The sequence below is a fragment of the Carassius auratus genome, chromosome 22 (genome assembly GCF_003368295.1).
Source record: "Carassius auratus strain Wakin chromosome 22, ASM336829v1, whole genome shotgun sequence".
NCBI classification, from domain to species: domain Eukaryota; kingdom Metazoa; phylum Chordata; class Actinopteri; order Cypriniformes; family Cyprinidae; genus Carassius; species Carassius auratus.
The window spans coordinates 16,875,967-16,938,151 of record NC_039264.1 but is presented as its reverse complement, the minus strand read 5'-3'; the positions used below and the strand labels follow the sequence as shown (position 1 = coordinate 16,938,151).

Below are 62,185 nucleotides of genomic sequence, written 5' to 3'. Positions count from 1 at the left end.
TACATAACAATAACATTTAGAGATATGAAAACCCCAAAAATAATCATGAGCAGTTTATTCAATAACAAGGGTTATGAGAATAGTTCTTTCAATGGTACAGTTAATAACAACTTGATAATGAAAGAGTTAACTGAAATAGTTAATTCAACTCGCTAACTAGCACACTATTAGGAAAGGCGATTTGCAAAGATTCATGAAAAAAAACTTTCTACGCCTTCTGTAGGTGAAGTTGGATCATGAATGATTCTTGTGACAATAGACACATTTAGGTAGATCAGGAGGCGCATTCCCTTCAAAAACAAAAGTAATCCACTGCGTCTTCCAGATGGCCGCAGCTTCAGTAGCTTTATTATTAAATAGCAAGGGCGTAAGTGAACAACCTTGACGTGTCCCGCGTTGGAGCAAAAAGGGTGGCAAACGAACACTATTGGTATGCACTGATGCAGATGGGATAACACAGAAAAGTCGAATCCAAGAAAATAATTTGGTGTTAAACCCAAAGTTACCCGAAGCAAAGAAGATATATTTCCACTCCAGCCTAAAGAACGCTTTCTCTGCATCCAGTAAAAATTCAATTTCATGGGTAGTGGGAGATGGAGAGAATGCCCATGAGAATGTCATCGGATGCCCATTTTCCACAAGATGATGTGATTCTTTAGGGTCTTGATGAAAAGTTTATAAGTGGTGGTATACTGGTTCATACCGAATATTGGGGTTTCATTTTCTCATGATATTAATTTTTTTAATACCGCAATACCGGTGTCGTTTAAATAATGTAAAAAAAAGTCAATTAAAAGAAAGTAAATCCGGGTAAAGGTTTGGTGTGGTGAATAAAATGTAAAGTCTCCAAGGATCTGAAATTCCTATGAAGTGAACAAGCAAGCACTACTTTAGCAGAATTTTATAAATTAACTTGCTTAGATTATGACCTATAGAGATCATCCCCAATCAGTAGATGATCATTGTCGCTGTTTGGAATTTTAACAAAAAAGTTAATGAAGAATTGGTCATCATCCCAATTAGGAGTAAAACTGATATTTTAATCTTACCTGAAAATTTTATATCTGTGTTCATTTGCACTGAAGTAAAGTGGACCTATTATTATTAATATGAAAATAAGTGTTTAAAGTCAGCATGAAACGGAAGTTGAGATTGTCATTTTTTCCTTGCTGTGACGTATATCCGAGTTAAATGACTTCTGAAATTAGAAAAAAATGTAGTGCGGGGCTTGGTTTCATCCATCGGGGAATTGATTGGATCGTTGGAGGTTGGGCGTTGCAAACAAAATGGAGGCAGATTTACCTTAACTGTCATAACAATAACTAGCATTCATCGACTTTACAGTTACCACAAAATTGACTATTATTTCTTTTCAATATTGTGATTGAATGACAGTTTTACCACTTATACTGTCCTTCAGGTGTTTCTGTGGCTTCTGCAAGAATATGGCCACTGGTCCAGAAAGACTTTGTTGTAGGGAGGTTAGGCAGGTTTGTTACAGAAGTGCAGGATCACCTACAGTACTCTGTATGCACTGTTTATGTCTCTCTCTGTGTGTGTGTATATATATATATATATATATATATATATATATATATATATATATATATATATATATATAAAGAGTTCAGATGCAAAAGCCTAAAAATGATCATTCTAGAAGAAAATTTCAGATGGCACTTAGAGGCTTTTGCATCCGAACTCTTCATATACATATACATACACACACACACACACACACACACACACACACACAGATTTAACCAGTAGCCTAGATAAAGTGTGAGCAAGGATAGATTCAACTTGATAAAAAACCAGTGTGGCGATGTGTGTGTAGGAAAACACAAGGAGAGGGTAAGATCCAATTGCGAGTATGATTTAATAACAAAAAGGGTAATACAAAATAAACAATCCAAGGAGACAAACAAAACAGAAGAGGGAACCGGATGAAACGGAATGGGAAACTCGTAGGAACAAGAAGGCAAGGGTAAGCCTCGGGAGATGAGAACATAGCACACAAGGGGTAAGGACTCCATACAGACAACAGGGAAGGACAGCTATTTATAAGGAGACTAACGACAATAGATTGCCTGCACCTGTGCGATTAACTGGAGTGCAATTACTGTGAAGACTGGACCAGACTAGAGGAATTATAGTGCCTATGGTGAAGTGCCTAAGGAGAAGTGAGCTCACTAGGGAACATCCAGGAAAACAGAGACTGACAGCGTGACATTACCCCCTCCCCTACGGAGCAGCTGCCAGATGCTCCACCTGAAACCCAGGAAAACCCAACAGATAAAGAAGTAGGAGGGAGGTGGAGTGGAGGCCAACTAGGGGGAGGGACGGAGGGTCAGAAAACAGAAACAGGAGAACCAAATAGAATGGGAAGACAAAGACAGGACAACCAGGTAAAATGGAAAGACAAAAGACAGGACAACCAGGTAAAATGGAAAGTCAGAGACAGGAGAAGTGTAACACAAAACAAGGAGTCCAGGAGGGTGGTGGACCGGTGGAGGATCAGGGGGAGGGACGAAGGGTCCGGTCCAAAGAAGGAGACAGACAGAAACAAAAACACAAAAACATGGGTCCATAAAGGACATCACGTGATGCCCACCCGGGCGGAGCAGAGGACCATCATAACCATGTGGTCATGGCAGAAGCCCCCCCAGAGTGTAGCGGAAGACCACCACGTCCTTGTGGTCGAGGCCGGATTCCCCCAGGGCGGAGCGGAAGACCACCATAACCGTGTGGTCCAGGCTGAAGCCTCCCAGGGCGGAGCGGAAGACCACCACGTCCTCGTAGTCGAGGCCGGAGTCCCCCAGGGCGGAGCGGAAGACCACCACCTCCTCGTGGTCGAGGCCGGAGTCCCCCAGGGTGGAGCGGAAGACCACCATATCCGTGTGGTCCGACCAATGGGAGGACGAACCTCTGGTAATCCCATGGCGCCTCCACCGGACTCCAGAAGACCGGTGCCGACCCGACACAGCTCCCAAAGACCACCGGTGACCTGTATTGGTTCATGAGGATCCCCGGTGACTTGACTCAGTCCTTGAAGATCCCTGGTGACTTGACTCAGTCCTCGAAGATCACCAGTGACTAGCCTTGTCTCTGGAAAGTCCATGGTACCTAGTCCTGACTCTGGAAGGTCATCAGTGACTAGCCCTGACTCTGGAAGGTTCACTGGAACCTGACTCGACTCTGGAGAGTTCACTGGAACCTGACTTGACTCTGGAGAGTTCACTGGAACCTGACTCGACTCTGGAGAGTTCACTGGAACCTGACTCGACTCTGGAACATCAACTGAAATTTGACTCAACTCTGGAAAGTTGACGGGCACCTGACTCGACTCTGGAAGGTCAACAGGACCTGGACTTGACTCTGGACAGTCAACTGGAATTTGACTCAAATCTGGAAGGTCAACAGGAACTAGCCCTGACGCTGGAGGGTCAACGGTAACTAACCCTGACTCTGAAAGGTCGACGGTGACTAACCCTGACTCTGGAGGGTCCATGAACACCTGACTCGTCTCTGGAGGCTCAACAGGAAACTGACTCAACTCTGGAAACTCAACGGGTTCCTGACTTGACTCGGGAAGGTCAACAGAAATCTGACTTGATTCAGGAGAAACAACTGGAACATGACCCGACTCTGTTTGGTCAACAGGAACTAGCCCTGACTCTGGAGGGTCAACTGTAACTAACCCTGACTCTGGAAGGTCGACGGTGACTAACCCTGACTCTGGAGGGTCCATGAACACCTGACTCAACTCAGGAGGGTCAACCGGGAACTGACTCAACTCTGGAAAGTCAACGGGCACCTGACTTGACTCGAGAAGGTCAACAGGAATCTGACTTGATTCTGGACAGTCCACTGGATTTTCCTTCCTCTGCAGTGGCTCCGGACTGGCGGCCATCTTGTGCAGTGGTGCTGGCTCCGCAGACGTCTTATGGATCTCGAGGATTCTTGACATCCTGGCAAAATAATCCAAAAAGGTCACTGCTGCCATCTTGGGCGTAGGCACTGAGCCGGCGGCCATATTGCACTGTGGCGCTGGACTGGTGGCACCCTTGTGCTGTGGCGCTATGCTAGCGTCCGTCTTTCCTCCTGGCCAGGGTTGGCAGCCATATTGTGCTGTGGCATTGGACTGGTGGCCATCTTGGGCATAGGCGCTGAGCTGACGGCCATCCTGCACGGTGGCGCTGGACTGGTGGCCACTTTGCTTTGGCGCTGTGCTGGCGTCCATCTTGCCCCTTGGTGCTGGGCTGGCAGCCATCTTGTGCTGTGGCGCTGGACTGGTGGCCATCTTGTGTGCTGGCGCTGAACTGTCGGCCATCCTGTACTGGGGCGCTGGACTGGTGGCCACTTTGTGCTTTGGCGCTGTGCTGGCATCCATCTTGCCCCTTGGCGCTGGGTTGGCAGCCATCTTGTGCTGTGGCTCTGGATTGCCGGCCATCTTGTGTGTTGGCGCTGAGCTGTCGGCCATCCTGCACTGTGGCACTGGACTGGTGGCCACTTTGTGCTTTGGCGCTGAGCTGGCGGCCATCTTGCCTCGTGGTGCTGTGTTGGCGGCCATGCCGCGCATCGGCACTGGGTTGGCGGCCATTTTGTCTCATGGTGCTGGGTTGGCGGCCATGCCGCGCAGCGGTGCTGGGTTGGCGGCCATTTTGTGCAGCAGCACAGGACTGGCGGTCATCTCGTACAGCGGCACTGACTCAGATGATTTGCGTCTCCTTTCCCCCCTATGGTCATCATGAGAACATGGCGGCTCCCAACTGAATCCCGGGTAAACGGGAGCCCACAGTGGAGATCGCTGCCAGACCTCCTCTCAACCGCTTGCTCTGGAGCGACCTCCCCTGGTCCCCCAGAACACCACTAGGCGAGAGCCCTCAAAACCATTTCTCTCCCGCTTGCTGGCTGGGGAGGAAATGGTAGTAGACATAATGCTGGATCATTGTTGTTGGAGTCCTTCTGTTACGATGTGTGTGTAGGAAAACACAAGGAGAGGGTAAGATCCAATTGCGAGTATGATTTAATAACAAAAAGGGTAATACAAAATAAACAATCCAAGGAGACAAACAAAACAAAACAAAAGAGGGAACCGGATGAAACTGAATGGGAAACTCGTAGGAACGAGAAGGCAAGGGTAAGTCTCGGGAGACGAGAACATAGCATACAAAGGCTAAGGACTCCATACAGACAACAGGGAAGGACAGCTATTTATAAGGATTCTAACGACAATTGATTGCCTACACCTATGCGATTAACTGGAGTGCAATTACTGTGAAGACAGGACCAGACTAGATGAATTATAGTGCCTATTGTGAATTCCTAAGGAGAAGTGAGCTCACTAGGGAACACCCAGGAAAACAGAGACTGACAGCGTGACAATCAGGAGGAAAAACCCAAAACATTATAGTTGATGTTATATTATATATTTATCACTGACACAAAACTTTTTCGTTACCGTTTTAAAGGTTATGGACAAATGTTTTGAAGCTCACCCCCAACCCGAATGTATGACACCGGCATCCGGTGTTCGAAGCAGTCTGTCTCAATCCGTGGGTTCTGCAAATCAAGTATGCATCCATGCTCCAATATTATGGCGATTATGACCAAGAAGACTTTACAGAGGAGTAAGTAATATTAAATACCTGAGCTAAAACTATTATTCTGCACAAGTCAGTGTTCAAGCAAAAATATAATCGATTTTGTGAATTTTTTTTAAATAAATTTAAAAAATAAAAAGTAAGAATTGTGAAGTCGCAATTTTATCTCAGTTTTCATCTTGCATAAAGTCAGAATTATGAGAATAAAAGGTCACAATCACATTTATTTAGTGGTGGAAACTAACTTCCATATGGTCGATACCCATCCCGCTTTTTAAAGATTAAACAACTTACTGTATGTAGGTGCTGTTTTCATGCTGAAAATGCTGTATTCACCCTTCTTGAACTTTGGCCACCTGACTCGAACCGACACGTCACCACTCTCGTTGCATGCTGGTTTCCGATCTGCATTCTCATTATAGTGAAGAGTGGCAAAGAGTAATCTAGATAAAAGTTTGATGCAATATCAACAACTGTACATACTGATTAGCCTGTTAGACAGAATGCAAAGAGAATCCCATTACTGATAAATAGCATTCTCTGTGCATTCTCTCACACATTCTTGCAGCCAAACACTGGATATCTTTCCCAGTTCTCTGTGTGAAAAATTGTGTCATTTTAAATGCAATGTTTCAGGTGAACTATTGTTATTATAGTAGAACAAATGTTTTTAAAAAATCTTTTTTTTTTTAAAGGGGTGGTAAAATGCCATTTTCACAAGATGTAAAATAAGTATCTGATGTCCCCAGAGTGTGTTATCTATGTATTAGCACAAAATACCCCCCAGATATTTTTAAGTAGTATGTTAAAGTTGTCCATACCAGCCATTTTTTGTAGTCCTTTTCTTTAAAAGCAAATATCTTCCTTTGCTTTGAACTTTGAGCGTTGTAACTTTGCAAATGTTGTTTATGCTCAAACAGCAACTTTACACACTAACTAAAGTTTGAAAAGTGAAATCATACATTACCACCCATTTAAATAAAATGGAAGCTCAGTTGTCTTACCTGCTCAACATTCCTAAAAATGAAAATACCACATTCTTTGGGGCAAATTTCAGTATTAGGCTATGAAAGCCTTCAATTGGAGACGTCTGGTGGTGAGGGCTCAATTTTGCGATGTCCTTCAAGAGACGACCTTGCAGCATGAGGTCACAAAATTAATTAATACAGACAACATGTAAAATTAGCTCAGAGCAAGAAATTCAACTTCCCCTTTCATGCAACATTTTGTTTTCGTAGTGGAAATGCTCATGTGGTTGAATCCACCTACTGACATAATGCGTAAGGTAAGTGCGTGCTAGCCAGTTGTGATTAAAACTTTTGACAGCTAAATAGCCCAACAATCTTATTTATAAAACAAAAGGTATTAATATTACATAATGTGATATTGATCCACGTTGAAAAGTACAAACCTTTCGATACATGCCAAGTGTCAAAATAATGTCGGATGTCTGGTCGCTGCTCTCTCAGGTACTTCTGAATCGAAGGATGGCGATCAGTGACAAGTGCACCAATCTTCATATCTTCAGATTCTAGGAAGTTGATGCTTCTCAAAAACCCTTCCAGGGCTTGAACCTACCTCATTACTCTGAAAGAATAAAATCATTTTGTTAGTCCTTTGACACATTAAATCTGTCCCGCTGGAGAGTGGAAGGAGAGTACAAAAAAGAAAAATGTTTTTTTTAGTTATTTACCTGCACAAACTGAATGTCCACCACCCTGTTGTCATCCAAGCTCATCATTTTGTAGCTATGCACAATGTCCTTTAATAGAGAAGAAAAAAATTACATAAAAAATGTTTGTTAAAAGTTTTATCACGTGATATCGCCAGCAGCCTTGGATCTAAAATCCTATTTTGAAATGTTTCATTTTTGGGTCTTACTGACTTCAAACCTGGTGAATCAGCTCTCATATCACCTCCCAGAACAATGGCCTTTCCAGACATCTTTGCATAAGTGCCTTTTGCTCAGACATCCATTGACACAAAATGGATGGTACGAGGAAAGCCTTTTGATGGTTAAAACATGTCCTCGGACACATGCATTCAAGGCGCAGAGCTGAGAGAACCTTAATAAAAAACTTAAACATTACTGACTGCACAAATAGCACTTCAGAACTATGACCCATGACACTTATACATAGCAAGTCTAAAAACAGACCTTGTGAACTTGAATGTATGATGTCCCAGTGAAAGCTACTGCTGATGACAAGTGCAGATTGCCAGCTGGTATATTCTTGATGAACGGCTGGCTGTTCCACTGGGTTTTGTGGACACAGTGAGAACATATCTGTGCAATAATATTACAAATGATCATCTGTTTTGATTATAATCCGATATGTGACCCGTCACGGAAACCAGTGACACAAGTCGGCAGCACAACTTTCGAGCAAAATGAGAAAGAAGCGTTTTTTTTTTTTTTCAAAATTGGTGATTTTAATTATTTTGCAGAATTTGTTAGTTGATATCACAAAGAAGCCTCTCCGTGTTTGAGATAGCTGTATTGGTATATTTAAAAGCGTACATTTTGAGGTTGAAATCAGGTTGTTTGTCGGAGATTCTAGCATGCAGTAGGGCCGTTTTATTGTCTGTGTATTTCCATACTGGATAAGCCGGCTTTTGTTTCTTTTGTTATTGCCCCCGCCCTCCGAGGGAAGAGTGGCTACTTATTATGCGGCTCTAGCTGATATCAAAATTCAATGAAGATGGACGCAGCAAAGATGAATGCAGACGAGCTGAACCGTGGCCGTTACACCGAAAATGTTTCGAAGCACTTCTTCGACAAGCCGGATGCTCATAAACAAGCGCTCACTGATTCTGAAGACGATCTGAGCTACTATGAAAGCGGCATAATAAGACTGTATAATATCCCTAATCTACAACTGAGCGAAGATGATGACGAGGAAGAATGTATTGGAGGAAAGTAAAAGGAGGGTCGATGAAGGTGCAAAGATCCTCAGTAGAGCAGGACACAGAGGGGCACATAGGTTTTACTTGAACCGCTGAAATTTGAACACAATGGAGGGGGGGGGAATCAATGAAATACACGTAAATAAATATTTGCTCCTAATATAAAAAAATATATATATATAAAAGCAGAATATAACGTTGCCTTTACTCCGTCGTTTCGGCTTTGGGGTGGAGAATGTCGCCTGTACACCAATGCTGGTCACAGTTTTGGCGGGACGATACTGTATTCCAACATCTCGTGTAAGTGGCTATCAGACGAATAAAACACACAAAGCGGCATTTCAGAACATCCATCTTAAACTTTACACGATTATTTCTAGTTAGTAAGTTAATTAGTTTTACTAACCTTCACATTCGTTGTCGTTCCGACTGTGTACACCGATGGGACAGCCGTGTCTGTCAAATGCAGATTTTGGACTAATCCCATCAAATTCTTAAAAGATTCATCAGTAAAATGCCTTGCACACAAACGCGAATTCTCTGTCATTCCTCCTTCTTCAAAATGAAGGAATTCGAGCCAGCAGGCTCGCAGAATTGGTTCTTGGGGGATAGAAAAGAGGACGTGAGGAAGAGCGCAACCAAAAATACACCTGACCACCATATTGCTGGCTGAGATGACTGACACTGACAAGTTTCTCTGAGAGGCGGTGCAGAAACGAGACAGACACCTATAGCCGCACCCTCATCGGCTCTGACCGCACCCTTTCGCCATTGCACGAGAGAGAAGAGAGGTCGTTTCGAGGGGGGATGGTAGGGTAATGTATTTGATTAAAGATTATAAGGGTACGTGAATTTTAAAAAAATAATGAAGTGCACAGATAAATCATTTATAATAAACACTACAATATTACATATAAAAAGAAGATTTGTCAAATTTGATTTCATGCCGACTCACAATGAAAACAGAACATCGTGCTTTTGTAAAATAAATAACACAAATAGGATGTAGCTTTCTGCCATTTGAGTTTCCTTTCTGTAAACAAATTATGTTCATTGTCATTGCTTCAGTCCAAAAGAAGTTAAATAAAAAGTACCCATCCATAAAAAAAGAGTCTCACATGTCTCCAGGGGGTGAACAATGTCCTCCTGTACCGAATCTGTGCTTTTGTAAGAATAATGCGCAATGCTGACCTCATAGGTCATCCAACAAGAACTGTGTGACCTTTGTGTGACCAGCAAGTGTAAAATATTTTTATTAATCAAGTAAAATCCCCTGAGACTGTCAATTCATTCAAAAAGAGTAAATGCATGAGACAAAATAAAAAACTAAATTCAAAGGGGCATGTCACGGAATAAAGAATATAAAATATAAAAAAATATAAATAGTATATAAAATATAAATAAAATATAAAAATAGTTAAATTAAGTGGAAGGAAAAAATAGTAAATAATTTACTATATATATATATATATACACACACAGTTGATTGTTGAAAGTAATATTATAGGAAAAAGTATGGCAGCCACTCCAGTGGAAATAATAGAAATAAAATATCCACTGTGTAAAGAGTTAATAAACAAGATTTCAAACAAATGGCAGAAGAGAACAAAATATGATATGATGACAAAAAAAAAATATGATGACAAAATGGCCAAAGGAAGCGACATTTGATGTAGCATTGTGTGAGGAAATGGAAACTGATTAAAAAAAAAAACTATAAAACTAAAAACATCAGCAAGAAAAGAGAATCTTGCATCTGGATCTCAGGCGTGTACAGCATTAGAAAAAATTAAGACAAACTAGGAAGAATAACCAGATATGAGAAAGTGTTAGAAAAATTTGAAGCTCAAGTATAAGCTATAGAAGAAGAAATAGAAGAGAAAATTAAAGAATCAGGAAAAAGATAAAAGGTAAATTAGTTGGAGAGAGGAAAGAGTAAGTTGTTCTACAGTAGTGAGGATGAGAATCAAGCAGATTAGTTATTTGATAACGGAAAGGGAACAGGGCAGAGAAAATGGTACACTCAGACAACTGGGTTCAAAAAAATACTCTAGACAGAGCAGTGAACTCTCATAATATGGATGGAATTGTTTTTGATGCATTCCATCCAGCAGTGTGGCAGGCAACCCGATAAGACTGGTCCCTAAATCATTAAAGGGACAATAGCAGGGGAACACAGAAAATCCAACCACATATGTTCAGAAACAGCTGAAAAGCATGAGACTGAAGGGGATCCAGAAAGAGACCCATTAATGGTAACATTGTTTAGCCATGCTGTGATTGATGCTATGCTGCCAGCTGTAAAGAGCAGGCTGGAGGATGTGCTCAGTTTAAATTCTAAAACACACAAAGTGTTTTGTGACTATGTGTCTTGTGTCAGCTTTTCTGAACAACACAGAAAAAATAAACAAAAGCCAAGAGAAAGATCTACAGTGTAAAATAACTAAATTACAGCTGGAAGAACTAACAAAGAAAAATAAGAAAGAAAGAAAAAGATTAAAGTTTCAATAAAGAAAGAAGAAGCATAACAAAGATGTCTACCATAAGTACTCTGCAACCAACTATTCAGTCAAGCCCACTTACAGCAGTCCCTCCAAACGCACAACCAATCCTTGTGCCCATAATTAATGTTTATACTCAACAGCCAGGACCAACGGGATGGAGAAAGAACCCATAAAGCGAGGCCAGAGAGGAAGAGGCAATGTGGCAGTGTGCTGCGCTTGTGGACAGCCCAGACATAATAAAAATAACCGTCCCACCTATCCATGACAACAGAGGTTGGGTACAGGGGTACCTTGGGGAGGTCCCAATCCAGGCTATTAATGGTCCCCAGAGAATCCTACAGGGGAGAGTCAGCTTCCAATTTTAACAACTACAGCTGACCAAGAGCCTATTATATGCAAATTAAAATAGAAGGAATACCACACCAATCATGTTAGATACAGGTGCTGTCTATAACAGTTTAAATGTAAAATATGCCTCACATCTCACCTTGTCTGGAAAATTTGCTAAGACAATAGGATTCTCTGGGAAATTCAATTGATTCCAATGACAGCTCCAGTGTGTCTACAAACAAAATAAAAGTATAACAATGCCTATTCTGGTATCAAATCAGAGTCCTATGAATTTGTTAGTAAGAGATGCATTATGTAAATTAGGGCTACACATTTGGTGTTTTCCAGAAGGAATATAAATTGACACAATAGGAACGGGAACACAAATGGTAGTTGCAGAGCCAAAAGCAAGTGTCTATTGGATTGGACAGATTGAACAAGATGTGAGACAGACAGTAAGGGGAAAGTTTATTGAAGCACAAATTCCTGAAGCACAGCTACCAAAATCAGAATTTCATTGCACATTGATATATGATCAACCGAGGGATGAAAAAATAGAACAAAGCAAATGGGAACCAACAGAAAATCCATTCATTTTTCATTCAGCTGAGTTTAACCTGTTAGCCAGCACCCCCCGTAACACATGCTGGTGTTAATCAAACGCACGAGGAGGAAGATATATATCAAAAGAGTTATTTTAATGCTCGCGGGAGAATAAGGGCAGATCCAACACAAATCTGCAAACATAAGAATTTAACATCAATATCAAACAAAAAGGAATTGAACAGACAGGGTTTTTAAACACAAAGAAAGTAATGAGGTGAAGTGAAACAGGTGGGGATTAATTAATTAACAAAACGAGGAACATTTTGACCAAAAAGGGATAATACAAAAGGAACAGAAAGTCCATGACTGTGACAGTTCGCCCCCTCCCAGAACGGTGTGTCCTCACACTGAAAGAAAGTCCACCCTAGTTTTGTGCGATATGGCCATTTTTCCAATCGTCATATCGTCAGCCCGTGCATGAGTGGAGCAAGAGAGAGACTCTGTTCTTGTCATAGCATAACTATTTGGTGTTTTACATCGCACAGGTGCGCGAGAGAGAGCTTATGGCATCACCAATAATCAAAAAAATATACATTCAAACATACTGATAAACTAATGTTAAATAAAAAATAACTGTATAAACAGCTAGTTCATATATAGTCGGACACAACTGTTATATCGCACGTTCTGTGACAGATTTGCCGCAGCTGCGCACAGAAGTTATCAGTCTAAATGTTCTGCAAAATCAGTCAACAGTGAAAATCAATGGTAGATTTCATTTAAAGTCCAACAGTTTAGCACTAATATTGGACATAAACTAACACGTTAAATATAAAGTATTCAAAACAGGTAAGTCCATATAATTAGAGTAAGGTTGAATTGAACTAATACATCAGTCATACAGTGCTCCGGACCACGTGCCTCATGACGAGTCTGACGCACCGCCACAGAAACAAGAATGAGATACATTCTAGGCAAGGCAAGGCAAGGCAAGGCAAGTTTATTTATATAGCACATTTCGTACACAATGGTAATTCAAAGTGCTTTACATAAAAGAAAGTAAAATAATAATGAAGAAAAATAATAACAAGAATAAAACAAGCAATTTTAAAACTTAAAAAATTATTACAAAATTTACTTATTTAAAATGAATTTAAAACAAATGATTTTACCTAAAATAAAATAAAAAAACTGTGAAAATATAGTGCAATCAGTTCGGACATTGCACAGTGCACAGTTTTAAGTCTAGATTTAAATGTGACTAGTGTTTTAGCACGTCTGATCTCTTCTGGAAGCTGATTCCAACTGCGGGCGGCATAGTAACTAAAGGAGGACTCCCCTTGTTTTGTGTGAACCCTTGTTTATTTCTAACTGACTCGATCCTAATGAGATCCTCTGAGTGGTCTGTTAGGCTTATATTCAGTGAGCATATCTGAAATATATTTCGGTCCTAGGTCATTTAGTGACTTATATATGAGTAAAAGTACTTTAAAATCAATCCTAAATGTAACTGGAAGCCAGTGTAAGGACCTGAGGACTGGTGTGATATGCTCAGATTTTCTGGTTCTAGTCAGAATCCTGGCAGCAGTGTTCTGGATGAGCTGCAGCTGTCTAATAATCTTTTTGGGAAGGCCAGTGAGGAGCCCATTACACTAGTCCACCCTGCTGGTGATGAAGGCATGAACAAGTTTCTCCAAGTCTTGGCTGGAAACAAAACATTTAATTATTGAAATGTTTTTTAAATGTTAGTATGCTGATTTAGTTACTGCTTTGACATGACTACTGAAACTAATGTCTGTCTCCAGAATCACACCAAGATTCCTGACTTGATATTTAGTTGTTTGACCCTTAGAGTCAAGATATGCATTCACTTTGAAAACTTCATCTTTGTTTCCAAATGTTTGTTTCCTTTTTTAACTGAAGAAAGTTCTGACACATACAACTATTAATTTCATCAATACATTGGCAGAGGGAGTCAATGGGGGTGTAGTCATTTGGAGATAAGGCTAGGTAAATCTGAGTATCATCAGCATAGCAGTGATAGGCAATTTGGTTCTTTCTCATTATTTGACTTAGTGGAAGCATATACAGGCTAAACAAGAGCGGTGCAAGAATTGACCCTTGTGGGACTCCGCATGTCATGGACGTCCACTTAGACTTATGCTCTCCTAGACTCACATAATAGCCTCTCCCTTCTAAGTATGACCTGAACCATTTGAGTACCATTTGAACCAGCGGAGACACAGTCTATAAGGTCCATTTGAAAAATGTCCATTAATTCATCTACATAATTTTTAGAAACCAGTTGTAGCTCACCCTCAGTCACTTGAGTGTGGGCAGGGCTTTCCTCCATGCCCTCAATCTCCACCAGTAATCCCAGGACGCACTGTGTTGCCGGCTCCCACACCTGGTCAGTCGCGCTCTCGGGTCCTAGCTCCCGGACAAGATTGGCTCCTTTAATTTGGACAGCTCGGGCTCTACGTCTGCAGTGGGCTCTGGCTTTAGCTCCGTGCAGCGGGATGACGGCTGGCTGGCCTCTGGTCTAAGGAGTGGGGCTGGAGATATCCTCTTCAGCGGGGCAGACGGGGATCCATTTTTCTTCAGGACCCACTCCACAAAAGTGAAAAAAATCCTCTCTGGGACCATTCACTGGCAGGCGTGCTTTACGCTTAACAAAACAAGGAATGGAAATTTACCAAATAGGGATAACACAAAAGGAACACATAGTCCATGACAGTGACACCCCCATTATGGGACTCACAGCTGAAAGTGTCCTACCTAACTTAAAATTGTAACAGTTCCTTACTTCAGTGTGTTATACACATGATTTTAGTGTCTTCGGTTGACAAAAACTTAAGCTCAAAGCAGGGCTGTGCGATTGATCGTAATCATCATAAAATCACGATTTCAGCGAGCACGAGTTTTAAATCGCTTTATGGCACGATTTTCCGTGGCCCGACCTCCCGCAGTATGCTATCCGGTCCAGTCAGAATGCAACGTGCCTAGCGCGAGAACAGAACAGACTGGGCATATGCCTACGTGACTCAAGGTTCACACACTGTCTGTGATGCGTCTTTTTTCCAAGCCAATGTTAATGGATCAAAGCGTTCACAACTGCACACGGTTAAAGTATAGAAATAAAAACATGAGTTGTGAGTGCACAGGACGCAGTTTGAGAGAGAGGATACACGTTTTAAGTGCGCGCATTCTCTCCGGGCAACAGCAACATGTATCTGAAGCAGGCATGTCTGGTTTTGTGACAGAGCAAAGGAAATCTGCGTGCGAGTGTAGAGATTCGCGCTCGTGCATTTTTTTTATGTGCTTTCGCATTACAATAATGCGCTCTCTCTGCTGCTTCTGAACTGCATACTGTATACGCACTGCAAACGGAGTACATGTGAACCTGTATAATGTATAACAAATCTATTTAAACACCTGAGGCACCGCTACAATTAATGAGCTCTATGAACAATGCATGGCAAAAAAGAAAAAAAACATCCCTGGACACCGGATTTACTCATTTATATTTTTTGCAATAAGTGTAGAAATTTTGTTACATCTTTACTTCATGATTATTTTGACTTATGTCTGTTCTAGAGATGTTACAACTTTTTGATAAAGCTCTAATTGGTTTTCTTTTGGAAATATGTTTCAAATTCATCCTGAATGTATTTATGACTGTAAAGCATATCTGTGTGTGTCAAAATCGTGATTAAAATTGATCAAATAAATCCAGATTTTTTTTGTACATATCACACAGCTCTAGTTCATTCAATAAAAGCAGTTAACAATCTAGCTTTTGAGTAGGCACTAAGTTATTAACCAAACAATAGCGGGGTCAGTTAATTTTTTTGCAGTGGGCCGCGCCGTTGAAAAAGGTTGGGAACCAATGCTATAGATTTTGATTTAGCAACAATAAAAATCGCATTATAATGATGGTGTTTGAAAAGATGTTTAGGAAATTAAAAAGAATGAACGTACATGAACTGTAACTGGGTAACAATTCAGACAAGTGGAAAATCATGTGTAATATCCTGAACATATGATGTTTTATGACATCTTTGTTTAACTTCAATCAATGCACATGAATTGTCAGAGTTTAATGTTTACAGTCCTGCAGAAATGTCACTTTGCATGGTACTGAATCCATTAGATTATTGACAAACTACTCAGAAATCATGACAGCAAACAGGATGTTGATTTTGGGTGAACATTTCTAAAACTAGTGGCAAAACTTTCTTCAGGTTGGTTTATAAAGAATTTGTGCCTCACATATATATTAAATTTGTATCATCACTGTTTTTGTGGGTTTACAAAACTACCACGTCATCCACTTCAACAGCTTTTGAAAGAAGGGACCTGGTGCTAAGTTGCAAAATATTTATTTGACCCTAAATTACATATATAAAGTCTTTAATGTAGAAGTATTTAGTGTAGATGTTCAAAAAGTACAGTACCATCACTGTATTCAATTTCTCCATTGACACAGCTTCAGTTCAAGAACTATCTCTATTATCATAACAGTCTGAGTGATTCTGATTCCTGAACAGTAAACTTTAAAGTGTCAGCTTTGTGAACAAAGGTTGATTATGTATCTAGTCAGAAAGAATCATGAGCAGAAGCCTTTTTTATTTTGGGTATGTAATTTCGGTCTCCATGCCAAAAAAGGGGGGTTACTAGTAAGGGGTAAAAAGAGAACTTTTAGAACATATCAGAAATCTTAAAAGTACAAGTATTTTCCTTAAATTATACATGTGCAGCATCAGTGTATTTCTTCATAGAGACACCTACCTTCACTTCCAGTTCAATAACTTTTTAAAAGAGTCTCAAACCGATACAGAAAAAGTTGCGAAATAATTATCTGACCTTCTTCAACATATCAGAAATCTAGAAAGTACAAGTATTTGATCTCAAAGATACATTTACAACATATCTGTATTTTCTGTTTCTTCATAGAGACGGCTTCCAGTTAAATAACTTTTTAAAAGGCTCACATTGTTACAAAACCATTTGCTAAATAATTATCTAACCCTCTTCATCATATCAGAAGTTTTCTATATATATATATATATATATATATATATATATATATATATATATATATATATACATACATACATACATACATATATATATATATATATATATATAGATAGATAGATAGATAGATAGAAAATATATTATATTTATGAATCGTACAGAATATTCTACTACGTATTAAACATGAAATAAACTTGATATTTGTAGTTTTAAAGGAAACCTAGGCTGTTTGTACTTCATGGCGCTGTCCATGGTCCTGATCCTACCTGCACCTTAACATTTAAAGGGGGGGTGAAATGCTATTTCATGCATACTGAGTTTTTTACACTGTTAAAGAGTTGGATTCCCATGCTAAACATGGACAAAGTTTCAAAAATTAAGTTGTACGTTTGAAGGAGTATTTTTGTTCCCAAAATACTCCTGCTGGTTTGTCACAAGTTTCGGAAAGTTTTTTACCGTATAGCGAGGCTGAGCAGCACAGACATTTCACTGATCAGAGCGATTCACTGATCAGAGCGAGAGCGTCGCGAAAAGTCACAAAAGAAGTGTGTTTTTGGTTGCCAGGGCAAGACAACCCTGCACAGATTACCAAAAAAACAGCATTAAGGGACCAGTGGATGGAGTTTATTTTTACAGAGCAACAATTTTTGTTTGTTCCCTGCATTTCGAAGATGCTTGTTCACAAGGCCCAGTTTGACGACGGATTTGCATATTGTTTATTTCTTAAGCATGATGCAACCCCAAGGAAAAAGGGTCACAATCGTGTGTTGGAACCGCAGGCAGTAAAACTGCTTCAAATATCTCTGCCTCCTTGTTAGTGCGTCCCCTCCCATGCCAGAGACCCGGGTTTGAGCCCCACTCGGAGTGAGTCGTTGCTGCTGCTGCTTTCGTTCAGTTTCAGCCTCTGGATCTGATTCTGGATCATAAATAAACGGCTGAATCTGACTGTAAGCCATGGTTCGTTTTGGATGATGGGTTTTCCCTCATGGTAATGTCACAGCTTCCACATGCTCTCAAAGCAAAAGCCTATTGATTCTTTAGCTCCGCCCACATGTCACGCCTCTAGGCGCTCGTGTTTTTCCGGGAAAAATCGGTACAGACTATCTTTCTCTTATGAATATAATAAAGCTAAAGACTTTTTGGATTTATGAAGGATGCAGTACTACTCTATATGTACTCAAGATTAACAGGATATTGAGTGAAAACGAGCATTTCACCCCCCCTTTAATAATTTTAACATTTAATAATTTTATAACTTGATAATTTTTCAGTGTTTGCCCAAGTTAACCCCAAATCACTTTGTTACTAAGCACACTACAAAGGGCACACTACACCACGGGGATTGGCTTATTGCATTTATTTGTCTGTGAAAAGCAGCTATATATAAAGCAAAAAAAAAATATCTTGGGCCAAAGTTTTCCAGTGGTGGCACGTCATCTCCATGCAATACAGCACACATATACAGTACAGATTAATGTTAAACAAAAATATCATAAAACAGGAAAACAAAAAAGATAGTTTAGCCATTCTTTTCATTCAACACCTGGATAACACATTTACACTGTAGTATGTTCAGTAGGGTCCAAACAAGATGTTCCCATTTGCTTTAGAGAAGTTGACACATGCTTTCAAAACCTATTGAAATAAATATGTCATTGTTATAACAAACACATCAACACAGTTCCTGTTCATCTGGAGGCAAATATATAAAATCTGTTTTTTATTATTATTTTTTTTATTGTCAGTTCAATGATCAGAAGTACACAGATACAGTGTCAGACATACAAAATAAGAACAAAGCAAAATACAATGGAAAGGAAGAAGGAAAAAAAAAAAAAGGTCAAATGATAAAATACATTACAAGTACAGGGAATCACAAATTAGAGAGTCAAGGAAGGTTCTTTATATAATGCCAAAGAGGTGACCATATCCGCCAAAAGTCATCAGATTTTCGGTGCACGTCATATGTAAGTTTCTCAAGCGGGAGTAATATAGATATTTTAGACATCCACATTTTGAAAGAAGGAACCTGAGGAGATGACCATAATAGTAGTATGCATTTCTTTGCCAGATACACCAAAATTAAGAACATATGTTTCACATGAGAATCAAACACTGTCTCAACTCCAACAGATAACATGTACAATTCCAAGAAGAAACAAAACTGTAACCCAAAGAGTTCTTGTAAAAAGTTATGTATTTTGTTCCAAAAAGGGATGATTCTGCTACAGTACCAAAAACAGTGAAGAAATGTTCCCTTATGTTTTTTGCAATTAAAACATAGGCCAGTCGAATTTCTATAGATTTTCTTTAAACGTAATGGTGTGAGATAAATTCTATTGATGAATTTGTAGTTAAGTTCGTGAACTCCCAATGAATTACATTTAAAGTATAAGTTGTTAATTAGGGCGATCCAATCATCATTGTCAATTTCATGACCTAAGTCCTTTTCCCAAACGTTCTTCAAACTATCTAATGAGGAAGTACATGTATCAGAAAGGGCATCATATATCACTGAGATTAATTCCCTTGGAAAAATTGTTTGTCACAATTTGTTCAATGGCAGTAAGTTTGAGTCTTAGTTTACAATTATCTGATAAAGGTTTTATAAAGTGACGCAACTGGAGATATTTGAGAAAGTTTGCTTGTGGTATATTATATTGACATGAAAGTTGTTGGAAAGATTTTAATGTATTCTCTAAAAAAAGGCAAGATATAGTTGAGATCCCTAATTTAGACCAGTCTGAAAGACCTATATTATGTAATGAAATAGGAAAATCTGGATTATAGGCAATAGGGGAAAGCAAAGAAAGGTTGGCTGGAATTTTAAGATATGTTCTGACATCTCTCCATACCAAAAGAGTGTTTAGAATAATAGGGTTTGTTGAAATGTTTTTGATTTTTCTAAAAATTTTAATAAAAGGCAGAAATTTTATTGGAAGGGGGGCACAAACCGTTGCTTCTATATTAACCCACATGGAGTCAGTCCGTTCATTATACCAACTGACCATATGTTTCACTTGTGCTGACCAATAATAAAATTGTAAATTTGGTAAAGCGATGCCTCCCTTCTCTTTTGGTTTTGTCAACTTATTAAAATTAATACGGGGCATTTTATTGTTCCAAATGAATTTAGATAAGTGTTTGTTAATGTCTTTGAAAAAAGGATTAGCTAAGTAACAGGGGAGGGACTGAAATAAATATAAAAACTTTGGAAGAATATTCATTCTAATTACATTTATTCTGCCTAAGAAGGATATAGGGAGAGAATGCCAAGTAATAAGATCTTTTTTAATTCTGCCAACAAGAGGCGTATAGTTTATATTAAATAAATCATCCAATTTTGATGAAATGAAAATACCTAGGTATTTAAAACCAGATGTTGTTATTTTGAAAGGTGAAAGAGGCAAAAGGTCAGAGATATTAGAAATATTAATAGGGAGCGCCACGGATTTGGTAAGATTAATCTTGTATCCAGATAACATGCTGTAATCTGAAATACATTTTAATAATGCAGGGATTGATTTTTCAGGTTCTGAAGAATACAGCAATACATCGTCTGCATACAGGGATATGCGATGTTCATCATTTCCCACTTTTATTCCAAAAAAGTTTTGGCACTGTCTAACAGATTCAGCAAGAGGTTCAATTATGAGGGCAAAGAGCAGGGGTGAAAGGGGACAGCCCTGCCTCGTACCTCTTTGCATATCAAAAGGTTTTGAAATCAAACCATTTGTAGTCACTGTAGCTTGGGGATTAGAGTAAAGTAATTTTATTAATTTGATCAATTTTGAGCCCAAATTGAATTTCTTAAGGGTGGCAAATAGAAATTTCCATTCCACCCTGTCAAACGCTTTTTCTGCGTCCAGGGAAACAATAAGGGCGGGGAGTTTATGTTCTTGAGTTACATTTATCAAATTTAGGAGCCGACGTATGTTATCTGTACCAAAGCGTGCTTTTATGAATCCCGTCTGGTCTGGTTTAATAATATGTGGTAAAACAGTTTCAAGTCTACGAGCAAGAATTTTAGCAAGAATTTTGTAATCTGTATTCAGAAGACTTATTGGCCGATAGGAAGCACACTCCTGGGGATCTTTGTCTTTTTTGGGTATTAAACAAATTGATGCTGTTCTCCATGATTCAGGGGCTACTCCATTATCTAATAAATTTTGAAGGGCAGGCATTAGAATATGAGAAATTTCTGGCCAAAATGACTTATAAAACTCGCAGGGAAAACCGTCCGGACCTAAAGATTTGTTAGAAGGCATGGATTGAATAGCATTAAAGACTTCTTCTGGTGACAAAGGCGAATCTAAAAATATCTTGTCTTCTTCAGAGATGGCTGTAAGTGGAAGTTTATCTAAAAATTCAATGATATCCGATTGTTCAGCAGTGATTTGAGATTTATATAGTTCTTTATAAAAAATTTTAAATAGGTTATTAATCAAATCAAGATTATACGTGACCGAGCCATCTGGAGTTTTTAATGATTTAATTGTTCTCTCATTTAATTTTTTTTTTTATCTGATGTGCCAATAATTTATCTGATTTGTTAGCATATTCATAATATTTTTGTTTGGAGAAAAAGAGTAGTTTTTTAATGTGATTTGTGTGATCCAAATTAAGTTCAGCTCTAGCTTGGCATAATTGGGCCCAATTTGTTTGATTAGGGGCTTTACTATGTAAACATTCCAATCTTTTTACTTCGCGTTCTAATTCTTGCCTTTTTTTTGACCAAGCCTTTTTGCGTGCTGAGGAGTATGATATAATATGTCCCCGAATTGTGGCTTTAGCAGCGTCCCAAATAGTTGCTGAAGAGACTGGTGAATTTCTATTATCTGACCAATAATTCTTAAAACCTTCTCGGACTAAGTCACAAAATGCTGAATCATTTAGCATGGAAGAGTTGAATCTCCAGATCCTGGTGGCCCTGCGGTTGTTTATAATCATGTCTAACTGAACTGGGGCATGATCAGACAGAACAATTGAACCAATTTCACTGGAGGATACAGTATGGAGGCAATGAGCTGGGGTAAAGATATAATCTATTCTAGAATAAGAGCAATGAGGATTGGAATAAAATGTATACTCCTTGCTACCCTTATTAAATTCCCTCCAAGCATCAACGATACCGGCCTCGTTACAGAGTTTTTTAAGAACAAGAGAGGATCTAGGATTAGTAAATGTATCAGAAGGGGATTTGTCCATTTTTTGGTCCATGACACAGTTAAAATCTCCGGCACAGACCCCCATACCTTTACAGTATTGACTAAACAGAAGAATTACTTTAGATATAAATTTAGGGGAGTCTTCGTTTGGAGCGTATATATTAATTATGGTAAAAGGTTCCCCATAAACTGTACCAGTAATTAAGATATATCTTCCATCCGGGTCACTAGTTTGATCCTCTAAAACAAAAGGAAAGTGTTTATGAATTAAAATAACAGTACCTCTTTTCCTTGTGTTTGCTTTACAAGTTGAGAAAAATAATTGCCCTACCCAATCTCACTTTAATTTCAAGTGCTCAGAGTCAGACAGGTGTGTCTCTTGAAGCATAGCTATGTTAGCTCTCTGTTTTTTAAGGTGAGTTAGAATTTTTTTCCTTTTGATCACATTGCCTAACCCTTTAACATTCCATGTAATAAGCCTAACCGAATTGTCCATTGTCATCAGTTACAGAAAAATGGAAACGAAAGAGAATTCGATTTAAGACTGAGGCATGTCTGACAAAGTAGCAAAACTGACACAAATATTTTTTGCATTTTAACAACGAAAACATGATATAACGAAAAAAAAAAAAACCTCCCACCCCTTCTCCCTCAGTCTCGTCCCCAAACGACGAGCCAACCCTAGAGAGAAACTCAGGTTACTGTACCCGATTGGTATTACCCCTAAAGACAAGACAACCCATACCAAATGGTAGTACAGAATTATACCCATAGGGAGGCACACCTTTGTAACCAGCCAGTCCCCCTTTTTGGTCAAACATCCGAGGTTGATACACTACCGTAGCCACAACAAAATAATCAGTAAAAATTATGCTAATATATTAACTTAAAATAGCCGGCCATATGTCTAACAAAAGTAAAATAAATAAATTGGAAGTAGATTTACCTCTATAAAGTGGCCACAACAGGATAATCCGTAGTAAGGATATTATAATATAAAAATAATTTACGTGTAAGAAAAAGACAACCTAAGATAACCGGCCATGTATTTGAAAGTAAATTTACCTCAGAGTTTTCTGTAAAGTTTACAGTGTAAGGCCCTCAAAGTTTTAAGAATAACCACTTGTGATGCATTCATGTCCTTTATAGTTACTTATCTTTCAGAGTCTTTAAAAACTCTGTTGCAGCCGCTGGAGTGGAAAAGACGTGCATCTCCGTTTCGTGAAGGCATCTGATTTTTGCAGGGTAAACGAAGCCTCTAAACATGTTACGGCCGGAAAGTATTTTCCTGACATCATCGAACTCTCGGCGTTTCTTCAGCACCTCAGCGGACACGTCCTGGAAGAAGCGCAGTTGACTCCCGTCGTGACTGATGCTGCGTTTTCTCCGCGCTGCCTGCAGGATGAATTCCTTATCCGTGTATCGTAGAAAACGGACCAGGACGCTTCGCGGGGGGCGATTTGCTCCCGGGACCGGGCCGAGAGATCTGTGAGCTCTCTCGATCTCGAAACGTGAATCGGGTGCAAGGTCCAGCCACTCCGGGAGCCTCTTCGAAAGGAACTGTGCCATGGGTTCAGAGCCTTCAGTTTTCTCAGGGAGACCGACGATTCTCAGGTTTTTACGTCTGCTTCGATTCTCCAGGTCATCTACTTTAGCTCTTAATGATGTCAGTTCTTTGTCCAGAGATGCAATTTTACTATCACGAGCCGGCATGCTATCTTCGACATCGGAGATTCTGCTCTCAGCCTCAGTTAAACGCGTTTCGTTCGAGTCCACTCTACCAGACAAATTGGAAATCGTTTCTTGAATTGAAGTAACCGAGGTAGAAATATTGTCCAAACGATTATCGATCGCACTTAGTCTACCTTCGATATTGGCCAAACTGGATCCCAACGAACGGATTTCCATCAGCATAATGTCGGCCTGATCAGACGAGGTCTCCTGCTCCGCCTCAGCATGCTTTTTCTTTGTATTTCTGGATGAACGGGAATTAAACAGTGGAAACTCCCGTGTTTCTTTACTCTCGGACATTGTTTAATGTTTTTAGGACTAGATACGTCGAATATTGACCAAATGAAACATAGAAAACTTTAAAAAGAAAGGGAACTGGCACAGAGCTAACAAGCTAAGCCGCCATCTTACTCGAGGCCGCTCCCGTTTCATAAAAACTGTTTTTTAACTGAAACGTAATTTACAAATAGTTCCTCAGATAAGCGATTAAAAAAAAAGAAAACAACAACAACAAAACATGTTTTATTATGTAAAGCAACCGCGGATCTCCAGTAAGCACATGTATGTCTCCAAAGTGGATTTACATGAATCATATACATCTTAAAGATGATTAAATGTCTATTTAATATGAGACAGAGAAATGTTCTAAGAGAATTTATAAAAGAGCAAATCACATGTACAGACATCTGAGTGAGAGATGTGTGTGTCCCCGCCTCCTTCTTCCCAATGATTATGGAGTTTTTATGGTTACAGAGTGGTGCCGAAACCCGGCAGAAGGAGGGACGCGCTGCTGAAGATCCCTCGCCGCTGTGGTGAATCCGCGGTGCCCTCGAGCAGGCGAGGAGTGTGCCACCATGGACGCTCGAGGCGGTGGGCTGGAGCGAGTTGCCGTGGACGGGGGAGCTCGCTGCCGGCCGGCCGCGATGTGGAGGGGCGGCTGCCGTCCGTGAGAGAGCGGAGGAGTCAGCGCAGTTCGCCAGGGGGCCGGAGCCTGCTGCCATCCACCTGAACGGGGAGGAACAGGGAACGTGGGACTCCTGCCGGCTGCCCAAAAACCGGAGGAGCCGTCGCCGTCCACCGGGCGGCTGAGGAGTGTCGTGCCGTCCGTCGAGGGCCGTCCAGTGCCATCCCAGGCACCGCGGAGGAGATCACCCAGCTGGTGGAGGGCCGAGCAGCAGTGTGTCTGGGAACCGGAATTATTATTTTTTCTCTCTTCCCTCGCTCGTCTCTGTCGCTCCTCCTTCCATCTCCTTTTCTCTTGCCTCGTTTGTCCTACTCCCAGGTTCCCGCAGGTCCCCGTGAGTGGTCCCCCCCGGAGGGAGGGGGGACGGGAGTAGAGCGCAGTCTCGGGTGTACCCTCCGGCCTGCGAGGGGCGATGGGGGTATGTGACGAGTGGGGCAGGGCCGAGGGACGTGGGAGGAGCAAGGCAGGTGGAGTGATTGGAGATGAGCTACACCTGTTTGACCCACCGGTCTCGAGGCCCACGGATGAGATGGAAGGATATAAAACTGGAGCGACGACAGTGAAGGAAGAGAGAGGACCAGGCCTGGACTTTTAGTTGTGTTTTGGTTTTTATTTGAGCGCACCAGTCATCCGTGAGGGGCTGGTGCGCTGTTTTGTATTTATTTTGTGATTATTTAAATGTCTTTTGATTGTCCGCCGGTTCCCGCCTCCTTCTTCCGGATGAATATGGAGATTTTATCATTACAGGCATAATGTTCAATACACCAATCAGAGTATCATCTCACATTCCCTTTAAGAGTGAGATGCGCTCGCGCCAGGACGGATCGCTATTTAGATGGCAGAATTTGTTGGCAGAAAAGCTGGACGCTTCTCAAGCAAAGAAACCGATCTGCTCGTGTGCAAAGTTAAAGCACGCGAGCAGATCATCTATTGCACAAGCAGGAATCCACCAAAGCTCCACGCGATGAGTCAGTTAACATGTATATATGTGTGCATTGGCATGATTGTTAAATTATTTGCCAATTTCATTCATCATTATAAGTAGTAATAGGCTGGATTGCAAATAGGTAGCCTAATTCTAATACATGCAATGTTTATCCATCATTACATTTTTATATGTATGTAGCCTAGGGATGGGTGATACCACATATTTTGTCTTTGATACAATACCAATACTTTTAATGGCCAGTATCGTCCATATTGATACCGATGCGATACTTCTTAAATGGAGTTTTAGATTATGAAATTTAATTATTATGAGTACAATGCATTTTAACATACAATACCCCTTAATTGCAACTTATTAGGTTATATTTTTGTTTACACATGGTTAAAATGTTATGGTAATCAACGGAATCTACAAATACTATAGTTAAACTATGTTCACTTTACCATGGTTCATTGTCATAAGGGACTGCCAGTAATAGGCTGTTGCATGCATAAAATGCAACCTTTTTATTCGGAGAGTGTATGTGTTATATTAACAATAGAGAATAGAACATGAGCAATACAAACTATAAATGTAAATATAAATAAATGTACTGCACAAACTAGGGTACAATTTCAATAGGTTTATTGTGAAATAACTCAAACATATAGTCTATGTTTTTAAGGCATTGTTCTGGGCTGCCTTTTCCAAAAATATAAATGCTTTCTTATTATAGGCTACTCTCGGGAAACGCAGCTTTATTTAAATGCACTGTCAGAAGTGAGTGAATGCTCTCTGTAATTGATTGATTCTGCCTTGCAACATTTGCATGTTGACATGAGCAGGAAAATCCCTTCCACACAATTATTTGCTAACATAGGTTATTTGTCCAATTTAAGGGATATTGTAGGCGTTGTTTTTTGTTTAATAAACAAAATCACTGGTAAATAAAAACACCTAAGTATCGATATTTTTGATACCTCGCATCATTATCGGTATATCAATAGTTCAAGATCGATTCGCCCATCCCTAATGTAGCCTACACAATAATATTCTTTTACACTGTAATCCTTTTGTTTGTAATATTTGGCATGTTTGTGTGATGTATCCCTGTGTGTAATAAGCAAAGTCAACGCACACTGTGGACAACCCAGAGGTGCATTTTCAACCAAGGCGCTCTTCAAATAACAAAAAAAAATATTGCGGCATTGACTTTAGAGCAGGTTTGAGTTGGTCTATGGCGCAGTCTATTTTCAGCTCCTTAAAATAGCATTGCACCAGCAATGCGCCTGAACACACCTCTTTTTTAGACCAGCACGCCCTTGGGCACACAAATGGGCGCAAATGCATTTGCTAATTAAGCAATGTGGTGCTGGATGGGAAAATGTGAACAGCACCAGACTAAACCTAGCAAACACACTTGCGCCTTGCGTCGAATTGCGCTGGGTGTATGATAGGGCCCATAAACTTGATGTCTTGTTTTTATGTTTTCCAACATCTACTAGCCATATTTGTTTTCTTTGCATTTTATTTTTAAGAAAATCCATTTTCCACAGAATTTATGTGTACAACAAAATAATGTTATGTCATTTAAATTTTCCAATCAATAGAAATTCAATTTGAATACAATAAATGGGATTCTGTCCTGTTTCATGCTGCATTCCAAGCTTCAAAACGAATGCCATCACACATAATAACACATAATAAAAGTGGCCAAAACAACTGGCAGAGTTGTCAAAGTTATTCAGTAGATTTGTTTAACCCTTTAGAACCTATGGCTAAAATTGGCCGTTTTCACGCATTTTGTTTTTTTGAGTATAAAATTATAACATAATGTGGTATCTTCAAGTGTAAGATGCCTTTTTTTTTCAGAAGATTATAGGCATTCAGGAAATTACAGTTATTGTACATTATTTTGTGTAATGAGTTAGTAAATAGAATTTAAATAGACAAAAAAATTAAAAATGGGAAGAAATTGTACTGGTTTTTATTTAGAAAAAATCTGAAAACTCATGATCCAAAGAATCTAATGCCTCAATCTTGAAAAAGGAACTATAATACATATATACACAAGTCTTTTTGAGACACTGGATTGCACAGTTTTCACTCAGGAGCCATTTGTTGTACTGCAGTTCTCCAGGTGTTTTTGGATCCTTCAATCCAGTCATTTAAATGTGGGGCAGTTCCTGTCTAACTGCAAGCATAGTCCAACATCACATTCCTGGCACTTCTATGGGGTGCTCCTTTTGCATCGTATGCAACTCTGTGAAAGGTCTTGAGTATCACTCACAGGAACAGGCAGATGATCACATCTCTCTCGAGCTGCCATCCAGGGGAATATCTGTGAGCTGAGCAGTTGGCAGCTCCTGAAAGTTTTGCAGTGTCATGAGCTTATCATGGTGGATGGCACACAGCTCTTTGTGTAAAATTAAGCTGTTGGTCACTGCAATGTCCAGGAAGTGCTGGAAAATGGTCACATACGACTTGTTTTATGGGGCACCGACTTTGTTCTGAGCATCTTGTTAGCGGTGTCAAGTCCCCCCATGTACTTATTGTAAAGCTACAGCTGCGACCTCGGCCCCTCTGAGATGGTGTTGTGTTCGATGTAAATGGCCCATTTGCTTCTTCGTAGATAATTGGAGAAGCCACACTGAAAAAAATTAAATAAAAAAAGCAACGTGTTACAAAATCACTAGCAACTAGTTTGTGTGTATGTGTATATCTGTTTGTGTGTATCTGTGTGCATGTGTGTATCTTATACAGTCTATGATGTGTATGCAAATGTGTGTGTGTACGTGCATGCGTGACTGTGCATGCATGCATTTGTCTATGTGTATGTAGGTGTATTTGTATATGTGTGTGTAGGTGCATGTATGTGTGTTTGATTGTGTGTATGCAAATGTAAGTAACTGCAGGCTTTATTTTTATTATTTTATTGTATTATTATTATTATAGATATTTATTTATTATATATTTATATATTTGTACTAATTTTCTTTTAGTAAGTTACTTACACACATTTGCATACACACAATCAAACACACATACATGCACCTACACACACATATACAGATATAGACAAATGCATGCATGCACAGTCACGCATGCACGTACACACACACATTTGCATACACATCATAGACTGTATAAGATACACACATGCACACAGATACACACAAACAGATATACACATACACACAAACACACAGATATACAAATGCACACATTAGCAGTAGCCCACACATAAACGTATGCAAACATGCACGCACACAAACATACATATACACGCACACACACACACAGACACACACAGAGAGAGAGATATGTCCATGCACTTGCATACACACAGAAAATTATGTATGCATGCACACGCACCCATACACATAACGCTAACGTTACATGAGCAAATATGAACGCATGCATGCACATACGAGCTTACAAATGTTTGCAACGCAACGTGTGTGAAACTGTGTTTTTTCGAACAGAAACATGGAGTCTGACTATTTTATTCATTTATCATCGATTCATCAGCAAGAAACAAATAAATCAGCTTCACTTACCCATCACAATCAGGTTTGCTGGTGGAAAGCATACAGCTACCGTATTAAGCTGTATATTGTCTTAAAGCGCAAGCTGTCTTCTATCAGACGCAATTAGGTTTTTTTTCGTAGTGCAAACGGTCGCTGAGTTATGAAAACATTAATACCGCATGGTAAATTGTGTCGGCACCGACACGTTCGGTTTTAAAGGGTTAATGAATGGACCAAACTTAAAGTGAAAGAGAGTCACAAAAGAATTGCTGAGTCAAAATTGACAGGCATCATTGTCCACAGTCAGAAGCAGTCTCATTAATTAAGGATGCTTTTGGGAAACACACCTCAGGGCTCGCAAAATTTCCAAATCCCTGGTAGCCTGAACTTTCCTGTTGACAAATCAGCATACTCAGCAAAAACTAATAGCATATCTGGATGTAACGATTCAATAAACGTATGATGTGATAAAATTCACAATACATATTACACCATACAATTTCCTTTCAATTTAGATATTTATTTTTGGAGGTAACTTATTTTATGAAGGGAACACCTCATCATGACCCATGTCATAAGTATACATTGAAAAAACACCAACTTGTTGGCCGACGACAGCTTCTGACATCACTACCGTCACGACTATAAACAGACACCAGGAGAATACATCATTCACCTCTTCGTCTAAAGCTTGCGTCTGAAGCATGGCAGGGAGCTAGAGGATGCAGTGTCTCTTTCCCTACTCAGGGAGCCATGGTTACATTCGTAACTTGAGACGTTCCCTTTCAGTGGAACTTCGAACTGCGTCCTCTAGGGGCCGCTATGGGGAACAGTATACCCACGCCGCCATGCTGAGGGGAGTGCAGGCCAGAATCATGGCAAACACTAAGTACCAATTCTACCTTTACCATGGGAGTTGCCCCTGGGACATTTAGACGGCTGTCTGTGTCAGTACCTCTTCCGGCCAAAGGCCTAAGCTACATACCCAATTTAACTGTTAGGGCCTCGGCCCAGGGTAGAGCTGAAGGCTTGGAATCAAGAAAGATTCCTTTAAAGGGATACAGCTAAGAACATAGCATTTTATAGTAAGTTTTGCCTGTCACACAGGGGCTACCACTAGCTTTCGCATAAGCTTGCTGAAAGAGCTGTCTCGACAGTTCTCTAGTAGCAACACCCTGTTTAGATAGGTATCCGAAGATACATAGGTGGAGTTGCACCTATGATGAACGGGGCTTTTACCAACTCAAGAAAAGGGCACAAAGCATCCATGCGAAGACCTCACCATATAGGATTTTAGAAAGAACGTAGAATGCTAGCGTGCAAAACAAACTAGCCTGACAGATGCTCGCTGATGGCCTGATGTTGACCAACAGCTTGGTGTATCCTGACCTCATTTTGATGTCTGTTGTTTTTTGTTATTACTAACTTTAATTTCTCTGGTTTAACCCTAGACCTGATGCCGCTGAAAGAGGAGAGTCAAGAACTGAATGAAAAAGAACAAAATCTGTATGAAAATTTTTATTTCACAACTGGAGAAAAAACTTCTGGTTGCTCACTGACTGAAAAGACATCCACACAAAATAGAAGTCGCTCCTGCATTCAGTGTGGAAAGTTTTTCTCAAGCCATGCATACCTTGATGTCCATATGAGTATTCACAAAGGAGAGAAGCCTTTTACATGCAAACAGTGTGGAAGGAGTTTCACTGCCAAAGGAAGCCTTAACCGGCACATGATGATTCACACTGGAGAGAAGCAGTTCTCCTGCCAAGAATGTGGAAAAAGTTTCTATAATAGGGGTCACCTTAAAGACCACATGAGTTTTCACAGTGCAGAGAGAGCTTTCACCTGCTCTCAATGTGGAAAAGGTTTATATCAAAGAAAAAAAATACTTAATAAACACATCAGATATCACTGTGGAGAGAAGCCCTACATATGTCCACAGTGTGGAAAGAGTTTTAGACATGAAGCAATATTGAACACGCATTTGAGAGACCACACTGTAGAAAATCTGTTTGTATGTTGTCAGTGTGGAAAGAGCTTCAAATATAAAGCAACATTGAACACCCATTTGTGAGTCCACACTGGAGAAAACCCATTCGTATGCGATCAGTGTGGAAATAGCTTCAGAAGTAAAGTAAATCTTACAGTGCACAAAAGAGTTCACATTGTTCACAAACCAGATGGACCTGAAATGTCAGTTGCAATCCCAACAGTAGCACATTGTTTTCTATTAAAAATGGAAAGGGGGTTGGAGGGGAAGGGGAAAGGGATAAATAGCCCTTCAAACGAAGATTTTTCGGGACCACACTTCAAACGAAGGAGTATGACTTATCTCGGCAACATGGCTGCTACAGTGAGCAAAAAGACACATAAATGTAAGCTTTTTTTGGCATAAATAAAAGTAATCATTCGTTTAATGTTACATTCAATTGTGAGTTAATATTAACGGTCATGATACTCAAAGAAATGTTTGCAAAAAATCGCTAATATTTGCTAACGTCATATCATTTAAGACAGCATAGGTCTGATCAGGGCGATAAATGCCAAAGACTAATCCCCCCAATAATTAGAAATCGCTAAACCATTTTCTCAAATATTACCTATTCCAGACCGAAAGAGAGAGAGAAAGAGAAATGGAAGTTGCGTGTATTCGCGTCTGTGCGTTTACCTTTTTATAGTGAGTTTACTTACAAACAGCGATTGTATCCTCTCATCACTGGAAAATATAATGTAGCGATTCAGTATTTAAACTGTATTTCATAAAAGTCGTGGGGCAGCGTTGACAAGTTTATTTTCTCCTGGATGTGTGAGATTGATTTCAGATATGTGTGTGTGTGTCAGTAAGCAGCTCATTAATACAAAACAATAATTAAAGGCTCTAATGCACACCAGTATATGGCGTGTGACGTCATGGTAGTGGTGTCCCAATCCTTAGGGGAATATTTTCTCCACTACCCCTTGACACTCTGGGAAGGGGTAGGTGGTGGGCAAGGGGAAGGGGTATAAAATAGAATTGGGATTGGGCCTATGTCTTGGATAGTCTGCCAAAATAAAACACATATTTGGTTTTGATTATCATGGGTCTATTCTTCATACCTTGCATACATCTGAGGTGATTTGACAGATGGCAGACTCTTTCAGTCGGGCGGAAGCTTTCTCACTCTGTCGCTGGAGAAGTTACAGTGGTAAACTGAATTATTTGAAATCAGTTCACTCATCAACTTAAAAACTTTGTCAGAATCATTTTGCACATTTTCACACAGATGCACACAGAACTGTACATATCTCCCAAATCTTTGATCAGCAACTAAAGTTGTATTAACTATACATTTTATGTGCTAAAGTTAAACTATTCCAAATATACTAAAGTGCACTTTATATAGCCACTCTTTTATTTAATTTTTGAAATGCAGAATTCATTCAGCATAAACTCTAATGTATTTTGGTGACCTTACAATTGCAATTTTATTTATTTACACTAAGAGTGTTGAACATACATCAATATCATAGTAATAAAAAACTGAGGTCATACTATGCCTTACTTTTTAGTGACTTTAAAATGCATTGCAATTGCATTCCCAGTAAATTTGAAGTGTCCTAATGGGACAATTATTGTTTGTTTCTAATGCAATAAATTATTGCAATAAATTCTAATGCAAAAAGGAATACATAATACGAAACATCACCAAACAAAGAAACGAACAGAAGAAGAAAAAAAGTATTTCAAGTTAAAGCAAAAGCCTGAGGGGAAAACAAAAATGTTTTAAGAGATGATTTAAAATGAGATGACATAGGGGATGATCTAATGGGTAAAGGCAAAGAGTTCCAGAGTGTAGGACCAAGAACAGAAAAAGCTCTGTTCCCTTTAGATTTTAAATGAGATTTTGGGAAAATCTAATTAAACAGGTAACCAGTGAAGTAAAACTAACAATGAAGTAATATGCTCCCTATTTTTTGTCCCTGTCAAAAATGAGCAGCAGCACTCTGAACCAGTTGTAAACGTCTAATGTTTTCTTCAAAAGGACCCAGAGTAGGTCTTAAATTATGTAAAAGGTGAGAAAGTCCAAAAAATATAACTTTTTTTTTATTTTTATTCAACTGTAGGAAATAGTTTTCGATTCAATTCTTGATATCCTTTAAACCAGCCAGCAAGGAGGACACCAAATCAGAACCTAATTTTACAGGAAAATAAAGCTGAGTGTCATCTGCGTAAATGTGATATGAAACTTGAGACTCAAATATAAAACAAAGAGGTAAACATATATAGGGAGAATAAAATTGGACCCAAAATAGAGCCCTGGGGTACCCCACAATGGGAATTGGGAATTGAACTTGATGAAAATTCACAAATTTTCACCGAAAAACTCCTATTTATAAGATATAATGCAAACCAGTCTTTTGCAGTACCACAAAAGCCAACCTCGATTTAATCTTTTTAACAGGATGCGGTGACCTACTGTATCAAAAGCCATGCTCTGCTCCAATAATAAAAGAATAGTACAGTTACCAGTATCTGCAGATAACAAGAGATCATTAACTACTCTTAAAAACAGAAAAAAAACTACTCTTACTTAGTACTGTTGCACAGTAAAAATATAGCTGCAAGCAGCAATTACGGGGTTCAAGCACATTTAGGCCTCTGAGGTGGTCTCGGCCAATCTGGATGTATGGAGGTGACCAACAATTAAAGATAAAGTGGATATTTGAATTAAATGTTTGGTGATAAAACAAGGATTTTATCATCCTTAAAACTGCAAAAACTGCCCTTTGTGGGCATTTGTAATAATAGCCTATTTGATGTACCTAAATAGTTAATTTTGTATTACATTATGTATTTTAACAGTGTTATTCAATTATTATTAATTAACCAATCATTATTGCCTCTTTGTTTTTTATCATGCATTTTATAGCATTTTAAAAGGTTCTTGTTCGCTTAGCTCTGTTTTTATCACCACAAAAATATTATCTGAATGCTTCGTAAGTTATTATTTGAAGCGATTTGAAGTATCAAAGCCATGGTTAACTTGTAGTTGCCGTTGCTACAAGAACCATGTTTTGTTTTTGTTTTTCATAGTAAAATAATGGTTAATTTTCAGAAGGGAACATAAACTCAGAGAATATTAAGGCAGATGCAGCGGTGATAGTACTATCACGACATTAAAACACGTTATTAACTTAATGTCATCAAATCCAAAAAAGTTTAACAGGATTATAAATGTAGGTTACCTAAAAGTAATGCACGGGCCTCATCTTGGGCTTTTTTCTTTTCTTATCTCGGCACTGGACTACGGTTGTCTTTTCCCAGGTATAGTTGTCCATCAGTTATGATCATTTCCAGTCAACCACAAACATGAGGTGAGAGCGAGCCTGCGCGGCTGCAGGAATGGTGCATCACGCGTCTGTCTGTCTTCAGCGTAAAACGCATTTTTTATGATTATGTATATATGTTCATGACATATATATTTATGATTTACACACACACACACACACACACACACACATATATATATATATATATATATATATATATATATATATATATATATATTACACACACACACACACACACACACACACATTTCAGGGAGGTATCCCGAAGACCCCCCCCCCCCTCCAAAAAAAAGGGAAGGAAATACATCTCAGCTGTAATCACCTTCTCAGTGAGACTTTGCCTATCTGAATGGGAGAACTTCCCTGCGCTTAGCCTCCCTAACATGTTGTGGTCCTTAAAAGATATAGCATAAAATATTATTTCTATAAGCTATAGGCCTATGTAATTATTCGTTAATTATGTTTAAATATGTAGATTACTTTTACTATTTATATAATCTACTTATACAATTTATGTAAACTGCTTTTATTTATTTTCCATTGCAACTTTAAACAGGTCTAAGGAGTTTGTTGTTTTCATGTAGCCTTGGCAACTAGCCTGAATAATATGCAGATGAAATTAAACTTGTCAACTCACCTCAACATGCCTTTTGCAATCATTTAACCTGCCATGGGCAATGCTTGAGCAAGACTGTCATTATGTTTGACACCTATACGACGGGTACACTTTCGTGTAGTCTGCCGTAAAATGTGTCTTATACTTTTTTTTTTTTTTTTTGTGGCACTCTCCCTCTGCCATGGTGCTCCTGTTTCTAGATAGACATAACTGGTTAATTTTGTTCGGGAGAAGAGATAAAAGCCCGCCCACACTGACAATTGATTGGTTGATTTGCAGAAACAGGCCAATCAGGATGCTCTCTGTCTGACATGCGCTTCGCACACACGCACATTAGCACACACACTCAAGGTCTCTCGCTCCCTCTCTCTCTCTGTCGTGCGCGCTACACGGTTTGAAACACAGTATCTGTTTCGCATGCGCGCTTTTGCTCGCTCGGTCTAGATTCCGGGAGTTTTTAACTAATTCGCGGGTCTCAGGGAGCCGCTTTCAATATGCGGGAGACTCCCGGAACTTCCGGGAGACTTGTGATGTCTGGTGTGTGTGTTAATATACATAATAATAATTTAATTTTACTTTTTTTTTTTTGAGAAACTGGCATGGTGCCCCCTGGGAGCTGGAGCCCTACGCAAACTGTGTACTCTGCGTGTAGGAAACAGCGCTACTGCTCGTCACTCGTGTTCGCTTTGGGTGTTGCGTGCTCAGCAGTTTTTGTGTTGCAGCCACAAGAGTATGAGACCTATAACTTGAGGAACAGCGCGAAGCTGCGAACTCGTTTTGAATATTTTAAAAGTGTAACAGCTGATGAAAAAGCAGAGACGATTGTAGACGAAAATGAAAAGAGATTTCATCTTAGTTTTTTATTTTATACAAAACATTTTTGTCTTGTCTTTCTTCGTCAACAATAATGCATGTTAATTTAGTCTTAGTCAGCGTTTTTGGACAGTGGTGCAGTCTTGTCATCGTCTCGTCTTAGGTCGTTGACAAATTTCATCTCGTATTGTCTGACGAAACTAACACTACTTTAATGTTATCATTTTTAGCCTTTTTCATTATTTATTTTGATAGAAGTATCGATTTAGGCACCGTTTTAGCCCATCGAAAGTGCACACACGCACTGTGAACACACACCTGGAGCAGTGGGCAGACATTTACACTGCATTGCCCAGGGAGCAATTGGGGGTTCAGTGCCTTGCTCAAGGGCACCACAGTTATGATCATCTATGTTGTCTTGGGCCTTTTGTGTTGAAAAGTGTTGAAACACTTAGCCGAATTCCACAATCTTAATTATTTAATTCGTTCCGATATGCTACATCATGCTGTCCAAAAGATTGTTATGCCTGTATTTGTGCTGGAAAATAAGCCAGCTTTCCTTTGGTCAAGCTGTTTTGTAAAGCATTTGATAACTAACAGGTTGAAAGTTTGAAAGCAAAGAGTTTCTGAGATTAAAGAAAACAATTTTTTTCAGTAGATTTTGATGTCCTCTATTGTTTTTGATGCCTGTTTCTTTATGCCATTAAACTGGTTTTATATTGTTTTTTTTTTCCACTTTAGACCTGATTGAGGAGAGTCAAGAGCTGAAGGATGTGGAAGAGAAAGAGCATATTGAAAAATATTTCTTTAAGAGAAATCCACACAGATTAGAAATTGCTCCACTCAAAAAAGTGTCCAGCAGATTGAATCTAAGAGTTTTCATTAAAAAAATAAGTCTTGGAGTCCACATGAGAATTCACAATAGAGACGTCGCTTTCACCTGCAAACAGTGTGGAAAGTGTTTTACTCCCAATAAAAACCTTAAAATTCACATTACAGTTCACATTGAAGAGAAGCCTTACACCTGTCAACAGTGTGGAAAGAGTTTTGCTCAAAAAGAAAACCTTAAAGTTCACATGAGAGTTCACACTGAAGAGAAGCCGTACACCTGTCAACACTTTTGAAAGAGATTTGCTCAAAAAGGAAGACTTTCAGTCCACATGAAAAGTCACACTGGAGAGGAGCCTTACACCTGTGAACGGTGTAGAAAGAGTTTTGCTCAAAAAAGATACCTTGCAGTCCACATCAGAAGTCACACTATAGAAAAACATTGTACTTGCTCTCAGTGTGGACAGCATTTTGCATAACAGATGCAAACTCTCAGGGTGCTGGTACAGGACAGCAGAGGAACATAATGTGACACCAGAGAGTCACAGTGAGCATGCAGGCTGCTCTCTGACAAAAGAGGTGGGCAAAAAGCTTATTCCATTATATCAAAGAATGTCGAGCGATAGCCTACTGCAGAGAATCCAACATGGGGGCACCCAAAATTCTATTGAGTGCTTAAATTCTGTCATTTGGTCAAGGTGTCCAAAACTGTATTTGTCGGCAAAAAGAGAGTGGACGCAGCAGCCAGTATGACTATTTCAACATTCAATGACGGTGCTTCAGCCATGTTATCTTTAATAAAAATAACACAAAGAAGTCACACAACAGTCTATGTATTCAGTTGTGTAGGATAAGTTTGTGGGAAATGATAAAAAAAGTGTAATCTTTAATCTGAAATTATGCAATCGATATCTTTAGAAGCCATTTTCTCAAAATGATGAACATTCTGAACCAAAAATGTAAACTTGTGTAGCACTTACCTATGCCGTACTTCCCATGTTCATTCTTAGTTATATTCTGAAGGTAATTACAGAAGGATACATTAACAATGGTTTTTTTTAACCTGATTTACTTACCATTTTGGGGTAAAAAAAAAAAAACATGCCGATAATTGCATTTTTATACGTGTTTATAGTATCTTACTATTTTTCAGTAAAAAAAAAAAGGGGATATCCAAAATCTGCTTGGTACATTTTTTTAACACTGATATATTATTGATAAGAAATAAGAATAACAAGTCTGTTTTTAGTGTCTAGATTCTTGTTTTTAAATGTAAGTATGCGCATATTTAGTTAGATTAGATCAGGTCATTTGCATAAGTAAACATGTTTTGTCAAAAAAACTTGAAATGCAATTTTTTTTAATAATAATGTATTTAATTTATTGGTAAAGTGAATATGTTTAAAGGAAAAATATTCCTATTTACCTGCGATGTCTCGCCTTAAATCACGCTAAAAGCTTGATGTGTACATTATGAATGACTGACTGAATGAATTAATAAATTATGCATTTATATACTGTCGCCATCACTCATAGCTGCACTTCAAAAATGTAATCGATTGACATCCCTAATAGGTATACAACTTCTATACACAGTTTTACTATAAATACTTATAGTATTTATACTTATAGTATATATGGGTTAAACTATGGTTAGTATAGCAGAACATGGCTAATTTGTGGTAATAATGGTTTATTTAGTTGGTTTATTTATTTGTAGTAAAACCATCGTTAATTTGTTGTTTTTGGGAAAATAAATAAATGGCTCTAAATTGTAAAAATAATAATATAAAAAATGGTTCCAGCCAACATTTATTTAACCAATAATTCACCAATAAATAGCTCATGAAATACTGAATGACTCTTCAATAACTTTTCTTTTTATTATTAACATTTTGCAAGTAACATTTGAAATTTGAAAACATAGTGTCATATAAACCAAAGAAAGTTAGCGTTTAGCAATGATTAAGAAAAAACTTTGTTACGAGGGATTTAGATTAACATAATAATAAAAAAATCCAGATAAAACAAAAACTAAAATAATAACAATAATAAACAGTTAAAAATAACAGTTAATTATTTTAAATAACAGCTAGTAATACATAGACAAATAATAACAAAAATAAAAACTTACATTTTGACTCAAGTAAGGGGAAGGAAAGCTCTTCTAAAGATCATATCTCAATTCACAGGTGAATCAAAACCTTTTTAAAATCTGGTATGTTTTAACAGCTTTTTTGTTTTGTTTTAATTTACTGAATTACTGAATTACTGAATATTTTTAATTCAGAGCAAAATTCAATAAAATTTGGTTTAGAAGCTGTAACTTTACACTTATAAACATGACCTTTTCCAAGCAAGCTCAGGATTTCAATAGCATTATTTGATAGAACAGATCCAGTGCTACATGACTAAACAGGACCATTTCTTTGGTGATGTCAATAAGGTTATTAAATGATGTAAAGATCAACATTGAAATCTTATTACAAAATGGTTCTGATTCATTTTCACATTTTCAGATCCACAAAAAGAGCATTCTGGGTGAATATCCATAAATAAATAAATAAATACATTTTAAAATAAAATAAAACATAAATTACAGGGGTAAAAATTATGAAGGATTTTAAGATGGATTTCTTTAACTCTGGTACCACAAACTTATTGTGAATAGACCATATGTTTTTAATTAGTTAATATTATTATTTAATACATATTTTAAATTGTTATGGACTCTTCAATAACTTGTCTTCAGCTGAAGAAGGGTTTAGCTGCATCCAAAATACAGTACTACTTGTGTTTGTGCTACATTTGAATTCGAACGCACTCCTCGACCGTTAAAGAAGAACTTTCTATGAATGGAATTCAAATTTTACCTCAGAATAAAAAGAGATATCTATGAATACAGTTACTGAGACTGATTTGGATTTAAGTTTACAAAAAAATATTTAAATATATTATGATAAAAGAAGTCTTGTATTTTGATCAGGAGCTGAGTTTGTTCATCAGTCCCTTGTATGTCTGACAGAACTGGACTCCGTTCAGTGAACACTTTGAGAGTCATCACTTAACCACTGACTCCAGGGTACAAAGGCCTTGTTTTATGCCATGCAAGGTCAAATAACTTATTACTTTAAATGGGTGAAGTATTGACTATCATAAGTAAACTGTTAAGGTGAAGTTAGTTTTTCACAGATGCAGAAATCCAATTAAAGATTTTACCAATCCAGCAAAATGACCAGTTCAGTGGATTTAATGTTTGTGAGAATTGTTAACTGTTTTAATTTCAATTTAAATACATTTTTAAATCATTTTAAATGTTTTTAAATTCCCTGTTTTATTGTTGTGATTAAATTTTTATGATTCTTTTCTTTTATGTAAAGCACTTTGAATTACCACTGTGTATGGAATGTTATATAAATAAACTTGCCTTGCCTTCCAGAACACAGCTTGATTCTATAGCGATAGTTATCGAGAACGGTTACATGTTCTTTTAATAGCAGTATAATAATTGTAATGTTTAATCTATACATTCATAGTAGTGACAGATTGATTAATGATCATAAATACATATCTCTGTTATGAACAGCTATTCACTCTGCAATAATGTCATATTTTTGATTCAGAGGATGACTCCGCCTCTTACCTTCCAGATATTGACAATCTGTCTGAGTACAAGGAAGCAGCAATCTCTTACATCACAGGCTTCATTGTAAAAAATGTTACTTGCATGCCTTCTGACCTCAGATGACTTTGTGCATCCATTCCTTATATTGAAGGACAAAGGTGGCCTACAGAAACATTCTACATGAAAGTAAACTGTAGTCTTAAATATTAAGATACACAGGGATGTACAAGAGGCGTAAACAGGGTGACACTGTCAGTATGTCAATGTGAGGCAGTGAATGATGAATATCTTACTGATAAAGTGAACATTAAGTGGAGGCATGAGGATGTTAAGAGGCTGGTTTTGAGTTTAGGAGCCTGATGGCCTGGGGGAAGAAACTCCTCCTGAGTCTCCGGGTTTTTGCCATCAGGCTACGGTAGCGCTTACCAGATGGCAGCAAAGTGAAAAGATGATTACTGGGGTGGGTGAAGTCTTTGATGATTTTTGCAGCTCTACTTCTGCAGAATTTGAGGTAGATGTCCTGCAGAGAGGAGAGAGCAGACCCTGAAATGCGCTCAGCTAAGCACACAACTCTCTGCAGGGCTTTGCAGTCTTGACTGGAGCTGTTCCCATACCACACTGAGATACACTGAGTTAATACACTTTCTATGGCCCCAGAATAGAAAGTTTTCAGGATTGCTGGTGAGACCCTGAATTTCCTCAGCTGTCGCAGATGGTACAGTCTTTGCCTGGATTTATTAACCTGTGTTTGAATGTGAGTAGTCCAAGTCAGGTCCTCCGAGATGTTTACACCAAGGTACTTGAAGCTGCTCACCCTCTCCACAGGTGTCCCGCTGATCATAAGAGTAGTATAGGGCTGCTGCTGTCTCTTCCTGAAGTCCACAATCAGTTCTTCAGTTTTGCTCACATTCAGAGAGAGACAGTTGTCCTGGCACCATGATGTTAATTTCTCTACCTCATCCAAGTCTGCAGTCTCTTTATTGTTGTGAATGAGGCCCAGAACCACAGTATCATCAGCAAATTTTATTTTAGATGTGGAGCTGTGGAAAGACACGCAGTCATGTGTGTAGAGAGTAGAGCTACAAACAAATGAAGCCATAACACTGTTGACAAACTTCCTGGACATGTCCAGTTTCACCGGATTGGCACCAGCCTTCTACCGGCATCTCTTGGTCACAGCTGAAAACGTGATCTTCATGCCAGGGTGTTGAAGCTGGTGCAGGTCGTCCTTCATGAAATTGACCAGCTGGACGCCGCTGATCTCCCCCATGTCATTGCCGCCACAGTGGATGACGAGGACATCTGGTGAAATTTTAGTCGGATCTGGCCAATTCAATCCGATTGACGTGTTTACATGTGACTCTTTTATTCTGATTGTGCTTCTAGTCCTATTACGTTCGGATTAGTAGTGTCCATGTAAACGCAGCTACTGTCGGGACATCCTCTCTAACTGGAGCCCTGCGGGCACAGGCGCAGTTGTCAGTCGTATTTTAAAGGAAGCCGTCGCAACGGTCCTGACTGCATCCCAATCTTTAGGTAGATATGTTTTAGATATTTTAGAAATGTTTTTAGGGAATATTTGCATTTGTTCACATTCTATTGAAATAGCTATTCATGTGGTAGACTAATGCAGGACAATGCTGAATGATGCGCATCAGAGGGGATTTAACGTTAGAAGTGGGTATATGCAAAGACACTGTTAAAGAAGTGGGTATACACCGTGTATGTCCTTAAGACTACTAGCACAATAGTATACTCATCAAAATGTTGTCTAATTATCACTATCAATAAACCCTAGAAAATATCAAGATATCATTTTTTGTCAATATATGCATACATTACGTGATAAAGTCTAGATTAGACTAGTGTGTGTGCGCATTTGATTTGCGTTTATTTTCACTGCATGATTCAGTCTATTAAAATGAATCACAAAATTCAAGATATGGGGGCTTAAAATATTTTTGTATCGTTGATATCACACGAAGAGTGACATGATGGCAAATTTAAATTGATTTTATACAAGTAAAAAAAAGGATTTAATATTTAGAGACTTACATTTTAGACACCATATTCCCTGTTTTTGCTCTATTTCGACAACAAAAATTAATCCAAACTAGGCCACATTCCGTGCAGTTGGCAGAGCTGAATCTAAAATATAACACTGCATACATCCTAACCCTCGCCAAAGAGGAGCTCTTTGTTTAACCAAACTCAGCTTAATCTTTGAAAAAATCTGTCAGCACAATTACATATACAGGCAACGTGTTAGTAATTATAAAAGTAAGACTAAATCTCACGTATGTTTCATCATCCAGAGCAGCACATGGATCACTTTGGGAGAACTGGCAATGGGTAAGCAGTGGTTTTCCAGAGGGCCACCAAGTTAATTGTACAGTACTCTGAGCCACTGAGCTCTTCAGTTGCCTGCTTGAAAGGTTGAGGGAAATGGATACATTGATTTCTATCAAGGTTAGTCAAGCTAAGTAAATCTCTGGCCCTAATAAAAGTTCATTTTCATTTCAAATTTAGATAATTTTATAACAGTAAAATAATGAGGCCTACAAGATATTTGCTGTGCATCAAACAAAAAGGTTTATTTATTTTTGTAGATAAACCATGTTTAATTTGCAGAAGTTTTTTTTTTTCTTGAGGGTGGATAAATGGTTCTAAATTGTAATTTTACAGTAATAATATATTAAATGTTTAGAAAATGTTTTAGCCAACACTTATTTAAACAATAATTTAACTTCGAATAGCTCATAAAATACCGAATAACTGCTGAATAACTACTGTTTGGCGTGTGTAGGACTTTTATTTTGGTATGGCGCTGTGACGTCATAAGGAAGCGTCACGCTCCTGCGTATGTTGTTATTCGACTGAAGAAGGGTTTGTGTTTTAAAACACTAGCGTTATTTACATAAATGTTAACCTTTTAACATTAATCTTAGTTTTACAAGCGATAATTAATTAATGTTGACTGTAACTGTATAGCTTTATCTAACGATTATGTAAATTACACATGATTTTGAGCGAGTAAAGCGCATCGACCGTTTTTTAGTTTTTAATCAGTTTATTAGAAACACGAATTCGCTCATTAGTGATGGAGGAAACAAATCAGTTTAATCTCCTGCTTCCCAAAACTATTCTCCGTTTCTAATCGCTCATGCTGAACAAAACAGTGTAAACACAAGCGTGTATAATAATGACAACTTTTACTAATCCATGGCAAATGTTTTGATGAATGTACAATCGGATTAAATGTGATTTAATCACAATGTAAATGCGTAAGTGTCAAAATATTAAATGTCTGTCATTTGTGTTTTAATTTGTGGAGCCAGTTTTTATAGTTTTAGTTAGTGGTTTTAGGATTTGGCTGTAGTTCAATACTTTTAGTAGTTTTTTATAAATGTATCTTAGAAAAAAACATGACTGGTGTGCATCTTGAGACAAAACAAAGGCACTGACACATTTTAAGATCAGTCAGTGTAAGTTTCTTTCTGGAGAAACCGCTCAGACTGTGAAACTGTACGTGTGTGAATTACTGTTACTCTATAGGTATGTGACAAAAAAAAAATCAATACTAGAAAATTAATATATAATCATAACCATATGATAGATAATAAAAATAACTTTAAAATGTTTTTTAAATGATTATAATTGGATAATTATTAAGAAAGTTATGGAATTTTTACATTCGGAAATTAGGGGTCATTTTGTACCTAATTATAACAATAAAACAGTGAAAAACTGTGACCTCTTCCGCTTGATTAAACACTTCAAAATATCATAACATCCTCATTTCTTGGTCTATTTGCATAATTCAAACACCACAGTGTAGTTAATAAATTGCCCAACAAGATTAAGATGACCTCTTTTTAAAAGGTAAATATAATAAATTTATTATTTCTAATTAACCACTAATTAATGAAACTGAGAGCATCAATCCACACATATATTTCCACATGAAATCAAAATAATCAGCCTTTTAAAAATATGATATCATATTATATCAAAAGTATATTATATTTATTTATTTTTAAGTATATGATATTTAGATTTCAAAAAGTAATATACCCTTATGTATAATATATACTTGTTTAGTATACTTTTTTTTGCTGCTTTAATTTACTTTTGAAAAAAAATCTTACAAACATTTCAGCCCATGTGTGCTGTATTATTCTGCACAGAGTTGGTAAAATTTAATTATTTTCACAATGTTTGTAAGAATAATACAGCACACATGGGCTGAAATGTTTGTAAGATTCGGCTAATCAGCTTGCCATAAACAGGTCACTTGACCTAGCAGGCAGCTTAGAAGCACAGTTGTTCCTAAATAAATACATAACCATCCATGGTATTTATTTATATGTTTGACAAAATCATGCCTATAATGTAATCTAGAGATTCTAAACCTTCATTCTGTATGATTTCTTTGAAAAATACTGCACGGATTGATGAAAACTGAGAGAAGTTTTGGAAGCCAATATGATTGAATGGCCGATTCTGCTTTTGACAACGTCACTTGCGGATCGTAAAAAAACACATGCGAATGTTACAATCCATCCCAAACTTCACCTAATTCAAGTTAAATGTATATTCTATAAAAAGTATTGGGTTTGAAACAAAAAAATAATAGCCTTCATAGCGGATTTTGATGGCAAACACGAGAGAAATGTTGCTTCGCTTATAACTTTCTTCTTATGGCAGATAACTTGGAAATTCGAACGTGAGAATCAACGTGAGGACGTAATTTACGTTACTAGTATATGGGCTTTAGAGGTATTCACAAAGCAAAGATAAGAAAGATTTCCTAAGTCACCGACGCGTCTGGCGCTGATAACCTGCTGGGAACAAAGCGCTCGTGCGTATATAGGTCAGATTGTCACATACTCTATTTGTGTCCCTTACCAATGCGTTGATTACTGAACCAGGAGATTGAGATACAACTCTGAGATTTAGTTTGGATTGATTTATCTTTAATTATTCTCATCTTAAACATGACAGATTGTCCAAACACAGAAAAACTCCTGAGATCCACACGCTGTTCTAAATATGGCGTTTATTAAAGAGGAGACTGAAGACGTGAAGATTGAAGAAACATTGAGATTAAAACAAGAAGATACTGAGGAACAAACAGGTTGGTTTTCATTCTTAGTAAAATGTCAAGCTCTACAGGAAAACATGATTTTGAAGCATGTGCAGGTGTGTCAAATACTTGAGAAATTTAACTTAAATACTCTGCTTAATACTTTTGGTGGATTTGTAATCGACTGCAGTACAATTTCAAAGTTTTAGACTTTTATTTGATTACAGTCGTGGCTGAAAATATCGGCACCCTTATATAGACTTATTAAACTGGCAAATGATTTCAAAAAGTATTGAATAAAAGGGGGGGCCTTTAATTGTGGCCAATGTGTATTACAGAAAAAACATTTCATAATGATATTTCCCCCCATCTTAAATTCTTATTATCCAATAAAATTTATTATTCAAATTTGCGTTTGAACCCATGTGAAAAAGTACCATAATTTAAGATTTACCGTTTTTTTTAAATATCAAACATTCAATTCAATTGTGCATTATAGCTGACACCTAGATGAACAATATCAGTTGTTTTTATGACTGTAAGTCATTCTCCTCAAATGCTACTGATGGTAGAAATGTGTATACCAATATCGCATGTAACTTTAGAGACAGTCTCTAAATTTGAGACTCTCCAACGTCCAGCATAAAGTCAATTTAATGGCTGTTTTTTTTTTTTTTTTTTATAATCTGCGCTGATTTGCTGATGTCATTTACCTGGGCATAGATGTCTATCCATCAATTATGAACATTCAGCCGCAAACATGAGGTGCGAGCGGTCACAAGCACGGATGGGAGAATATATATATATATATATATATATATATATATATATATATATATATATAGGGAGCGGCGGTACTGCTCCTGATGTTGTGTTTGTAAACATGGAGGGACAAACACGATTATTTTTGGGACAAATGTTCACATTCATGATCCTTTTTTTTTGGGCTCAGAGACATTGCATTACATGACTTCAAACACAGCACGCGGAGTAAATGCGTCAGCTGCATCAGAATGTTATGATTGGCCCAGAGCTGTTGAATTTTGAATTTCAGTGGTGGTGGATTGGCCCGGAGTAGACGTCTTATGTCACCGCGTTCTGAACTCGTACGTGCTTATATCGGTAATTTTCCTTCTGCGTTCACACAAACCACAATTCCTGCAATTTATTGGTATTGCTACAACTTCTCATAATTAAAAAAAAAAGTAATTTTTTTTCAAAAATATATAATGTGTAAATGCTTTAAGAAAGTAGAAAACGTTTCCCCCAAAAAATTCTCATGTTGAAAATATAAAAAATATCAATTGAATTAAACACTTTAATAATAATTAAACAAAATAAAAATAATTTATTTTCTATTGAAAAATTACAAATTGGGTGCAAGGAACAAAAGCTGGTCAACTTTCTTATGGCACTTTTCCACAGCATGGTAAGGCACAGCAGGGTTCAGTGTGGCGTGGAGCTCCGAGATCGGCGAAACACATTTTTAAATAAGCGCTGTCTTTATAAATAAACCACAGATTTGAGTTTTAAACAACTACATTCTCACCTTAAATACTTTTCAAATTACATTTCCTGACACATTAACAGTAATATTTAGAAAACGTTAATCCGAAAAAATGGTGGTTGAACTCAACCAATGCTGTCTGAACTCAACCAGTCGGGAGGTTTTTAGCGCCCAAGTCCCGCCCCCGAAAGTTCCGGAACTTCGAAAAAGTACTACCTCAACAGCAGGGACTTTCTGAAGGACATTTTTTTTACCCGGAACTTTATTAGTTCCTGGTTCCTGCGGTGGAAACACACCGAGTATCAGGCCAAAGTCCCTAGTTCCTGGGTAAAGTTCCTGCGGTGGAAACGCGGCATATACTGCAGTGGAAACTCAAACCGAGCTGAGCTGAACTGAGCTGAGCCATACCACACTGCTCAGATGGGGAACTTGTGGCAGGGATGCAGAGTTATTTTTTGCTAGACTGGCCACTCCTGGAAAATTAGCCTTGTGGTGCTCACCATCAACTTCAGCTGTATGTAAATATATAGCTCCTATTCAGTGGATTCCCTCTCTGACTGAGGGACAGCTTGGTGTTTACATGATGCAATTTTGAAGAAGCTGCCCAAAATAATCTTCTGTTTCTTAGCAGGAACTTCTGACTCCTCAGCATCTTCAACTGGCCCAGATATAATTCAAACAAATTTTGTTTTCTTTCTTCTTTTAAAGGGCAAAAAGAAGTTTGAAAAGGCTGAGCGACAGTATACTGTTTTCAAACATTCCAACACCCCTGCGCTGCAGGAATACATTTATGTAAATGTATTGTGCTGCTCACACAGCAATGATGAAGTGTATCAAGGTATGAAATGATCACCAATAGAGCACATCACAGTCCCGCCCACAGCCCGAGAGAGCTTAGGTGTCGGAAGTAAATTTCCCATTCATTTTTCTCATTGACGTTTTGAAAAGTCCGTATCTAAAGAGTTTAAAGCATGTCTGAGGATAACCAGCTACGGTTGAACTCATAAGCATACAACATATCATTTTGAGAGAAAAAACTAAGAGAAAATCAAAAGAAAAGTCAAAGGTACAAGACTGTGTACATATTTTCAATTCCGAGCGAAGGAACTACTCATCCCATAAACCACCACGCCTCACTGAAGTCGACTGAAGCCACAACCGTGAAAGAGCCTTTTGTGTAGTGATGGGAAGTTCGGATAATTTTACCAACTCAGATGTTTGAGTCTCGTTCAGCAAAATGAACAAAATTTTTTTCCGAGTCAGATGTAATTAAAATGTTATGTGTTATTTCCCCAGCACATCTAGTACTTATGCAAATGTTGATCACACTACAAACAATACAAAAGTAAAATGCTGTAAGATACAGAAAAGATTAATTCATTTTTTACCTGGGTCTTCAGTCTTTGATTAGCTCACCTCACCTCTTGTCTGACAAGTCTTCCTGTTCAAGTCATTCATTAATCACATGACCGGCCCATACGCTACCAATGCAGTCCGAGGCAGAAAGAGAATTGATTAGTTAATCTCATGAGTCTTTCGGGTCGAGTCGTTCCTTAAACACGTGAATCTTTGCTGATATAATAATTGTTTTTCCTAGGCAAACAACATTTTGGTCTAATATATGTACAAGAAGATTGTTCAAAAGGGACATAATGACATATATTAAAAGCAAATATCATTTTGTATCCTAAACAAGTAACACTACAATTCTATAGTCTAATCTGAAGGGTGAACTTAAAAAAAACATAAATCATACAACAAGGTAATTTTTGAAGATTAGGATCCACTGTAAAAAAAGGAAAAAGTGTCATCAAAGTGTTTTCGCCATCATATGGACAAAATTTAAAGCATAACCAATAATTATAAGAAAAGATAAGAATAAGTACTATGCACCCATTTGTAAGGTAGTAAATTAACGAATTATTCTAGCTAATGTTGTCACGTCACGTGTCAAAAGAACGAACAACCCGAAGACCCGAAAGATGAACTAATCAATTCTCTTTCCGGCTCAATACTGAATTGGTTAAATGTATTGGGCTGTCAAGTGATTAAGGAACAACTCAACCCGAAAGACTCATGAGATGAACTAATCAATTCTCTTTCCAGCTCAGACTACATAGGTTAAGCGTATGGGTCTGTCACGTGATTAAAGAACGAGTCAAAAACCCGATAGACCCGAACTATAAACAAATCAATTCTCTTTCTGGCTCAGATTGCATTGAGTTTAACGTATGGGGCTGTCACGTGATTAAGGAACGAGTCAAAAACATTTCTGTTAAGTATGTAACCTTGGTTCCCTGAGCAGGGAACGAGATGCTGCGTTGACGTGGGGAACACCTTCGGTGTGACGAATATCTGAAGCAATTTTTTGGCCGAATAGCACTTAGCACCGCCCCGACGCCCACGTGAGTGAGCTAAATCAGAGTGCTGCGCGCTATTTCATCAGATTTCCACTTGTTACAAAGAAAGCGCTTTCACAGGTACGGAACGGCACACACCGCAGCATCTCGTTCCCTACTCAGGGAACCAAAGTTACATACGTAACCGAGATGTTCCCTTTCATAGGTTCACTTCGATGCTGTGATGACGTCATCGCCTTGGGAACACTATACCGTAATGCCTGACATACCTTAGATAGCTGGAGATAGAGCAGACCTCTGCTTTTACCACCAAAGCTAACAAATAACTGATCGGACCTACGCCGCTAAGCTGTGCAGTCAACATAGATCCTAAGAATCCTTACAGGGCAGAGACTCAGGCTACTCGAACCTGCATTAGCAGGGGAGAAGGCCTCCAATACCACCTGCTGGAAACAAAATGGGTGCGAAGCCACTTTCGGAACATAATCAGGCCTAAGCCGCTAAAAGACTTTAACGAATCCTGGGGCAAAGTCCATACATGGACTGACCGATAGAGCCTGCATATCCCCCACTCTCTTAAGGGAAGATAAAGGCACCAAAAGAACAGTCTTGGGCTGCAAAAATTTATCTGAAACAGACTCCAAAGGTTCAAAAGGATGTGCCGCCAGGCCCTCCGAAACAATCCAAAAGAGAACAATCCTCCAAAGAAGGATAACGCACCGGGCAGAAAGCGGAAATGTCACGAGGATTCCAAATCATGCCCCGAGCTTGTGTCAGCAGATCGTGTCTGAGGGGAACCTCCCAGGGAGGGCCGGCCAGCAAACTGATCAGGTCCAAAAACCACAACTGAGTGGGCCACCACGGGGCTACCAACAGTAAGCGCTCCACCCTGTCCGATCGTACTCTGGGGGAGTGCTTTTTTTAGGGGGAAAAGCATAAAGATCGGCCTTGGGCCATTCGTGGACCAGAGCATCTATACCAAGAGGCGAAGGGGGAGACGGGGAAAACCAGAGCGGGCAGTGCGTAGTCATACTCGAAGCAAACAAGTCCACTTCCGCTCGGCTGAACTTCTGCTTATATGAGATCCACTACCTGAGGGTGCAATCTCTATTCTCCCTCCTCCAGACTCTTGTCCCGATAGCAAGTCTGCTCCTGAGTTCAGGTGACCTGGGACATAGACTGCTTTAATTGACAGAGACTTTGTCTGAGCCCAAAGAAGAACAAGCCTCGCCAGCCTGTACAGGGTAATGCAATCCTCCTTGGCAATTGAGATAAGAAACATCTGTCATGTTGTCCGTCCTGACTAAAACGTGACAACCCCTCAGCTGTGGTAAAAACTGTTTGAGAGCCAGAAAGACTGCTAGAATCTCCAAACGATTTATGTGCCAGCCATGGTGCGCTTCCGTCCAGAGCCCACTGACTGGACGACCTTGATGCACTGCCCCACAACCCGTGAGGGACGCATCTGTAGTGATCGTCTTGCGACCACTTAATGTCCCCAGCTGGACTACTTTTTGAAAGAACTGGGGTCTCGTCCATGGGCTTAGAGCATGAAAGCCCTTGCGTGTCACGGTAATTCTGCGAAGCGTATGACAATGAGGCGATATGTTCTGACTCTTTGCCCACCACTGAAATGGTTGCATATGGAGAAGGCCCAACTGAACCACAGGGGACGCTGCCGCCCTTAGATCGATAGTTATAAACCAATCCTCGGAATGGATCTGAGACAGAATGGGCTTCATCGTTAGCATCTTGAACTTGCTCACTCTGAGTGCAAGATTTAAACGATGCAAGTCCATGATCGGATGTAAGCCACCATCTTTTATGGGCACAACAAGTATCGGCTGTAAAAGCCTGACTCCACCTGAGTGGGGGATACCTCTTCTATAGCCCCTTTCTCTAGGAGTAACATAATCTCTTGATTTAAAATCGAGGCCTCCCCAGGACGTACAGTCGTAGGAAGAACCTCGGTGAAAGGAGGTGGCCCTTATCGAAATTGGAGCCCAAAAATACACAATGGGCCTTAGTTGCTCCACTTCTGACATACTCGTTTGATTTTCCTACGTAGGGCCCCGAGACACCTGAGTGGCGGGGAGATCCATCACAGGAAGACGTCCAAATGTCCTGTCGGGCCAGCCCACATAAACAGGCCATGCTCGCATGACGCTTGGACGATTCCCAGAACTCTGAAGGCTGGAAGGCGCAGAGTATCTGAGGAAGTGCATGTCATAAGGAGTCGACCTAAATCTGCCCGAATCGCAGTATACGGTGGGACTGTGATGATCTGAGTCGGGGGTCCACAATGAGAGGCGAATACACATGTGCGGTTTGTCCCCACTCTCCAAAGGAGGGCCTGGCCTCCAAAGATGGGCGAATAAATCAGGAGCTGCTATTGGGAGCCTGAGAACGAGAGGCCTTGGCCGTCGAACTCTGGTCTAGCCGTTTGCGTTGTCGTTGGCGAACAAGACCTAGGACCCCAGTCTTTGCGAGGTGGTAATCTAGGTGAAGGCTCATGGCGCTGAACCCCTTGAGGGCGCTGCAAAGACGACAAGCACGAGCGAACCGCAGGTGGCTGACGCTCTACTTCTCTAGTTCTGTGTGGAATAAGCTGGCGAAACATGGCAGACTGTTGTTTAGCAGCTCTAAACTTTTCCACAACAGTCGTGACTGAATTTCCTAGCAAGCCATTCTGAGAAATGGGGGCATCCAAAATAAAAGTTTTGTCCTTCTCTTTAATGTCAGTGAGTGTGAGCCATAGGTGGCACTCAACTGACACTAAACCTGCCATGGATCTGCCTATTGCCCGAGCGTTGTGCTTGGTGGCCCTAAGCGCCAAGTCAGTAGCTCGTTTAAGTTCTTTAACACACTCCTGAAAGCACATACACCATAAACACAAGACTTTGCAACTGGGGACGGAAATTGGGGGGGTCGAGGTAATCCAGTGCAGGCAGCAGCTGTCCTACCCTGCAGCTATTAAAGCGCTGGTCATGGACCCGCTTGACAGACTGGCGGTACAAAGCGGCGAAGTTGAGGGATGGGGGGATGGTTGGGGGTGAATGCATATCTGTATCTGTGTGTGTGTTAAGAGTTTGTGTATTTGTTGGCCTGGAGAGTTGCGATTCAATCTAGGTGCCTCAGTCTGCAGATTGTGATAGCGTCAGAGCAAGTTGTCATGGAGGCAGCCTTGTTCAGGTCCCAGACAGAGTAAACATCAGCACGTGGAAGACGGGGGAGGAACGCGAGAGCGTCTCACTACAGAGCTCTTCCAGCGTTGTCGTTGTTCCAGCAGTGGAATTGGCCGAGACCAGTGCTGGTAGAGAAAAGGCCAAAAGAAGATAAGTTTGGTCTTGGGGCGAGTAGCCGCGTTTCAATTCCACGGCTACTCTCTTTGTCCATTTCTGATCTCTGATCGATCCAATTGCTTTTTCCAAAGCCGTGAGCTTCTGCTGACCGCTCTGCCCACTGCTTCGATCATGACGGGCAGCCTTGTAAGCCTTTGACAGCTGTCACCGTTTTCTGAATTCCTCGATAAACCAGGGCAATGCTTAATCCTATCTGCAGAATACCTGTTATCATGGTTCTGAATAGGTAGATATAATGTCCTCCACGGAAAGAGCCACCAGACACACCACCTCTACCACGCATTCATGGTGTAGCCAGCTGGGAACGTTCCGACAGGGCAGTCAGGTTCCCCCGAACCCAAAAGAAGGTGTCAATTGCTTTGAGAGATTTTTAGATGGAGAGCAGTGCAGAAGGAGTCTCTCAGAGTATACGAGACAAAAGGTGCAAAGCAGGAAAGGTAAGGGAGAGGAGATGGAGAGGGAGAGAAAATGCGACCGCCGTTGAGAGCCAGAGAGTTTGGACGGCAATTGGGGGCGTGACTTCCAAGACAGAGCTGAGTTAGGCGCCAGATGTGCCGCGAGAGTTTTTTCTACGGCCGGCATCGCCGCATATCCATGTTCCACCATTTTGGAAATCGTGGCGAAATCGACAGGAATAGTAATTCGCACCGAAAAGGCTGCTTCCTAGATTTCGAAACCTCGTGGTGGAGGTCTTGGGGAAAAAAAGGAAGAGACACATGAGGTTCAAATGGAGTGCGGCTAAACAGAAATCGATCGTCCAGTTTCGACTGGGCCTGATTTTGTCGGCTCGCTATCCCACTCCAACCCCAATTTATCCGCAGCACGTGTCACAATGTCTAAAAAGATCGCTGTAAGATGGGGAAGTGCGTTTCTCCTGTCCGCTCGGAGGGAGAGAACTGCACTCTTCATCCAAAAAGCCCTCTGAATCGGAGGCCGCTGTAGAGAGCACGTCTTTGTCACATGGCATACAACTGAAAAACATTGCGAGCTTCCGGGGTAGGCCTAATATCATCGTTGATAGAGACAACGGGCTGTCTGTAGCGCTCTTCGAGCACTTGCACATGTCCTGGGGAGAGTGAGAGAGAAGGAAAAAAATCTGTTATCCCACTCACCATGGGCACCAACCCTCATGCAGTGCCTCGGCAACCGCAGAAACAGGGTAGCAGGGGTTAGACGTGGGGCCTACTCTCTTAGAGAAGGTTGCGAGCCTCGAGCGCAATACTTTTAGCCGTAGGCTATCGCAGTGTTGACAGTCAGAAAGGCCGCTAAGCGCTGCCTGAGCATGGTGTAGGCCCAAACATAGCATGCAGCTGTCATGAGTTTTCCTTCCTGCAATGAACCTGTCACACGACCCGACACATCTTCTGAACCTCATCGTGTCCGCTGAAGAGGAGTAAACTGCTCTTAGAAGTAATAACGATAGCTGTGAACATGGCGAAAACGCTTTCCTACGGGCAACAGATGATTCGCTTCCTGAAGGAATTAAATCTGATGAAATAGCGTGCAGCACTCTGATTTAGCTATAGGTATTGTGTATTGAAATTTATATTTAACGTTGTGTATTTTATATTGTCTGCATGTGTGAAAGCAGTTAACGATAACGTCAGCAACATGGTGCAGTGCTTTGTACCTGAGTGCAATCACTGATCAGTCATCAACACATGTCATTGCCATGAATCATTACACAAATGTTCAGTAAATGCATGAAGAGGTATGCCTAGGCTAAATATTGTTTTGACAGTGGCGTCATAAAATGCTTGGTATGACTCATACCATATGAAGGCTACAGTAGCCTAGCTAAAGTGGACGATAATGCTTACTAACGTTACCAACCTCCCTTCAAAACTCACCAAAAATTTGTAGGTCTTGTCCCTCATGCTGGCCCTTACAAAACCCACAAGCTGACCCTCGGACACGCTACACTCAACTACATAACATGATCTGAAGTGGGTTTCATCCCTTTGAGCACTATGAACCCAAGTCCCGCCCCCGAAAGTTACGGAACTTTGAATAAGTACTACCTTGCCAGCAGGGACTTTCTGGGGCATTTGTTTTACCCGGAACTTTATTTAGATCCTGGTTCTTTCAGTGGAAACACACAGAGTACCAGCCCAAAGTCCCTAATTCCTGGGTAAAGTTCCTGCGGTGGAAGCCTTAATGACCTGATTAGCTAGATCAGGTGTGTTTAATTATGGTTGCATCAAAACTGTGCAGGGCTTTGAACCTCCAAGAACTGAGTTTGAAACCCCTGATCTAGCTTGTTGGTAAATGTTTTGATGTCTGTTTCTCTGTGCTATTAAACTGGGCTAACTTTCATTTGCCTTTTTTCATCATAGACCTCATTATGCTGAAGGAGGAGCACATAGTACCGAATGAAATGGAAGAGAAAGAACAATGTGAGACTCATCATGATTTTAAAACCGAGGAAGAATCTTTTAGTCGGCCAAAGATTAAAGAGATTTTCTCACAGAAAACAGCTCATAAAACAGAAACAGAAAGTTATTTCACCCCTTTTCACTGTGAAAAGAGTTTTAGTGAACATGGAAACCTTAAAGTCCCCATGGAAATTGACACTGGAGGGAAGACATTCTCCTGCCAACAATGTGGAAAAAGATTCAATAGAAAAGGACACCTTAAAGACCATATGAAAGTTCACACTGGAGAGAAGTCTTTTACCTGCCAACAGTGTGGAAAGAGTTTCAAGCATAAAGGAGACCTTAACAGGCACATGAGAATCCACACCGGAGAGAAGTCTTTCACCTGCCAACAGTGTGGAGTCAGTTTCACACATAAAGGAAACCTTAAAGTGCATATGAGAATTCACACTGGAGAGAAGCCTTATACCTGCCAACAGTGTGGAGTCAGTTTCACAAACAAAGGAAACCTTTACAGGCACATGGAAATTCACACTGGAGGAAAATCTTACACCTGCCAACAGTGTGGAGTCAGTGTCACTCATGAAAGAAACCTTAAAGAGCACATGAGAATTCACACTGGAGAGAAGCCTTACACCTGCCAACAGTGTGGAGCCCGTTTCACATATGAAGGAAAACTTAAAGCGCACATGAGAATTCACACTGGAGAGAAGCCTTACACATGCCAACAATGTGGAGTCAGTTTCACACATAATGGGAGCCTTAAAGTGCACATGATAATTCACACTGGAGAGAAGCCTTACACTTGCCAACGGTGTGGAGTCAGTTTCACCAATAAAGGAAACCTTTACAGGCACATGAAAATTCATACTGGAGAGAAATCTTACACCTGCCAACAGTGTGGAGTCAGTGTCACTCATGAAAGAAACCTTAAAGTGCACATGAGAATTCACACGGGAGAGAAGCCTTACAACTGCCAACAGTGTGGAGTCAGTTTCAGAAATAAGGGAAACCTTTACAGGCACATGAAAATTCACACTGGAGAGAAATCCTACACCTACTAACAGTGTGGAGTCACATAACAGAAACCTTAAAGTGCATTTGTGACCCTGAACTACAAAACCAGTCATAAAGGGTATATTCTTAGAAATTAAGATTTATACATCAAATAAATAAGATTTTCATTGATATAAGGTTTATTAGGATTGAAGAATATTTGGCGAAGATACAACTTTATCAAAATCTGGAATTTGAGGGTGAAAAATAAAGCTAAATACTGAGAAAATTCTTTAAAATTGTCCAAATTAAGTTTTTAGCAATGCATACTGCTAATCAAAAAAAAGAGTTTTGATTTAGTTCCAAAACAGAAGTTGTGCTTCTCAGCTCCTCCCATAAATTGCGTACTGCTGGATCTAAGGCCGTGTTGCAGGGTTAATTTTTCAACAAATTTGTGCAATTTGCTTGTTGGTAATAAACATTTAACCTGTTAACTGTCACTCAGGTTTTTGAAGACAGACATGAATGTGCATTATACAAACATAAATTTTTATAATTCATGACTGAAAACATTTTGTAACATGATTTTGATGTACCATTTACATGGTAATGCAATGTCTGATTTTAAAATGGGTTTGAAGGATGAATATTGAGATTTTATGGTTTCAAGTGATATATAACTTCTGATGATTTCTAAAAAGTGATGGAGAAAAAGGCAACGAGGAAGTCTTTTTTTTATAAACAAAGGTAAAAGCTCCTTTTGTAATGTAGATTTCTGAGGGTGCACTCTTGTCATAAATTCATCTATTACTTTTCCTACATAATTTTTAACAAAAAATATTGGTAAAATATATATTTGGGAGTCTTAGACCTTTCCAACAATATATAGTTTGTCAAGATTAGATTAGATTTGATTGTAATATAGTATAGTCAACGTAGGCGTCCCGTATACGGGACGGGGTGACATTTAACAGGTTAAACAGTTTTGTATTGTATTGTATTTTATGTTGTTGGGTATCACAAAACGTAATATAATACGAAAAAGTAGGTACTATCTTACAGCGGTCTCCTTTCCCCCACAATTACGTCACATTGGGGAGAGAATTTGCAATAGCCCGCCTTGAGAGCATTGAGAGTGACTAGAGAGAGAGGAGTAGTAGACGAGAGTATTCAGATTATAGATAAATACATAGATATATATAGACTAGATATATAGATAGATAGAGAGACAGACAGATAGATATCGACCAACAGCGACCAAAAGGCACTACCATGGGACAGCACCGCCCACACAAGCACCTGCCAAACACAGCGACACATGGCTACGTTTGCAACAACATTTTCACCGGTGGAAGAGATAAACGCTTAGAAATGTCCATATAGCTAGCATGATGCCTTATATTTCTAGATGACAAAGACAGAGTTTACCAGTTCTATGACACTATGACAAAGGTTACCGGTACTTATCTATAGAACTAACGTCATGATCACTGCCACTAGATATAAAGAAAACGTAGATTTTTCACTTGGTGCTATTCAATGACTGTAAAAAATATGGTGTTATTGTGCACTGCTGCTTGTAGACTAGCTTCAGTGCTCACTGCTGCGTTGCTAAATGATAACAACTCACCAGGACACTTTACCAACTCTCCACTCATTCTCCTAGGACCATGCATTTAATTGGATTTGACGGACATCAGTTCTTGGCAATTCCTCATTTGCCCTCTCAAATCTGGCTGGTTTGAAATTACACTAGATGTTTGAAAGCCATGAGCGTCTCTCTAACACGATAAAGGCCAAAAAACATCTCTATAGGCTATTAAGGGATGATATTGTATAATTTAAAACAAACCAAATGGTCTGCACTTTGTTACTGAAGGCAACTATTTTTCTCAGCACTAGGAATGGGTGACTGGCGAAGTCCAAATGCGTGCTTGATTACCCAATCACATTTGAGTTGCTTTAAAGTCAGGTGTGTCTCTGACACACGCAAAGGCTGTGTGTTGAAATGGACAGTTGGCTTGGAAGCTAAAAAGGCTGATAAAGTAGGCTATAATACAGGTCATGAGAACAAAAGCAAATTTTCTGCACATTGCTGTTGCTGAAAGCGTCAGATATCACGCACTTGAATTGGCTTGCAAAGTCCAACTGCATCCTGTTAAATGCCTGTGGGTTGCATTGATGGTTGAAAGCCATGAGCGTTTCTCACACACGATAAAGGGTGTATGCTGAATTTGGCCAATATAGTATACTATATACTCCTCCGGGCAATTAAGGGATGATGGAACATATATTGTCGTGTTTTTAGTTAGGATAACTAGTGCACATTCAAGTTTAAATTGAGTAGGCTGCCACAGGCCAATTTAAAACTAAATGAAATTGTAGCCTAAGCACGCTACTGTTGCTGAAAGCGTCTGATATCACGCATTTGGATTGGCTGGCAAAGTCCTTCTGTGTCCTATAATACGCTGGTGGGTTGCATTGGTGGTGGTTAAGCTGAGCCTCTCTCACAGACGATAAGGGTGTTGAAAATGTCAAATAGATTCCTCTTGAAAGATAAATAATGGAAAACATTGACCTTGATGTTAGGTGCAGGCAATCCTAATTCTAGATCAAACGTAAGTCATTGTTGCGGGAAACATCTGTTACATGTAGTCAATGATGAGGTCAATTGATGACTGGCGAAGCCCTGTGCATTTAACAACATCGCGGATGGTTTTACATTGAAGTTGGTTGAAAGCCATGTGCGTCTCATCTATACGTAAAAGGGTGCTATATGAGTGGGCAGAAATCGCCGAAGGACGTGACAAAACGGCCTTATATGACGCCTTGAAATGAGAACGGGTTGTACATTTAATAAACCTACAAGGTTGATGTACAAATCTGCAGGTAATTTAGCTTACATTTAGCATTAAACAATTTTTCACAATTAATAACATCATGTCTATTGACTGTTGAATATTTGCTTGTATTTGAGTAATCTCTGGCCCTAATAAAAATACATTTTTCATTGACAAACGTAATTCATTTTATAAAATTAAAATAATGAGGCCTACAAGATTTTGGCTATGGCACAAAAAAATACATCCAACAAAAATATTAATATTGTTAATACAAAAAATATCCATGCTTTTATTATATTAAAAGTGGAATATTGATTTTTGGTGAATTGATAACCCGATGTATAACATACAATGGTGAAACTACTAATTTGCAGAATCTGGTATGACGAATAACCCAATTAAACTGAAGAAATCGCTAAATAAAGCCTTAGGTGAAATTGATAGTGCAAAGACTCAGAGCCTTCTTTTGTTGTTTTCCATCCTTACACATGATAATCAAGTTTCCGTCTCTCTAAGTATAACTTTCGATGCTTGGACTCAAAGTGTCATGCACTTTGATGAAGACGAAACCTTGGGTTAGAGGAGTAATAACTAGAATTCCTACTGATGTGAATACTGATTAAATTAAAATTTGCGTTAAAGGGGCGAAGGTAGTTGGAACAAAACGGCTTCAGTAAGTGAAAAATAAAGAATGGACAGTAATGCTGTGAAAATCCAAAATGTGAGAATAACAGGGATTAACTTGCGCTGAAGCAGCACAAAAAGAGCAGACACACAGAGAGGTAAAGGTACTAGAACAGGCTGAAAATACTTCTAAGACAAAAGAGGATAGTTTGTTGATCAGGAAATTGGAATTTGTTTAATTTATGGCTGAAGTGGTTAATTGTTCTGCTCAAACAGAAAGCAGAACAGAGAGAATTAAAATCAAAATTTCGAGCAGCTGAGAGATACTTGAAAGTAGCAGGTGTTACATTGGAAAAAATAAATGATATGCTAAAGACTCAATCAAGTACTAAAACAGCATGTGGAAGTGCATAATAATAATAATGGTTTTCAAAATCCTCAATGGAATGCCAGAAGTCTTATTGCAAATGGATCAGAATTTAAAAAGTCTACAGACTTATTGATGTGAAACCAAACATAAATTGTCTACAAGAAACGTGGTTAAAACCTAAATTAAACTTTGTTCTGCAAGGGTATAATATTGTAAGGAAAGATAGAAAGACAGGTAATGGAGGTGGGGTGGCCACTTTTATTAAAAAAAAAATGAATTAGAATTCAGAGTTACTAATGAGATTGAAGAATATGAATATATATATATATATATTAATCATCTGCCTATTAGTGCTTCACACTCCAGTCCAGTCGGTGGTGGTAAATGCACCAAAAGTTGGTTTGCCATCCGCCATAAAAAGTTAGTAGAAGATCTGTTTGGGGTGTGGAGGACATTTACTTTGGTACGGCGCTGTGACATCACAAGGCAGCATCGCGCTCCTGCATCTGTGGTCGACTGAAGAAGGGTTTGTGTTTTTAAACATTTACATTCTTTACATAAATGTGAACCGTTTACTCTTAGTTTTTACAAGTGATGGTTCATTAAGCAGGGAGGGTTTAGTTTAAGCCCGGATTTGGCGGTAGTTAAATCTGTAATTTTTATATATATATATATATATATATATATAACATCACCGGTGTGCATCTTGAGACAAAACAAAGGCACTGACACATTTTAAGATCAGTCGGTGTAAGTTTCTTTCTGGAGAAACCTCTCCGTGTGTTAATTACTGTTACTCTATTTGTGTCCCTTACCAGTGCGTTGACTACTGAACCAGGAGATTGAGATACAACTCTGAGATTTAGTTTGGATTGATTTATTAGGGGCCAAGCACCGAAGGTGCGTAGGACCCTCTTGTTTTTGTTGGCGTTCTTATTATTATTATTATTATTATTATTCTTCCGACTGGGCGTCTATGGCAGCCCATAGAACCGAATGCGGGAAAGTTGTAATGGTTTGACATTCTGATAGAGGACAGTGCCAACATTAAGTACACCAATTTTGGTGTGTCTAAGTCAATCCCTCTAGCGCCACCAACTGTCCAAAATTTCACTTTAATTTTGTTAATAACTTTTTAACCCTAAGGCCAATCAACGAAATTCTTTTTTCCTCTAATTTCTGAGCTCATGCCGATTCGATTGCACCCTACGAAGTCATTTCCGTCATAGAAATATGACCGCCATTTTGAATTTCTTTAAAAACCTACTTTTTCGAACTCGTCCTAGACGGTTTGTCCGATTCACACGAAAATTGAACCATATCATCCTCAGGCAGTGCTGACCAAAAGTTATGCAAATCAAATTGATTCGTCAAACCGTTTTCGATAAACGCTCTAACAAATTTTATGTAGTGCTTACAAAAACAGTCGTAAGGCTGTATCTCGGCAACGACTTATCCTATTCAGACCAAACTTGGTACATGTCATAACAAGCATGACCTGAGGCAACATGCTGTGATTGGGCGCAGCGCCACCTACTGATCCGGAGATATGAAAAACTGCTATTTTTGCTTATAACTTCTGAACAGTTTGTCCAAAAATCATAACATTGGTCTTGTTAGATTCAGGGCAACATGCCGAGTCGACTGATATCCAATTTGACCATTTCGGCCATTTTGACTGTCGGCCATTTTGAATTTTGTGCTAAAATGCTGTATTTTAAGAACGCATCAGCAGATTGTTACGAAACTTGGTATGGTTCATCAGCACAATGTCCTGAAGGAGCGTGAGAAGTTTCAAAACAGCGCCACCTAGTGGTGATCTTCTTTTTTAAAATGCTTATAACTTTGGGTGTGGTTGACTTATTTTCACGAGACTCATCAAATTGGACTCCTGAAACCTTACCGAGTCCTATGATACCAAACATGCTAGGTTTTGCCTTTCGGTTTGTGTAGCGTTGTGATTTAGCGCTTAAAAAACATTTGGCTATATCTTCGAAACCGCTTGTCTGATCGAGACGAAACCACCGTCAGAAGTTTGGAAACATAGGTCGATAGCTATACGCCAATGCCCAAATGCCAAAATATTGATAGTAAGGGGTAGTAATATTCAATCAAAGTCAAGAGTCAGTCATTTTTTACGTGCTTTTTCATATAAATGTCTATAACTCTGAAGTGAATTGAGATATTTTCACCAA

The 62,185-nt window shown here is 39.2% G+C and overlaps 1 protein-coding gene across 4 annotated transcripts; it reads left to right on the top strand.

Annotated features, from left to right (window-relative positions):
* Nucleotides 1-43,292: 43,292 nt before the first annotated feature.
* On the top strand, nucleotides 43,293-56,444 carry LOC113039835 (gastrula zinc finger protein XlCGF8.2DB-like). 4 transcript variants are annotated; one of them, XM_026197940.1, is made up of 3 exons: nucleotides 43,293-43,353; nucleotides 45,472-45,604; nucleotides 55,119-56,444. In XM_026197940.1, exons 2-3 carry the CDS (start codon nucleotides 45,520-45,522, stop codon nucleotides 56,219-56,221), a joined length of 1,188 nt encoding a protein of 395 aa, XP_026053725.1. In that variant the 5' UTR covers nucleotides 43,293-43,353; nucleotides 45,472-45,519; the 3' UTR covers nucleotides 56,222-56,444. The 4 variants fall into 4 exon arrangements, with proteins under 4 accessions (XP_026053725.1, XP_026053727.1, XP_026053728.1 ...); XM_026197942.1 differs by having other exon boundaries at nucleotides 43,315-43,751; XM_026197943.1 differs by lacking the exon at nucleotides 43,293-43,353 and adding an exon at nucleotides 44,612-45,340.
* The last annotated feature ends 5,741 nt before the right edge of the window (nucleotides 56,445-62,185 follow it).

What these genes read in the sequence shown, in the direction of transcription:
- LOC113039835 (XM_026197940.1), top strand. Translation starts at nt 45,520, where the DNA reads ATGGCGTTTATTAAAGAGGAGACTGAAGACGTGAAGATTGAAGAAACA. An exon ending in AGATACTGAGGAACAAACAG is followed by an intron (nt 45,605 to 55,118) that starts GTTGGTTTTCAT and finishes TTTTCATCATAG; the next exon opens with ACCTCATTATGCTGAAGGAG.